The 72,089-nt window shown below is 35.5% G+C and overlaps 1 protein-coding gene across 2 annotated transcripts; it reads right to left on the reverse strand.

The window, feature by feature from the left end:
* Positions 1-16,908: 16,908 nt before the first annotated feature.
* On the reverse strand, positions 16,909-45,125 carry LOC124353509 (adenosine 3'-phospho 5'-phosphosulfate transporter 2-like). Of its 2 annotated transcripts, XM_046803371.1 has the most exons (7): positions 44,720-45,125; positions 43,880-44,001; positions 42,169-42,265; positions 38,122-38,287; positions 34,023-34,213; positions 20,905-21,083; positions 16,909-20,215 (listed from the first exon to the last, which is right to left on the reverse strand). In XM_046803371.1, the coding sequence occupies exons 1-7, from the start codon at positions 44,894-44,896 to the stop codon at positions 20,062-20,064; spliced, it is 1,086 nt and encodes a 361-aa protein (XP_046659327.1). In that variant the 5' UTR covers positions 44,897-45,125; the 3' UTR covers positions 16,909-20,061. The 2 variants fall into 2 exon arrangements, with proteins under 2 accessions (XP_046659327.1, XP_046659326.1); XM_046803370.1 differs by lacking the exons at positions 16,909-20,215; positions 20,905-21,083 and adding an exon at positions 21,136-21,389.
* Positions 45,126-72,089: the final 26,964 nt, after the last annotated feature.

Here is a 72,089-nt window from a genome sequence, read left to right on the forward strand (position 1 = left end):
GAATTAAAACCTCGACTACTCGATTGTCGCGCGCTCCCCCTCGATGCTTAGTAGAGACGCACGTGGGCGATGACTAACCCAAGACAGCATATGGTAAATGTAGTGTGGCTATAATGGAATATGTAACATGTAGGAGGCACGTGCCACCCCGGCCACGTGGCCTTGTAGAGTTTCCTGTGTTCCCACGGGCGGCAGCGGGGGCGGCGCGTCGGGGTCTCCCCTGTCACAATACCATCCATCACGGCTAAACTGTCGCCAAATATTATCAGGGCTTTATGACTCCCATTGTCCGGTAATATACAGAGTGCAAACGTTTAGACAGGATTATGGGCTTTTAGCGGGGTGGGCTATTATGTAGAAAGGTTATTTTACTGTGCCCTGCAGTGTAGAAATGCTCGTTGTACTTGAATACCTACCTTATAGTATAAAAGTATATGCAATGTTTGTTTGATAATATAATCATTTAATGGTACATTTACCTATCAAGCCTTATTTCGGTAGTGGACTTTCTTTACAAGGTTGTGTCCTTTGTAAAACTCAAAATGTTGTAAAATGTACAAAATTTTATAGCCTACACAATTTATTAAAGCACACAATACTCGTGGAACAATATTCGTAACCATATTTATGGATAAGAAAATTGAGTTTTTCTCTAAGAAGTAGGCTAATATTTTCATTATAATTTTTTATCACATGATAAGATATATGAACTTATTGGTGTTCCGATACAGTAATACAATTATTAAAAAAAAGGAAATAACTTTAGTTCACGAAATATTTTGCCAGATTTTTTTATATTTTTTTTATATCCTTAGTTTTGTTGTTAGATTGCACATATTTAAATTTATTGTTTATTAATTAAACTTACGCTATCTTGAAACTGTAAGTGAGGCCATATTTTTAATTTTCACAATGAAATATAATTTGTATGCTGTTAAAATGCATCTAAATTCGAGTGCGTATTATAAAAATAAATATCGTTCAATAAAATTTATACAGATGAGCGCAAAACGAATCATTCTGACTATGTCCCAATTCATATTTTTATTTCGATAAACTTAATCAATTTCTGAAATATTTCATCGGAACACTGTGTTTATTTTTTTACTATTCATATTACTTGGAAATGAAATTGTGTGAAATGTGCATTTTACAGTGCTTTACATAAGTAAACCTCAGCATTTCAACAATCACAGGGCTCCTCATGATTAAATCTCAGTCACCAAATTAAATTCGGTCCTGATTATATTAGGATACTATAATTATGTATAAAGTAAAGTAAAGTAGTCTTATTTTACCAGGTGAAGTTACTAAGAAACCCTCTCTAACACTTAACCTGGGGACCAACGGCCTAAGGGCCCCATACACCTGCGAGTCTGGCTCGCGAGCCGGATCCGCTGATTATTTACCATACATACACCTACGTATCTTGTTCGCCCAGTTGCAAACATGAGTTTTTCGAAGAAGGTTGCAGCTGCGGTCATAGTGTTAGATGAGCTAGGTGTGTTGTATGAGCTATGTAAGAAGAAACGGAAGAAAAGGGTAATGTGGTCAAAGAATTGGTTACTAAATACTGTAGAAAGAGATTTAGTCACATGAATTTATTGAATTTTGTTAGGAATGATAGTCGCCAAGACTATCAGAACTATTTAAGGATGTCAGCTGAAAGTTTTAACATGTTATTGGACAAGGTTAAACCGCTTATAACAAAAAAAGACACTATACTGCGAAACGCTATATCACCAGAGGAACGCCTCACTGCTACTACTCTCCGTTTTTTGGCTACCGGACGGTCTACATAATAAATGCTATCAGCAAATTTCGATACTCTTCAATAAATGTTGTTAAAAAATCAGGGCTCATAAATAACTTGGAGTCAGCCATGTTAACTCAAAACAAACAAAACACCTTACCCTTGGCGGAACGAGTGGTGCGTAACGTTTGGCCTACAGTAGTGAAAACGGAATGAACAGATTTTTCAGCGATGGGGGCACGAGTCCGATCCGTAATGCGCCATACACTGGCGAACTGATACTCGAGCCGAGCCGAGCCGCACGGCAAGCAGTGGCGGATCCGGCTCGGCTCGCCTGAATTTGACTCGGCTCGGCTCTTTATTGTCCATACACTGACGGATTTGGTCCATTTCTAGTCGAGCTCGCGAGCCAGACTCGCAGGTGTATGGGGCCCTTAAAGGTGACTTCCGAACCACCACCAATGGCCGGGCAGGCGGGCTGCTTGCAAGGACAGGATCGCTCAGCGGTCACTCATCCAAGCAGCAGCCACGCTGGACGTTGCTTGATCTGGTTATCCGGCGATAACCGTTGTACCCGCTACACTACACCACTGGCTATACATAACTATTGAATGATAATATAAATTATTTACTTTACAATGTATACTAATATTTTAATAACGAATATTGGGGTTACACATGGAAGCATCGAATGCAAATTTAATTTTTATTTTCACATTTTAATTAAAATAATAATAATTTTATTTTAATTGTGAATAGCATTTTCCTTTCCAACCAAGTAAAGTTTTCTGTACTTTCAAAATTGAACAAATATAATCATGAATCATATTTTTTGTGTAACTGTGATTTTTTTAAAGGAGAGGTTCCCCTCTCGCCGCTCAATCCTCGCGCTATTACGGTAATGCATTCTCGGCACGTGGGTCACTTGTAAGGCTCTACGGCTATTCGTTACTCTAAGTGTGGTAGAGGAGGGGTGGTGGAGGGGGAGGGGCTGTACATTGTATTGTGCGATCAATACACACTTACGTATGTGTAACCTGTTTCAGTGATTTTTGTAGTGTATTTCGCAAAGGTTGGAAAAACGTTTACGTCTTAAAAATATGTAAAGTTTAAATATAAAATGTTTTGTTATTATTTCTTAAAGTGTTTGTTAACCTTTATTTCATATCAATTTTTATTTTGTGAACATCACATTGCAGGAATAAGTTTTAAAAGTTTTACTGTACAAAAATATACAAAAAGACTAAATATTACCTATAAACTTATTCCTCAAGTTTTAAAACAAACTCAACTGACAAAAACGACCATTTTATTTCTAGTAAAACTGTATCTATGTATTTCCTTGAAGTAAGGAAAAACACTTTTTGATATTGCCAATAAACGAAAAAGGTGCTCTCATGCCCAAAAGTGACGCCTTCAAATTTATTTTCTAGTCTCTTCTTCTGAATTAATTTTTTTATATTTTTTATAAACTTACAGTTTTTGTATTATTTATTTATTTTAACTTGCCTTCTTCTCTCCAGATTGTCACACTTAGGTTTTATTATCTAGAGTCTTGATCCAGGTCTACATCTAAAGTTAATTGCACAACTAGTTTAATTTGCACAACTGGAGCGTCATGTTTTGCAGGTATTTTGATGAATAGAAATTACAGTATATGAAACAGTTTATATACCTTAACTGTTACCACACGACATTCTTCGTTAAAACAGTTTCTAAAAGCATTAACCAACAAAAACTTTAAACCCTAGGGGACTTACAAGCCTCCGGCAACTTTCTTGAGTTCCCTGCCACTCCAGTATTGGAACTACGCATGTGCCGGAATTCTACTGATATATCTCTTACCGACTCTTCCTGTCGATGTCATCTTGCAAGGGATAACCCCAGCCGTCCTGCACGCAATCCTCCTGCCTACAGCAGAGGGAGGGTTGGCAGCTGGATCAATTAGAACTGTATTAATTGTAGATAGGCGATGTACCAGTGAGGGCAGCTGAGGTGCTGCAGACACAGGTGTGGGGGCGCCACCTGTAACATCAGCTGCGGTCCTCTTCCGTCTTCTGCCACCGGTCAGCACCGGCCACCGGCCACCGGGCACCGGCAGCCCAGGGGTTGGCAGCTGACGGCACACCGGCCGCGGGGTCCTGAGGATCGGAAACGGTTAAGCGAAATACTCGTACATCAGCGGATGAGCTTATCAGGGGGACTAATGAAGAATCCTCTTCATGTCTTCTTTTAAAAAATGCCAAATGTTTGTGTTCATAGATGTGAGTTAAACGAAGTAACCACTACTTCCCTCTAGGACCGACGTTTATATGTTTAACACCCAGAGCAGATCTCATAGTTGTTTGGAAAGACTGTACAGAGATTTGACTACAGGTTATTACTCACTGCTGCATTTTAAATTGGAGTGCGTCTCGATGAGATTTTTCATTCAGTTTGACTTCCTAGTATATTATCATTATTATGTGATATTTTACATTTGTTTTGACTAACAATCGTGCAAATACTGTATTCTGTTGAGAGGTATAATGCTGCACTACGCAAGTGTTACGTTATGAATGCCGTAGAGCACGAATCGTCGTGAATATTACGGAGCAAAACTATGCGAGTTTAGTAACCCTCACGTGATAGTTGAGCGCATATTTTTATATGTGACGGTAACACAGAATGTTTAAAAAACGATCTACTCCTATATAAAACCATTGTTAAGTACATTGAATAAATAATCCTTTTACTATTTTACGTCAAAATAAAAAAAACAAAAAAAAAAATTGGCATTACCTAAATACATTTGTATTTCATAATTTTGAATTTTTTGTGTGCTTCATAAAAATCGGAAATTTTGGAGATTACTTAAGTTTAAATTTCTTTAAAATGGTTTTAAAGAGTTTTAAATCAGTTGAAAAATGGTAGAAACTACAACTCACTACCTCTTTCCTAATAAAAATTGTGGCCAATCAAAGTTTAAAATTAAGCTTTTAGGCCTATCGGTTTTCCTGTCATTATGTTTTCATTCTGTAGACAAATCAGGTTATCTATTTATAGTAGAGGGTTGATAAATGGATCAATTCAATGATATAGAGTAATCTTTCATAGGAAACTGATAAAAAGTTTATTTATAGTAAATAATCTTAGTATTCTTGGGTTTCCCAGAATTGTCTGAGGTCTTGTTATTGATTTTAGTGTCTTTCATTATTGTAATTATTGCATTAGTCTTAATAGGCAGGTTCAATAACAAAGCTCCCAGCATAGCATTTCCTAAAAATGATTTTTTTTTGTTTATGGCCCTCTCAGGCACATTTGGACTGAGTAGCAAAATTCGTATTTACAATAGAAAGATTTGTGCCAAACTGGTGCAAACGGGACACAAAATGAAGGTTTTTGTTGTGTTTACAGTTTAAAAACGGAAATTTTACTTTCTACAAATAAGCGTTAATTTTATTTCGTTCGGTTAGTAATAATTTTCATATGATCCCATTTAATATTTGATCCTGAATAATTCACGATAAATCAATAATTCACTGAATAATTCCTGATAATTCTTCATTACGAACAAAGTAATGAAGAGTTGATATTTTTGGGATTGTTTTTATGTTTTCTACATTTGAGTTACGTTGTGATGAATTTTCGAACATGGAAGTTCACTTTTCACAGCACAGATTTAAATATCGGTACGGAATCCAGGGCAGACATTGAGGGACATATTATTGTTATTGCTGGCTCTGAACGAAGTCAACATTGAGTTGGTACAGAGATCACTCACCTTTGATTTAATTGAAAGTTATATGTTATAGTCTGGTGTCAAAAGGTCTGATTTGGAGCAGTTTTAACTTCATAACCATAGTAGCTACAGGGAAAAGTAGTAGGATGATGCAAAAATGAATCCTGTCTTTGATTGAAAATATCCCACTTTCTCGATTTAAAAAATGTTTCGCAAAATCTTGGTTACTCTGGGTGATGTTTTGGGAATTAGGCTACCACAGGGCTCAAAGAGATATGAATCGTAAAGGGTTAAAAAAACCTTTTAATATCAACATCGGCATTAACTAATGAAATGATTTTGAAAACGTCATAACATTAGTTTGATATAGAGATACAATTTAAAAAATGTATCCAATAAATGGTTTACATTTCTTCCATAAAATTTTGATTGAAATTTCGGAAAAAATCCCGTAGATAGATAACCGAAGTGAGAAAATGTGATTTTATATAAAAACAATATTTGACTTACGGTTGGTATTTTTGTTTTCCACGCCCATGCATCGCTGTAGGCCTGCTGATTCTATGCGTGAAAGACAGAAAACATGCAATCTCTAAAATTTGTTTACGTCATCTCTAGGAAGACTTCTTTTATAAAGCTCTCTAAGGCTCTAAAAATAGTCTTGTTTCATAAAATCTGGCATGTAATAAGATTTATGGATATCTATAAAGCAACTATAATCTATGGATTCATTTTAAAGGAATAATGTCCCATATATTAAAAATTTCCTCCAACGCTCATTAAAAATATTTAACGATTTTCACCATTCCAAGTTTAAATTGCTTTAAAAAGGCCCTAAACCAGACATTCTTAAATATTTTGTTTAACAGTTTTAATGATACTAAAGCTATGAGAAGCAACGATGAGACGTCTCAACCTAGGTTTCGTAGATATTATTACTATCTTAGTAACTGCAAAATACAATATTTAATGTGTAACGTGTCACGTTTTGACACCGTTAGTTGTACTTCTCGACCCTACAACACAGAACGAGAGAAGCGTGGAGAGCGCTCGGACCGATGTCACCGGCCAATCGTGTAGGGAAGTGTCGGTCGACAGATGCGGGGCAGATGTGTTCTTGTGCCAGTTGTGCTCATTACACTAACCTAGTTGTTGTACGGTAAATGGGTTACACTGGAGGGATGATGGCCACCAGCCACTGTGTAGACCTACTTGTCACAATACTTACAACGTCATCCAAATCTTTTAAGAAGTTCTATTTCCAGATAGTTGGATTTTTACCAATATAAATTTAACCCTCACGGTGGCAGAATCCGAGAGTTTGGGTCACGACTGAAATGATACAACGACATTCCAGCTAAATTCACTATGCAATGCTATTCAAAAAGTAACGTTTTGCTCGCTGGCCGCAAAGGGTTGATTTCCGACATATAAGTTGCTTCAATTTTTAAAACAACCTTTTCATAAGTTGAATCCGGTTTGTAAGCTAATCCAAGGCCAACTTAGCATCGTAAAGTCTTCTACGTATGGTTCCACTCAGCTCATGAAGCCTTCCATCACAAAAACCGATTTCCATCTGATTTGTTGTGGCCTCTTTGACCACAAACTGGCCTCTGAGTAGCCTACACCGGGAGCTGGAAACCACTGATCATTAAAATGCTCTGACTTTTATGCAAACTCTCTTTTGGCCTCTTATCGTTATATAACTTAAGACGCTTCCCGACTAATGAATTCAACTGGCTTTCGAGAGACTCCAGTCTTGTATTGATTCGACCCCATTGAAGCATCTAATCCCAAGAACTCCCAAGTTTCTTTGGAACTAACTACCGCGAGGAGCCCGCATCCTCTGCTTAAACAGTGCATATAGAAGATCTGAAACCACTTCTACTACTTTACAGTTTTTACTAATTTACAAATTGAATTTCAGAGAGTCGTGCAAAGATGCCTTCAGAGAGCTTGGATTGTTAACTTTACCCTGTCTCTATATTCTCGACGTCGTTCTATACTGTCGACTTAAATGCGAGTTGATCCAAGGCAGTGACGTCCACCAATACGAGACAAGAGGCAGGGACAACTTTCGGATTGTTCAACATAGAACGAGTGCATTTGAACACTTGCCGTCCCAAGTTGGTGTGAAACTGATAAACAAGCTGCCTGAGGGAATAAAACATCTCATTGATTCTAAACTATTCAAATCTCGATTAAAACACCTCCTGGTGTCAAAGGCGTTTTACTCCGTTGAAGAGTTCATGTTGAGTTGCTGGGATTAAAATTATTGAAAACTATTGAAAACACGAATAAAAATAAACCCCCAGTTCTGTTATACAATTAAATAGCAATAACTGCAATGGAACTGTATATTATTATGAATGTACTCCGTTGAAGAGTTGTTGAGTTGCTGGGATTAAAACTATTGAAAACACGAATAAAAATAAACCCCCAGTTCTGTTATACAATTAAATAGCAATAACTGCAATGGAACTGTATATTATTATGAATGTACTTGACGCGTGCATGCAATGTAATAATTGTTTGACGCAATAAAGGTTATTATTATTATTATAGTTTCCTAACTTTCTAGAATTTCTAGACTTTTCAGAATTTCTAACTTATGGAAGAACGTGAGTTCTCAAACCTCCGCCTTTTCTGACTTCTGGTAAATCCCGACATCTGCGATCTTTCACTGTCTATAAAACACTCCTTTGAAACCTAATCCTACCAGAACTGTCGTATCCAGGAGCCCCAGAATATACCATCACTGAAATTCAGGAAGCCCTGATCCCTATCAATATTCTGGTTTCTGGATGCACCATACTTATCAGAAGTATGAGCTGCTGAGGTGTTTATAAACCATAGTCAACAAATATTGATGTGTACGCATTCACGGAACGTGCAAAATAAAGCCATTAAATTCATACATTTGGTATATACAGAAGATCTCAAGGATAGCTATATTTGATAATATTTAAGTCCCCCAAAATCTCAACCCCCTAGTAATTCAATTACTATACTACCTAAGCTAACATATTCTCCATGAAGTAGTTATACGATGTTATGGTACAATTTTTAAATACACTTTGTACAACTATAATAAAAATTGCTCATGCCTGGAGACTCCTGTTTTGAATCTAAAAGCACTCTTTAATTACTATTCATGGATTAGTATCCATTCCATAAAATAATCAAGCGAAATTCGGAAAAGGATGTCCAATCGACCCTATATGTCCACAGCAGTTGTATGGAGCACGGATGCAGGTCTCGAATCTGTCGTTTTGAATCAAATTAGCTTTACTTGAGTATTCTTGTCTTTAGAACGTTCATACAAAGTTTGGATAAAATCCATCACGAATTTTTGAGGACAAACCTGATGATAAATAGACTGATATTTTTATACGTATTTAGATACTGATATGCATATAGCTAATGGTGTATATCTAGCTGTATATCGCTACCGATTGTCCACAAACTCATAGCTAATGATTGTATAGCTTACCACTGTATTGTTTTGGGTTAGTTAAACCCGTCTGGATGGCACGCTAGGGTCAGAAAGAAAAAGTGTTTTTAAAACAGTACTGGACAATTATTGAGTTATTCACTAAGTTGTTTTCTCTTCTGCTTTATTCTAGAACTCTTTTGGAAAAAACACTGAGAGATTTCGAAAAGGTACTGGTCTGGCTAAGTAGATATACTCGGTATAGTCTTTGACAAAGCGAGTTGAATGTGGAGTCAGTCTCATTCATAGCCTGGACTTGCTGACCAAATATTAATTCTACCTTCACTACCAAGCCATTTTCCTATCTCCAGGGTTGATACATTAACCAAATCGAGAGCCATTTTCAAAACCGGTAGATGAGCAATAACGCTACTATGTACTTGCTTAATTATTCTACCCCCCTAAGATACTAACGGTACGAAAAGCTATGGGTGGAGGAACCGAACTACTAAGTTCGAGATGCTGTATGGATCCATAACCTCATTAGGCTCCTTCCTGTACATCCAGCAGGTACATCAGAGCATTCGCCATCAACAGATTCTTTCACTTAGGACAAGAAGAACCTGTCCAACAAGAGAAACATCTCATTGCATTTAGTCCTAAAAGGACATTTGCGCATTGCTTCCGGAGTGACAGGATATTAAGAATGGTTAATGTTGGGTGTCGGGGCCGCCTGCCTTCTTCGAAATCCAGGAGGAAGGACTTTGGGCACTAATCTCAGTCATGTCTCCTTGGAAGAAAGAAAGACCAGCTCTGAACAAACTTATTCAGTCAAAGCGGGTCTAGGCTGGCAACTGTCTTAATACTTAGGGAGCCCCATCAACTCCAACAGTCACCCTCCGTAGTAGACTAGACCTACCGATTAACTCTTGCACCTCAATATTTTGTCATTTTCGGTTATTATTGTGACGCTTATAATGCGTAGATTGCTCTACTAATCCACTGAAATATGGACAAATAACGGCTTTAAACTACCAGATACTTTAAAAATAATACAAGATGCACAAAAGTTTTAAATCCAGCTAATTACAATAAGGGAACTTTTTTAACCAGACCTGTTCTACAATTCTGATTTCACAGTACAGCCGGAATAAATGCGAAATTCATGAGCGGATGTGGTCTCGAAAGTATCAAAATTAAAATGCATTAGGTACTAGTTTTCAAGGTTACTTAGCAGAAAATTATGGATATGATTGTAAGGCGACTCTTAAATGATTAGAATATTATTAAAATATATACGAACAACCTCGACAATTTAAATCGTGATACGAATTTATATGGTTTGCTCGTATTCAGTTCCAAACTATCATTCCAAATCGTTGTAACCAAGATCATCAAATTCATAATTCCACAAATGAAAAATAAAAGTAAGATCGGCATCTTGGTGCGCTGTACAGGCAAAAATCGTCTCCGCAAAGCTGACAGAGTAACGGAGATGACAGGTCACCATTGTCCATTCTACACGGTTGCGGTGGAGTGGCGAAGCGTGTTTTTGTGAATGGACGACGCCGGATGAATGGCGTTCCGGTGGGGCAGTCAAGCGTGCGAGGCGCAATCTGTACCGCCGCCGGTATCTCACGGTGTCATTATACCATTACACCCCTCTTCCACGGCCCTGGTTGCAGCTGTTATACTACAGGTTACGTATCTCTCGTCCTGCCTCTAGCGATCTTGTATGTTAACCTTGTACACAGCAATCTGTACCGCCGCCGGTATCTCACGGTGTCATTATACCATTACACCCCTCTTCCACGGCCCTGGTTGCAGCTGTTATACTACAGGTTACGTATCTCTCGTCCTGTCTCTAGCGATCTTGTATGTTAACCTTGTACACAGCAATCTGTACCGCCGCCGGTATCTCACGGTGTCATTATACCATTACACCCCTCTTCCACGGCCCTGGTTGCAGCTGTTATACTACAGGTTACGTATCTCTCGTCCTGTCTCTAGCGATCTTGTATGTTAACCTTGTACACAGCAAACCTATATTAAACTGAACTTTCCTATAATACACACCCATCTGTATTAGTTCGTTGCAATGGTCGTGGCTGTATTGTAGTTTGATTACCAAAATGATTAACAGATATTAATATGGCTTCTTTATTAATGACTACCTCGTTTTTGACAATTTGATGCTGTCTTCTTTGTTTTTGTTATATTCCGTATTTGTTATTTTTAAGGCTCGAACGGTAATAAGAAAAATATACTCAAAATACTTATATTTTTCATAAATTAGCCATTTAAAATTTATCTTAAGGCTTTACTGCATTTAAGTTTTTGGATTAGGCATTTGCTTTTGTACATATTTTACCAGTGTTAAAGTTATATTCAATAGTCTGATTGTCAATATGGATTTTTTGAGGAATCAGGATTTTGGGTTACACTCCTTTAAAAACCACCATTAAAATCGAAAAATATAGAGAAGACTAATTGATCCTTGATATTCCTATTCGTATGATTGTGTGTACATTGGCCACATCAAACGCACAAAAGTAGGATTAAGGATATGCTTTACGTCAGTCAGTTGCTGTGGCGAAGATGAGTTCCTGGAGTACCAAGAGAAAGAAGGGATGACCAACATTCGTCACGGCAGTTGGTACGGCTGCGGGACAGATGGTTTCTGTCAGTCAGATGATAGCAGCTAGCAGCAGTCGCAGGTGTCAACTGATATCAGCTGGGCACCTGACCATTGATAAGCGGATGCCCCCGACCCCCCGCACCTGTTAGCAAACGGTAACACCAACTGCTCATCCTTCCTACGGGTGTCTTTAATTAGGGTTGTGTTTATCATTAGAGGGGCAGCTGGCCTATATGATATTCCAGGATGTATTTTTGATAATTTGAAACCGAGCCTTAACATGAAGAAAGGCGAATTACACTGCATTACTTTGTTGCGTATATTGTTTTGACAGAAAATACCAGAAGGGAAAAATACTTGTAAACCCCTTAGTTCTTAATGAAACTTTATTTCATAAAACCAGTTTCTTATCTTGTCTTTGACAAAATTTCAAAATTATTGCCATAATTTTGGCATAGTCACATAACACATAATAAGGAATCATGCTAAAATGTTACACTGGCATAAAAGTAAAGTAAAGTATGCCTATTACTTCACCAGGCGAAGTTAGGGCTAAGAAGCCCTCTCTAACACAACCTGGGAACCAACGGTTTAAAGGTGACTTCCAAAAACTTTTGTAAAGTATGATTCTGCAGGAACTAATCTTACTCCATGTCCCAAGAAACTCGCAAGGGAGAACATTCCCAATAAATAGGAATGGAAGTGTGAAAAAAATGGAATGTCAGTGAAATTCCGTTTTTCAACCAATTTAAAATTTCAACTTAAATTGAAACTAGCTATACCGAGGTGTAAGTTATATAACTTTATATGCATTTCAGATAACAAATTTCTAAGGAAAAATCATATCCACAAAAAATACTAGTTATGTTGCAGTAAGGAAGAACCACTGCTTTGTTTACTCATGACAGTTAAACTGCAGTCAGCTGATACAAGCCTGTCAAGTATTGGCGTTATTCAGTAAACTCAAACAACTAAAATATAAACGTGTTCCATGTTGAAGATTGTATACAGTATTCTCTTACAGTTAGTTTGTTAGAATAATTCAAGAACTGCCCTCAAGATACGTAATAGGCTGTGCCATACGTTGTATGGACGTCACAGCAAGTTGAGGATTTAAGGAGCACCGCCCCAATAAATTGAGTTGCAGTTAGTGAAAAGCTGCTCCTAGACATCCACTGGGTAATCTAGGTGTGAGAAGGAATATAGGCTTTTGCTGTATCCAGTAGTGATCATACTGGATAGCAAGAATATAGCCAGGAAAGAATTTTTTGGGGGGAAGGGGTCAGACAACTGATATTTTTTTGTAGTGGACAGAGAGTAAGGCCCCATTTTATTCCATAACAAGTTCTTGACCCGTTTCTCTATGTTGAGAACGATCTTTCAGCAGTACATGTCAGTAGTACTGAATTATTTTAATAATAATAATAGATTACTAAAAAAGTAATTGAAAAAATTGAAAATTTTTGGGGGGTCCAAACCCCTTGGACCTCCTTACTGGCTACACCCTTACTGGACAGGTATAAAACCATAGAAGTAAACCTAAAAGTACAGTCAAGAACCAATTTGCGTTGTATAAGCACACAATGACAGAGCAAACGTTTTAACTGAGGTAGAAGTGGAAGGCTATAAAAATGATTCAATTCAATTCAAAATTTTTTATTCATTTTTATGTACATGTGTATACATTGAATAGCATCATATTTCTATATAATACTAAACTAAAAATAATTAAAAATGAAATTAATATTTTCAATATTTACAACCTCAATTTATAAAATACAATTTAAAATTAGAAAGAGGTGGATAGTCCTCAATAGGTAAAGTGCTTTGTTGATTCAATTTTAATTGTTTTTTAGCAATTTTTTTTACTTTAGGCCATTTTTAGTTTTTATGTTTTGTGGTATATATTTTAAAATTTATTCCCCATACATATAGAATTAAAAAAAAAAAAATTAGCGTATGAGCTGGGATAATCTTGTATTTTGCTCTAGTGTTGTAAGGGTGACTACAACTTAAAATTTAAGTTAGATTTATCGCTGTAAGGATGGATTAAAAAATGTGTTGATTACAAACAGTAAAACTTTTCAAATATATGAAGTGTTCTTTAGCTGAATCATCGTGTTTTAGCCTTAGCATTATCCGTATTGCATTTTTTTGTTTTAAAATATTATGCATATTTATTTATTTATTTGTTTGTTTACTAATACTAGCTTGATACACCTAAAACTGATCATCAGACACATAAATAATAGTAATATCACCATCAGACAATTAAATAGGGAGACTTAAAGCCACAATTTTAAGGGTCTGTACATGGTAACGTTTATTTACATGACTGGTTGGTTGTAAATGTGTCACGTTAAAACAATTACAACGTCAGAACCTTATGATAATATTTCATTTTAAACTCATCCAAAAATAGCATGGCTGGAGTTCAATTACATTCTTCAGGGAAATTAATCTATCGATTTTAAGAAAAACTAGCTGTGTGCTTAAACAATGCAAATTAGTTCTAGAATCCAGCTGTTAAGAAAACTAAAACATTTTGTTAACTTGTCCATGTTGATTACAGCCTACTATGCCTTTTTTAATTCTCATCTTCTGTATGAAATTACACTTTGGGGCAATAGCAGTCATGCAGATAGAATTTTTATTTGGCAAAAGAAAGCTCTAAGGACAATTAAATCTATACCAGAAAGAGAGTCATGTTTGGCCATTTTTAAAGAACTTCAAATAATGACATTTCCTAGTATGTATATTTATTCTTGTTTGGTTAGTGTTAAGGAAAATTTGTACCGTTTTAAATTTAGGCAAGATATTCATACTCTCAATACAAGGAATAACTACTTACTTAATCAAGTTTCAGTAAGGTTGGAAAATCAAAAAGTAGCCACAGCTTCATGAAGATTAAATTATTTAATAAACTACCTCAGAGAGCTTTTAGTGTAGAAATGAATAGATTTAAGTTAGTGTTAAGTAAATGGTTAAAAATGAATGCTTTCTACTCTGTTGACGAATATTTAACATGTGATATTAATACCCTGATTTTTTAATTATTTTATAATTTTTATTTACTATTTATACTTAGTTTGTATGTGTCATGTTTATTTATTAAGTTTTAGTTATGAATTTTAATTAATTATTTATTTATGCTTTTAAATATACTATTGTTTTAGGGTAAACGGTTAAATATTGCTGCTATGACTTTGTCTATTGCATGTAAATTGCTTAATGACATTAAAATATCTTGAATCTTTATTTTTGATTAGAATTATTTTTGAAGTGAAAACTTCTTTAGGCGCGTTGAGCGTTTTGGTAGAGGGTAAAATCCTCGGTTCGCGTCACCGACATGCTAATGATACTAACCCGCATGAAAAAGTCAGTCTCGCTGTGTTTTTTAACCGTAGACTTGGCCGCGGACTACTAACCTGCATGTAAATGTCAGTCTCGCTGTGTTAAAACTGTCCTGGCGGAGTATGAAAACAGACTGCGAAAATCAGTGACCTTTACGGCTTCCTCTCGCGATTTAAAAGTGAAGCCAATGTCGTACAATTCTGTAAGATGCGTCAAATTAAAGCTCTTAATATTGGCAATCTATTGGTTACATTTTTAAATATTAAAAAAAATTTTGAAATAATTTTGATTATTGTTTACATTTTACATAGCGTTTACAATGACAAGAAAAAAGTAGTAAGCGAGGATTTTTTTATTTTTTGGTCAGACAAAATTTGTCAGCGAGAAAGTTGTGTGAAAATAGATGAATATTTTTTTTGTAATTTATCATTTTTTTATTGGAAGTTTAGTTTAGCCTGTAGTAGCGTATGAAGTGAAGAGTGAACGTTTCTGCCGGAACTGTAGTTGGCGCATTGGCTCACTGATACCTTATTAACTCAATAAATTAGTTTATTGTGCAATAAAAATACCTTTACGAAAGAACCAAGTTAATTTAACTAATTTATTAGTTTTAAAAATATTGTGGGTTTAATTGTTATTGCAATTATATACTTTATCCGTAGCAATAACTGTATTATTTACAATGGTGTTTAACTCACTGTTGTTCACTCGGTGTGTACTCACTTGTATTCTATGTTTATTAATATTTAACCTCTTCATCATGAAATGAGTATTATTACGGTATAAGATTTATCTTACTAGCGTGGTAAAATAGATTTCTAGTTATTTGATAATATTTTTTCGTGGATTTTAAAATTGGAAAATTAAAAAAATGTTATAATAATTTTAGATTTTATGAAATATGTTCATTTATTGTTTTTATTAAGATATTGTTAAGATAATTGTATATTAATTATTTTTTCAACCACTTTGTATTTATATTTTGTTCATGATTTGTTTAACCCATCATATGTAACTAATAAATAAAACATAAAAAATTTCATATAATTTTTGCATTTAGTTTTAATTACTCTCAACTTAATAGTTCCGTTTTCACTTCTATCGGCAGTCCCACGACTGCTACTGTTTTTTTTCAATTTACTGAGGAAGTACACCCGGACCCTCCTTTTTCTTGTGGTAACCCATGTTATGGCCCCCTAAAATAATTTCTTGCATATGCCACTGCGAACTTTTCTCCACAAGTACTACTATCTTTGCAAACTGATCGCAGCCATGAACACTGACTGATCCTCAAATATTGAAGACCATTCTTAATTAATGAACTTAAATTTTAACAACATCCACATAAACCACAGAGTATTTTCATTTAAGTAAACTACAACTTTAGTCATTACAATTGTATAGAAAGTTACAGTACTCATATATCTAACAAATTAGTTTATAATACAATTCCACAACTTAAAAATATATAATATAAGATAGGAACTACATTCCTCCCATCCAATACGTATTTAAAAGTGAAATGTCTGTCACAAGAATAATTTACTGTATTTCAAAAGTCTTATCTCCCTTCATAGTTAATTATAGATAATGGTTGATTTGAAAGGATGACAGGATTATTATAAACATTTACAATAATCCTGTATTGTGAGAGATTGAAAAACATTTCTTTGGGAACTTAGTCTTCTCTTATTCTTTTAAAGCTCAAACAACATTAGGTTAATAAGTTGTAATTAGATCATGCATGCTAATTTTTGTAGTAGTGTTTTGTATGTCCTTTTACTCTTTCTATAATAGCGAGAAAAATGTTAAGAGGCATTTGATATAGCAGTAATATTTATGATAAATGGAAAAGATTTTTATCAAAACAACAAAACTCTGGTAAATTTTTTAAGAATAATCTTTTCCATACATTAGCTTAATTGACTGACAAAATGTGTATTTATACAGATTAGATGCTTAATAAAATTGTAACTTTAATTTCTAAAAATACAAGTAAAAAAGTTATACAATGTTTTATTTTTATTCTATATAAAAAAATTAATGTTAACCACTGTACAGCGGTATTTCATTTACATTCAACAAGAACATCTATTTATGAATAACTATTAAATTTATCCTTTTATTATGCATATTTCATTTTAAAGATTTGTCTTTTTTATAAACAAGGTAGGTAAAAGTACACCACGCCATGTGTTGTGTTTCACAAAGATTGCATACAAAATACTAAATCTATATCTAAATCATTTCATTCTCGTCCTGCAGTAAGATAAATAGACAAAAAAATCATACAGAAAAGAAATGTTTACATCCGTAGGAAGACAAAAGAGAAATTGTGTCAGACTTCAATGATGCTCAGCCTAATGCCATGGGTGGATGGACATACACCACCTTAGCACTCATTCTCACTATGTAGAGATGAAGTTACATACAAAGTTCCAGCGAGCTACTGAGAGTGCTCTGAAAATGAATCTTTTCACCAAATTTGAACATTAACTTTCTACTCTTATTATTTTTCTCTCTGATGATCGAGCAAATCCCTTCGTCTGTTGCTCAACGGATTATCATAAAACTTTTGACCAATGAAGGCGTTAAACCGTCGGAAAGTTTAACTCGTTTGCAGACACAGTATACTGTCTCAGAATTGTGTTTTTATGTGGGTGAGAGAATTTAAGGGTGCTCGAGAACGGGTTGAAAACGAAAGTCATGATCGACACTCAAGGACAACTCTTACAGATGACAATATTCGTGCTTATGGAACGTGATCTCCGGTTAACCATGGAAGAAATTTTATCAGAGTGCGTATCAGTTATGGAAGTGATCAACTCATAATTACTGATTAACTCGGTTTTAGAAAAAACTAGTGATCGATAGGTTCCGAGGTTATTGGGTGACCAAAAACAGGTCAGGTCAGAGATCACTGGAAGGCTTCTAAATAAATTTAGCAAGAACAGAAGGCGTTTTTAAAGCAGATTTGTTATATGTGATGAGACGTGTGTACATCACTACACTTCCGAGTCAAAAATGGCGGAGAAAGGATGAAGGGTGCCCTGTGAAAGCCACAACCTTTCTCCATACTGGAAAAGTCCTTGCACGATTTATTTGGACCCTAGGGGAATTTTATTGGTAGATTTTCTACATGATCAATATACAGTTAATGCAGCTTACTACTATCAGTTGTCTAATGAAAATAATAAAAAAACTAATTTATGTGTTTAACAACTTAACTAAAACTAAACAGTGCACACCAATTTATTAGTTTTGAGGTGTAACACTCTTGGAAAAACATACTAGATATATTTCCTAAGATAAGAAATTGAAATATTACCAAACAGGACTGATGAAATTATTAATTGAGATATGACTGATACAGATTATGATTCAAACTAACATTCTCAATACTGTCAATTATGCTAATGAACCAGAGTCCGGTTTACAGTGTCTCAATCTTTTATAGCTCTTAACGATGGTAAGTGTCCACAACAATCCTGTTATAATATTGCACTCCTGTCTGTAAAATGTATGCTGGAATTCAAATTTGGAATTCATGTAGAAGTAATTTGAATTGCTTCAAACACTTGGAGAGTATTCAATTGGAATGAATTGGTCATTCAAACAAAGTGACATTGACGTGGCAGGAACCAGTAGCCTATTTATCTCACACTGCCACACAAAGTGACAGTGACGTGGCAGGAACCAGTAGCCTATTTATCTCACACTGCCACACAAAGTGACAGTGACGTGGCAGGAACCAGTAGCCTATTTATCTCACACTGCCACACAAAGTGACAGTGACGTGGCAGGAACCAGTAGCCTATTTATCTCACACTGCCACACAAAGTGACAGTGACGTGGCAGGAACCAGTAGCCTATTTATCTCACACTGCCACACAAAGTGACATTGACGTGGCAGGAACCAGTAGCCTATTTATCTCACACTGCCACACAAAGTGACAGTGACGTGGCAGGAACCAGTAGCCTATTTATCTCACACTGCCACACAAAGTGATAGTGACAAGGCAGGAACCAGTAGCCTATTTATCTCACACTGCCACACAAAGTGATAGTGACAAGGCAGGAATCAGTAGCCTATCCAGCTCACATCAGCTAATGCTGTGGAGAAAGTTTGCCTGGCCAGAAACATCTTGTTGACTTTGGCAAGTGTCTATTTCTACAACATTGTGCAAATTAATGGAATCAAGCTGCAAACATTTTTATTTCCAAGATGTTCTTGGTTGGGAGCACAGTTTTATTTCTTTTATACACATTTACCAAAGTCATCAGCTGTTTTTTCTCATGTTTTCAGCAAAAGACCCATTTTATTTCTGAGTTTACTAGTTTTCACTGATTTTGCTACAATCCGGTCTGATTTTTATTTATGTGTTGGCCAAGGATATCACGTCAAAAAAGAAGCAGGATATTGTGACATTGAGTGAAAACATTTCCCTGACTCAAAGGAGATTGTTTGTAAGTGTGGTGTGAGTCAAGTGCTGTGAGCAAGAAATAATGCCTTAACAGGGAAAGATACAAATATTGGACAAAAGACTGGAGAAAAGTTTTTTCTGATGAAAGTCATTTTCTTGTGTATGGAGATGTTGATGAGGTCTCATCTCCTAAGCACATTGCTCAATTTGCGAAGCTTTCCCAAAAGAAATGCTCTAATGTTTCTCCTTTCTTGGACATTACACTTGTAAAGTTAATGGAGTGATGAGTTACGATAAATTCATTGAAGTAGTAAGCACTCTGTCACACATCCAAAAGAGTGAGAGGAAATTCTCCACACAGAAAGGTTTCAAGATGATAGACCAGCTGGGAAACTCCCCTGACTTGAATCGTATTGTGAATCTTTGGACTATTTGCAAAGGAAGATTCAGGGAGATGGATTGCGCAAAAAAAGACAGTATGATTTCTGCACAATTTTAAAAATCTGGTTCAGGGATGGAAAGCAGTCCAACAGTGCTAAACCCTGGTCGATTCAGTGCCTAGTGCCAAGTGGTAAATTTGATTTTGGAACCAATATTTTTCTGTTTATAAAAATAAGTATTCTTTCTTAAAAAGAATTGGTTTGATTCCATAATTTGCACAGGGATGTATGTTTGCACTATTATTATTGTGCAACTGACCTACACTATCAATACATCTTATAACTAGAGATCACAGACTTAGACAGAGGACGCTACAAATGTGCGGCGGTTGTGGTGGTAAGGGGCAATGATCTGCCAGACGTGCCTTGACAGGTTGTGCATCAAAGACTTGTTCTTACTCAGCACATTGAGGTAGATTCCCAGGAGTATCAGGAGTCCTGACCACACGTACCTGTCGGGAGTGTAATAAACGCATTTAAAAATTACATAACACTTCTATGTACATAGTTAAAAAGTTTTACAATCCTATCGCTACTTAAGACTATTCAGAGTTGGCTATAGTCCTATGATAAATGTTTAATTTCAAGCAATTTTATGGCCTTATTTAAAGTTATATAACTATGGAAGATATAAATAATACGTGTCCAAACATGTTTTTTAGTTTTTGTGATACATAATTTAAATATGAAAAACGTATAAAATTAACAACAAAACTACTGTTTACATGCATGATAACTCTTTACTTCCGAGTATATAGTGAGTGTGTGACAACATGGAGAGTAGAAAAGTCTGGGACGGTATATTTAAAAAGTTAAGGGTTAATAAGATCTCCAAAATGAGAATAATCTCATCTATGTCTAAAAAAGGCTTTAACATTGTTCAGTGTATGAGGTTTAACATTGTTCTTATACGAAAACTAAAGGTCATATCACTACAGCTGAATAAGCACTCTTAAAGTAGCTTTTACGAAGACATGCTAGTTAGCTGCCAGCTGCACATATGATCTACACACCTGGGGATGAACTTTAAAACTGGTGTAGGCAATCTACTTACCAGTGTGATAGTTGTGACACTCTACTTCTTGTACGATTATAACAAAAAAGATTAAAAATTGTACTGGTTAAGGATATTCAAACTTACTGGAATGTGAAGGGTTTGGCGAAGAAGAGGAACGAGAGAATGATAGTAACAGCCTTACGGCAAGTAGTTACGGTAACTGCCACCAGAGCACCACAGGTCTGTACCAGTGTCAGGACTATCTGTATACCCAGGTAGCCGGAGATGGAGAAGAGCAAGGCGTATATGTATATCACCGGATGCTGTAACAGTATAAGTTAGGTACATTCATTATTACAAGTAGTTATGGTAACTGCCACCAGAGCACCACAGGTCTGTACCAGTGTCAGGACTATCTGTATACCCAGGTAGCCGGAGATGGAGAAGAGCAAGGCGTATATGTATATCACCGGATGCTGTAACAGTACAAGTTAGGTACATTCATTATTACAAGTAGTTACGGTAACTGCCACCAGAGCACCACAGGTCTGTACCAGTGTCAGGACTATCTGTATACCCAGGTAGCCGGAGATGGAGAAGAGCAAGGCGTATATGTATATCACCGGATGCTGTAACATAAATTTGTACCTTAATTATTGATATGATAATAATTACGGGAATATGCCAACATAAACTACATTCTTGACTCTATTTGTTTTATGGTCTGTTCCATTACTCACAACAACTGTTTATAGTAGTTTTAGGTATTTGGGAACGGTCTACACCAGGAGTATTCAATTAACTAAAAAACAACAAGTAGTTTTTTGGACAAACATATTAATATTTATTATAATATGAATTTTTCAAAGAAAGAACTAAATAATGTTTGTAAAAAAAATATTATTAACTCTTTAAATTTGCGTCATATATAGCCTTGAAAAAAGTAAAATGGAAAGATTTATTCACTTTTTTGTTTTAGTCCATGAACGCAAATGTCAAAGAATTAAAAATTTAATATGTACAAAAGATTTAGAATGTAATAGTGAACAAAATGATATATAACAATATATATACTCGTATATATATGGATAATTGCATCAAATAAAAAATTAAAAGATATATATATATATATATATATATATATATATAAATATATATTACACTATTTACTCATGTTCTTTCTGAGTTTAGATGTATGTCAAATGATTTTGCAGGAATGCCAATATAACAATATTTAGAAAAATGTTTTCAATGTTTTATATATATGTAAAAAAACTTCTTTTTTAATTTAATACGCTAAACATATCAATTGATGTTTTAATAATGGCGCAATGACAATTCTCGCCAATGCATGCACACAATTCCAGCATTTAGGCAGTGCTCTTATGCTTCATGATCACGACTCGTAGTGTTGTAGGGTTAAAAGAAATATCTAAAGTTGTATTTTGGACGTACTCAACCACACCATTAGCAATTGTGACTAAAGAAATATCTCTGGCTATCACAATTTGTGTCAGGTTCACCATTTTATAACCACCACCAATACAAATAGCAACGGCCAACATGGTCCGGTTGAAATAGTTCTACTGTTACTATTTGCCATTATATGAAGTTATAAGTTATACCAATTGGAAGCCTGTGAGTTGATTTTCGTATTTAGTAGTCTTTGGAATTCTAATACTATGTACAGGATGGCTGTTTGCGTCTTTTTCAACAATTGTGTTTTCATGTGAGACGAAAATGTGGTCCCAAAAGATTTACCTTATAAAAATGTATATATCTGTATTCAGGATAACATTTGCTACAAGTAGGCTATTTTACATTTGGTATAGATGTACTATTTCACTAACATGTGTAGACTTTGACGAGTTTTAGGCTTAATTTCTTCAATCGAAGTAACAATTTTCAACCCGTAAATAGGTATAGGTATAATTTTAAAATTTCATAATTACATAATTTGATTCTATGCACATTTACCAAAATAATTACATGTTACTTGATTGAAAAAAAATTATTGTTATAGACAATAGACAATATTCTTTATTTGTTGTTTCTTTAAGAAATACAATTGCGTCAATAGTAGATAATAACAAAAACTTAGATTAATGTTTCTTGCTTTACAAATATTGATGTGGTATTTATAGAAGATCGAAGAACTCCTTCAATGAATATACAGGTCGTTCCATCAGCCAGTCTCGAAAATGTCTTTTCAGTTCGTTCCCTTTCATGTTCTTGAGATTTGGTGGTAGTGCATTAATGATTTTGCGTCCAATGTAAGAAGGTTTTTTGCTGAATTGCGATGTGTGGTGTACAGGGAGAATGTAGTCCGTTGCTCGTCTGGTGTGGTATGAGTGAGCATTTTCATTTCTAGGAAGGTCCATCTGGCTGGTGTAGATGACGACTGCATGGATGTATAATGCTATGACAGTAAGAAGCTGCAGGGATTTGAAAGCTTCTCTGCAGCTTTCCCTAGGGCTGAGGCTATAGAGTGCCCTTACAGCTTTTTTCTGGAGTATCAGGATTTTGTTGAGATTGGTTTCAGATGTTCCTCCCCATGAAATTAAGCCATATCTGAGGTGGGACTCCACTACAGCATAGTATGCTGTCTTTGCCGTCTCCAAACCTCCTATCCACTTCATTCGCTTTACCACATAAGAATAAGAATAAGAATATTTATTTGCCATTCGGCCATAGTAGCAATAGACATCGTCAGGTGTTTAATTTACTTAAAACTAAAAAAAAAAAAAAAAAACGGTTTGCCAAGGCACTGGAAATTGACAAACTTAACAGTTTAAAAATATTTTAACAACAACAACAATAAAAACAAGTTAAAAATAGCAAAAATAACAAATATATAGCAACAGCCTTGTCACACAACAATAAAGCAAGAGCTTACGTCATCAAACCAGCAAGGTGCGTCAAAAGCAAAACTTAACAATTCTAAAATGAATATAAACAGTAACAAAAAAAGACAAAATAAATTCAAAAATAATAACAGCCATGTGATTAACAGCAAGTCAGAACAATAACAATAAAAGAAACAACAATAACAAGTCAAAATATAGAGTCAGCAATATCACAGTCCATGAACTCATTTAAAGAATAAAAAGGGTGGTTTACTAACCAGTCCATCAGCTTTCTCTTGAAACTCTTTATATCAACTGTATGGGCTTTATGGCCTAATTTATTAAAAAGTGTAATTGACATTGCATTGGCATTTGACTGTGTTTTACTAAGTCTAGCAAAATCTTTATTTATTTTATAACTATTTCTAATATTGTAGGAATGAAGTCTACCTCTTATAACATAATCACCTAGATTAGATTTCACATTGACAACAAGTAAATAAATATATAAACAAACAACAGTGGGTATAGACTCTCTAATGAATAACGGCTTACAACTAGTTCTTTGGTCTGAGTCAATGAGCACTCGTACAGCTTTCTTTTGGATTAACAGAACTCTATGTATTTCTGAACCATTACCCCAAAGTTGGAGCCCATACAGTAAAATACTGTTGAAAAAGGCAAAATAAGCACTCCTTAGATATTGCTTAGGAACATTTTTCTTTAGTTGCCTCAACAAAAAAACCACTCTACTAAGCCTTCCACATACATAGTTAATATGATCTACCCATGATAGCTTATTATCTAGATAGATGCCCAATAGCTTAACACTATCAGAGAAAGTACTGGGGAAACTCATGTTTTTCAGTGTAAAGCAAATATTTTGTGTTTTGAGATCATTTAAAACAAGTTGATTGGCATTAAACCAGTTTTTAGCATACACAACATTTTCATCCATAAAAGTGGCTAAGCTATTTATATTAGAGTTAGAACTAAAAAAAGTGGTATCATCTGCAAACATTATCACGTTAGCTTGAACATTGTGAGGGAGATCATTCATTACAACTAAGAACAGCAAGGGACCCAGGACCGATCCCTGTGGTACCCCATACTCAACACAACGCGAAGTAGAGAGAGAACCTCCAACACTTACCCTTTGTTCACGTCCCGTTAGGTATGACTCAAATAATGCCAATTCAGTACCAATTATACCATAGTGAGACAATTTAGAGAGCAGTAGGTCCCTAGGAACGCAGTCAAAAGCCTTGGTTAGATCAAAAAGTGTAGCCACGTTGGAGGCCTTGGCTTCAAAACTATTTATTACAGCTTTCACCAGGACTTCAACTGCATTCACGGTGTTTCTACCTGCTCGAAAGCCAAACTGACAATTTGAAAGAATATTGTTACATTTGAAAAAATTACTCACTTGGTTGTTCATGACAATTTCAAGGAGTTTTGAAAAAATGGGTAACAAAGAGATGGGCCTAAATGAACCAGGTTGGTCCCTGGGACCCTTCTTGTAAATAGGCACAACCTTGGCCGTTTTAAAACACTTAGGAAATATACCAGTAAACAAACATTGGTTTATACAAATTGTAATAGGTAGCACAATTGAAAAAATAATTTTCTTTAAGAGCTCACTAGATACACCATACGTATCTTTACTTTTGGATGCTTTCATTTTTTTCACCACACACAGCACCTCCTCACATGACACAGGAGACCACTTGAATTGAGTTGCAGCACCAGGAGCCTTGGCAAGAAGATCACCCGCAGATATCTGGCTTGGAGTGATGACCTCTCTCACCTCATCAATACAGTTGACGAAATGGGCCGAAAATACTTCCGGAGATAAGCTGGGGGCATCTCGGGTAGTCGCACCTCTTTGAGCCGCTATGATGGACCAGGCCGCTTTGCATTTGTTGGAGGAGGTGTTTATAAAATCTTCATTAGCTTTAAGCTTTGCCTTTTTCAGCTCACTTTTGTAGTTGTTCCGCATAAAAACATAAGCTCTTCTGGCCGCCTCTGACTTTGTATCCTTAAACATGGTGTTATATGCCATAACAAGGTTTTTAAGTTCGTTCATTTCATCCGAGAACCACTTCGGCCTACATTTCTTAGCAGATTTAGGTACTCGTATCTGCTTATGTTTAACAGGATAACAGATATTTAAAAAACCTAGAAATCTTTCCAGAAATATATCAAACATTGTGACATTAGGCCGAGAATCGGAAAACAGTAAATTAGGCCAGTCTACATCAGACAGAGATGCAATCAGAGACTCGACATTAGTAGGTGATAGGCTTCTACCTACAATTTTCTCACCGAGGTTCCATTTAACCACATCATCCAGATAAATAGTAACTTCAATAGTGTTATGGTCAGATAAGCATTCATCAAGCACCTCGGCTTGGATAGAATGGTCGTTAAGGTTAGACACCACATTATCTATGCAGGCATCAGCCCTTGTCGGTACATTAACCAGCCATCTGCAATCAACTGATCTCAATAAGTCTCTCAATGCAAAAACTATAGGCCCACTGTCCCTCACCTCGATGTTCCAGTCACCGCACATAATTATTGGGCAATTAAGATTGATCAGATAGACGAAAAACTTCTCAAACAGCTCCATAAAAATGTTTATATCCCCTGAGGGAGGTCTGTATATGGAGATCAACACCAGCTTAAGGTCTACAATAATTATGGCAGACATTTCAATGTTCATTTCACTACAGTAGTCACTAGTGTCAATTTCAGTAAAATTAATACCATTTCTAACTAGTATGCCCGAGCCACCTCTAATATGCTGCCTTCGACAGAACATACTAGCTTGTGTAAAGTTCTGAATAGTAACCAAATCACGAGTATCTTCTAAACACCAATGTTCACTGACACATAAAGCTATAAAGCGAGAGTCAGACAAGTTAACATCGAGCATTTCTACTTTGTCATTTAATGATTGAGCATTTAGATACAAAATACTAGATTTAACAGTCATTTTCGGATTTTCGGAGGCACATCCATTACGTTTATAGGGGTCAGATGGTGACGATTTAATGTTAGGCCTGTCTAACCCCGTTGTACACCTAAAAAATCTACAGGACGTTTTCTCTGAGATGTAACAAACTTACTTACAAGAATTCCTTCGTCCCAGAAGTCCGGGCTTAGTAAAACATGTTCAAGATTCTCACAAACACCAATCTTAAAGGACTTGTACCCATTCGTATTTGGGTTTGAGTTCAATACAAATAAAATCATCTACTTTAGATTGGGTTAGGAACACCTCCATATCTTCTTTGGTAGTTAGTGCATCTAATCGGGATACAAAAACCCAAGATCTTTTAGAAGCCACTTTTAGCTTAGTTTCACCATTGCATTTGGTCCCTACAATTGGCTTGTAATTATTAGGTTCTTTCCCATAAGATAAAGATTTCACCTGACAAGTCTTAGGCCTACTTCTTCTTCCTTGGTGGGTCACAAAACCATCATTGATGGTTTCATCACTTTTGTCTCCAGGTGGGGTAGGGTTTTCGTTTTCTTTGTTAGCCCTGGTATTGTCCGCTACATTGGCTTTTAGTTGCAACGAACTATTCCTTACCACCCTGGAGTACGATAAAGATGATTTAACATGATTATTACCACGCCCATCCTGTTGTTCCATCACGTTCTTCTTAGGATATTCTTGTCCGTTATCACTTAGGTTAGACTTAGCACAACTAGGCCTATCTTCATAACTTAACTGACGATCCTTAGGCCCTGTCATTTCCGATACTGCTAAGCATTCGCTTGTATTACCTAAAGAAACCAAGTTATCATATTTGGCTCTAATAGCGACCAAGTCTTCTTTCACTCTAACATATTGCTGGAAGAGTGCGTCCATTCTCTCACAAAGAGCAACATTACTCAAACTAAGTTGATCAAGTTGGTCCAAAACAATATTTAGAATAATTGGCCAGTTACTGGCTTCGTCTATTTTATCTGTTTTACTAAAAAACATGTTTACTCTCTTACGACATGTGACACAAAACCACTTTATATGGTCGGAAATGTAATTAATATTCAGACATAGATAATTTTCTACATCCACACAGGACGGATGGTATTGGGATGAGCAAAAACCATCACAACACAGAGCAAGGCTCACATCAATACTTAATTTGCATTTACCACATAACAAATCACTATCTTGGCCATTTATGCCCGTCTTGCTAGGTATTTCAATCCCATTACCACTTCTGGTTTTCATAATTTGATTTTCAATAAAGGCCGTTGTAATAGTGAAAATTTTAAATATGACAGTTCTCGTATTTTGCGAGATCTCACACTGCAAACAGAATTGGAAGTTCACGTCTTTTACGAGACCACGTCAATCTCCAAGACAACAAGATTTTACGAGATCCGCCAGCCTAACCCTATTTGAAAAACGATGGCTTACAAATTGTAGAATAAAAAAATCAGAGATGGGAAAAATTAAATTTATGACTCTTGCTAAGTCTTAACACATTAAATATGGTGTAAACCAAAAAACTTCCACTTTTACACGATATTTCACCAAAAAGTTCAGGAAAAAAGTAATGACAACAGTTGGATTTGAACTCAGAACTTTCAGTATAGAAGTCCTCAATTATATCATTGAGCTATCAGATTTGATACACTGGTCAGTTACAGGTGCATAACAAAATCATTACAATGACATGTGAGATAAGAAGTTTGTCAACAAACAATACAAAGGTCAGTTCTGGTCACTGCACTTATCAGTTCATCTGGCCTTATCTCTAGACCCTTCTTATCTGCTTTTAAGAGTACAGACCAAATATAAATATGAAAATAATTGTATAAAAAACTCAAATTTTGCACCTTCTTGTAAATTGTTAAAAAAATACACTATACAAAAATGTTGAGAATTACTTACTGATCACCTTAATGCAAAATTTATATCATAATACAACGAAAAAAACCAATTATATTCACTGAAAATTATAGAGCAGATCCTGTATACAACCTGCACACATAGTCACCATACTACTGGTGCCAGTAGTATAAGTGCCAGATGAAAGTTTTTTGGTCAGATCGCGTATGTGATCTGTCCAGGAGAGGTCAGCATTAATTGTTAGGCCAAGCAGTTTTGCCTTTTTTTCAACTAAAATATTAGGTATTTTTGGAATCTGCTCTTGTCTTCTGCTAAAAGTGATCTGGGTGGTTTTGGATTGATTTATGACCAGATCGTTTTGAAGGCAGTATTGGAGTGATTTTTCTGTTGCTGATGAAATATCCAAAATTAGATTTTTTATTTGTAAACTAAAGAGTTGTGTCGTCTGCGTACATAATGGTTTCTACAGAATTGTCATTGATAAAACTTGGAAAATCGTTTGTAAAAAGTATGAACAAAAAGGGACCTAAAACTGAGCCTTGGGGCACTCCTCTACTTACTGTGAGTTATCTTGATCTATACACGCATTTACTCCCATTTACATTTTGTTGAATCTCAACTATTTGCTTGCGTCCTTTCAGGTAGCTAGTCACCCAATCTTTCGCCAAGCCTTCAAAACCTAGGGCTGAAATCTTTTTCAAGATAAGATCATGATCTAGACAATCGAAAGCCTTACTGTAGTCTAATAGGACAGCTGATACGTGTTTGTGGTCTTCTAATTTATCTATGACGTATTCAATTAGATTAGTGACAGCTGTGGTGGTGGATCGTCCTTTGAGATAGCCATGTTGGTTCTTTGTTATTAGATTATATCTGTCCAGATGTTGTAACATTCTTGAGAGTGCTACCTTTTCTATTATTTTTGAGAAAGTTGGTATTAGTGAAATGGGACGGTAATTTTCGGGTTTAGTGATGGATCCTTTTTTGTGCTTTGGGTATATTTTTGATATTTTTAAGGGGGATGGAAACTTTCCTGAGGAAAACGATTGCTTTATTATGGTAACAAGTGGTGGTGCTAGTTGTTTGGCACAGTGTTTTACTAATTTTGAAGGAATTTCATCAATTCCATATGATAATTTAGTTTTCAGTGAAGCTATCACTCCCAAGACTTCTTTAACAGTTGTTGGTGTTAAAATTAGTGATTGACAATTTCTTTGTGGAAGCAAAATCGGATGAGTTATGGCTGTGTATTTCAGATGTTCTCTATTTTCGCCTCATGTGGAATCTGCTATTTGGGAAAAGTATTGGTTGAAATGTTCGGCTATTTTGGCGGGGTTGTCTATTATGTTTCCTTCTATCTCCATCTTCAGTGTTGAATTTTCTTTCTGTTGCTTTTCTGAGTTTATTATGTCCCAAACGGCTTTAGACTTATTGTCAGAGTTAGTGATGTAGTAAGCAGCCATATGTTGTTTGAGACTCCTAAGCTTGAGATCGTAGGCTTTCTTTTTTGCTGCCATGGATGTTCTATTATGTTCATTTCTGGTGAGCTGATATCTTTGTAAGGCAATTAGAAAATCTTCTTTTAGTATTTTGGACTCTTGGTCATACTGAACTTTTAGTCTGCCCCTCGGCTTTGCTCTTACTTTTTTGCTAGGGCATATATGGTCCAATATTTGTCTGACAGTTGTCTGAAATGTTCTGTATGCCTCTTCAACATCAGGGGCATTGTGTACCAGTTCCCACTTTTCCATTTAGAATTCCTGTTTTAAGCTATTAAGGTTTTTTATTGAGAAAATTCTTTATTGTGTAGCTTCTTTTTTAGGGAAGACTTCTCTTTCCACTGCAATAGAACAGATTTGGCCAGTGTGATCCGACATTCCACCTTGGATCACTGAAAAGTCGACTGCATCTTCAGGTATGTTGGTACAGATGCAATCTATTGATGTTGTAGAATGATTAGTAATTCTTGTCGCTGGAAGGGGAAGCCGCCTGACTCCAAAAACCAGCAGTTCATCTTCGAAAATAGTATTATTCGTGTTAACAGTTAGCCTGTCTATGTTGATGTCCCCCATTAAGATAAGTAGTTTTGCCTCAGCTGTAAATGAGGTAAGTATATCTGATATAATGTTGATAGCTACATTAGCTTGTCCTCCTGGTGTCCGATAAACCCCTAGAATGTAGAGAGTTTTTTTCTTGATTTTTATCTTTGTTAATGCAGCTTTGCATACCAGTTCTTGACAACTGTTTGCTATGTTGATTGCTTCTGTTTTTGCGGTTTCTGTTTCCTTAATGTAGATTGCAACTCCTCCCAATCTATGGTCTTTTCTACTGTAGTGTGTAATTAAATTGTAACCACTAATCTTAGTGAGTAATAGTTTATCTGAGTTTAATCCATGTTCAGTAAGTATTAATATGGTTGGATGTAGGTCACTCAATAGATGGTTTACTCTTTCCACCTTTTTTGATAGTCCTTGAATGTTCTGATGAAAAATGGTGATATGTTTTTTCCTTGTTTTCTTTAAGTGGTGTTTTGGCTTTCTTGTATAATTTCTAAAAAAGTATTTGAAGTATTTCCAGGTACGATATCTGAAGGAGTGCTAGTTAATGGAGTCTTGGTCATGCTGTCATCTGGTGAGCTGTTTGTTTTTCTTGAGATTTTCTCCATATGTTCTTTCAAAAAATCTTCAAAAGTTTTGTCTTTAAGTAGAGTTGCTGTCATTGGGGGTTTGTTATGTACTCGAAAGTTACCGAAAGTTTTTAGGTTTGCACGAACTATTGTTTTTTCGGGGTCTGTGTCCATCTGTCTTTGTTCTTGTAATTCTTTATTTTTGGCTATCTGTAGAGAGACACTAAAATAATTTCCTTTCTTTGAACTTGAATTTTTCACAGCCCTATTCAAGCGGTTTGGTGTTTGAACTTGCTTAAACAAAGGTGTTCTACTAGTAGGCTTTGCAAGTGTTGTATTAGTTTGGTCATGCAGGTCACGTTGATAGGAATTATTTTGAAAAGTCTTCACTGTTGATTCTAGGTGGTCCTGTCTGCACTTAAGTTTGGTCAGTTCGATCATAATTTGTAGTGTCTCTTTGTTTAGTGATATTAGGGTTGTTTGTTTGGGTTTCGGAGTCGATGGCATTAACTTTGATTTCAGTGCAGCCACTGTTATCTGTTCTACTCTGTAGCATTTTAATGGTATTTTCGAGCTGCTTAATTTTCTCTTCAAGTCTGCATATTAATTTTTCTTTACTTAGGTCTTGTTCTTCAAAGGTGTTTTCTAGAGCAGCCTGTAGCTGCTTTTCTTTTGACAGTTGGTTTTCAACTTCGGTCAATTTTTCAGCTAGCAGGGTGTTTCGGCTGTGTAAGGCTTCATTTTGAGCTTCTAGTTCTTCTATCTTGGCTTGATAGGTTAGCTCTGACAGAGTGTGTTGATCGGATATCTGTTGTGCCAGTTTGGAGTTCCTTAGAGTTAGAGAATTCAGGTCCTGCTTAAGTTTACAGTTTTCCACTAGTAGGGCATTGCCTGCTTCGGCGGCCAGTGTCAGGGAAGTTTCTAGGTCGTCAACGTCATTAAAATGTTGTATCTTAGTATGGACAACCTCAACTAAATCCTTGCTATTGTTTAACATCTCTAGCTCTTGTATTAAACTCTCATTTGTTCTGGAGCTACCTTCAACTCTTTATATTACATTATTATATTATATTATATTATTATTATACTATTTAACAAGATGAAAATTGGTCTTTTTAATTTTCAATACAAAAACATTTTAATTTTACTAGAACAACTCCCCAAAATTATGTATTTCTGTATTCAGGACATAATTTTCAACAAATTGGCTATTCTGAATTTTGTGTAAATAAAATAATTCAATAACATTCCTATACATTCAAATTTTAATAATTTTTGAAACATTTGATTGTTTGTGTAAAAGAGACAGTTTCATTGATATTAAAAATATAAGTGTATTCATTGTCTTTCTTACATAGTATTTTTTCACATTGTTTTACAAAAACATTGGTATATAAAACTTTATATATGAAATAAAAATTATATTTATTGCAGATTTTTAGAAAAAGATTTGTGGAATCCATGAGAACAGTTGGTATTTCCAAAACCCTGATACACACTCAGAAGAATAAATACAGTATTAGCCGTAATAAACAGTACTGAAACTGAATCAGCTGTAACTTCTCGATCAGCTGATTCAATTATCGATTGTTGCCACGGCTTCGTGTTCATTACTTCTTTATTACTTGAGGTTAGTTATTGCTAACATGGTGCTAACAACGGTAGTGAAAGTTTGTATAGTAGAGCATTATTTTCGCTCCTACGGAATTGGACGTGCGGGTGGGCCAAGCTTGTCATACACTGCATTACGTTTTCAGGAACATTTCTACAAAAACCATGGATTCGACATTGTTGTAGATAGACCCACAACATTGTAAGCGTGTAACCATTTGGTGCACTGTGTCTGGGAGGGGTATAGTGGAACTATACTTTTTTGAAGGCAACAATGGAGAGACTCTTACCGTAAATCAGTATCGATATAGGGCCATTCTTAATCGTTTGGTGAGAGACCTCAGGAGATTTTGCCGTTAAATTCACAGTGGTCCAGCAAGATGATGCAACCAGTCACACTGCCGTTAACAACATTGCTTTCTTCCAACAAACCTTTGGCAACCGTCTCATCTCCCTTAGAACAAACTTTCCTTACCCAGCCCACTCCCCCGATCTTATAGCACCGGCCTACGTCTGGGCAATCTTGAAAAAAAAAACCCACCATTCTACCATCGTTCCACTCAAATAAAAAATAACCATGTGTATTAGGAGAATGGAACAACTCCTATTCATAAAAATGATGCAGAACCTACAAGAACGGTACGAGTGTTGCCTAAAACTAAACGGGGGTCATATTGAACATGTTAATACCCAAGTTTAATCGATTTTGCTTTTTTTCACTTGTATTTATTGGTAAAATCTACATGTAATGTTACTGTGTTTACCATAATACAATATTACCATTTTAGTACTGTTTATTTTGGCTAATACTGTAACAGCAGAAACAATTTAATCAGAATAATCTGCTAATTTATCATGATATTGAATTCTCACATTCATTTTGTGGCCAAAGTCTGGGTTATGTCGATGAAGAGCTTTCAGTAACTGATTATTTCTCAGAACCATGGTGTCGAGCAGGTAGACAAACCTTATGGAATATTTAGCTGGTGCCACGACTGACCTGAGAGCAGAAGGAGAGGCCTGACTAGAGTGCTCCTGTCAGCACCATGGCGATGAGCAGGTAGACAAACCTTGTGGAATATTTCGCTTGTGCCACAACTGATCTGAGAGCACAAGGAGAGGCCTGGCTGGAATGTTCCTATTACCACCATGGTATCCAGCAGGTAGACAAACCCTATGGAATATTTCGCTTGTGCCACAACTGATCTGAGAGCACAAGGAGAGGCCTGGCTGGAATGTTCCTATTAGCACCACGGTATCCAGCAGGTAGACAAACCCTATGGAATATTTCGCTTGTGCTACAACTGACCTGAGAGCAGTAGGAGAGGCCTGGCCAGAGTGCTCCTGTCAGCACCATGGTGACGAGCAGGTAGACAAACCCTATGGAGTAGGAGTAAAGCACCACCTCGGTGTTGGAGGCTCCGTGAGCTCTCATGGACTTCTCTTGGACATTGCCGATGACAGCATCACACACCAGAGCACACGAGATCATTACCACACCTGGACAGCAAGACATAAGAATCAGATCAGATGATAAACTGATTTAAAGACGTTAATCTTCGGGGAGGAAGGATGTATAAATGTTTTGCAATCATGATGTACATAATAATAATGTTAAACACATCAAGCACATTTCCTTTTCTATATATTCATATTTTAATAATCTGTAAATGTTGAATTTAACTTACTATTGTTCATCTTCCTCCAAGAGCAGCATCTGGAATCTAACACTGTCACAGATTTGGCTCCTAGACTACAAATTATAGTGTAATCTACGTGAAGATGTTCTCATTCTCTCATCAGGAGCACAACTGAGAATACCTCTTCACCTAGAGTACAGTATATTTTGTAGTCTAGGTGTCTCTGATGTCAAAACCATGTAAAAGTTAATTAAAAACTTATTTGTTACCAAATTTTTTGGATCTATTCAGACAAACATAATTCCAGATGCACTTTAAATCACAATGCATCCTGGTGAGTATTAAGTATTAAGTATGGTGAGTATTAACAAATAACTAGTTATATTATTTTTCCTTGAAAGAAAATGCAAACAGACGTGGTCAGCGTTCCACAGAGTCGACTCGGTGTCCATAGGTAGATGGACAGTTGGAGGCACAGACAACTTAGGAGATGCACTTCACAACAACAGTCACTGGCATCAAGGTTGCGGAAGGGGGATAGGGACAAGTGGTTACAAGGGAATCCACAACTGATAAGGACCAAATGAACTCCACAAAATGTAATGGGGGACAAGGAGGTATCCCCTCTCTTTGATTTTTAACTTGTGTAGCTACATATTACAAGTAAAACAGCTCCATAAGACAAGCACTTGGCAATGAAGCGAGAGAGATAGAGATGAACTCCACACACGGGGTCACATTTAGATGACTGAGTCTGGATAGCATACAAGGGACGCTATGCCGTCCAATCAGACCATGGACATGATCTCAGGTAATGAGGTTTACTAAATTGTCTCGGTCAATGGGGAGCAATCACCTGATTCTAGGTCCATAGTGCAATTCAGCTCAGATAAAATACAAACCAAATTAATTAAAACAATGAGATTAAATCTTATTCTAATTAGACATAGTTGTTAGTATTATACACCAGGAGTCAAGTCTGTGACAGCAATAGATTCCAGATGCTCTACTAAGAGAAAGGTGAACTGGAGCTGAACTTAACATTCACATTGAACCCTGTCCATCATAGCTACTTTATTTTACTAATTGCCTACACTTGATTATCCTGTTCGGGAAAATGTGTATTCTCTTGTAAAAATATTTTCTACAGGTCTTCAAACTATAGTTATTTACTAGCTGTCACAGATTATACACATCTTTAAATCTACTTCCACGAAGCTGAGGTTTAAAATCTGGAAACAAGAAAAATTCACTGGGATCCAGTGCATGGTTGCTAGGAACTGAACTTAAGCAAGGCAATATGCACAACACAGCATTTATGGACTGGACATTGTTGTGAAGCAAGAGACCTCATTTGCTGATCATCCCTCATCATTATTTGACTGAACCAAATCATTTGATAACGGAGATAAATATTTTTAGGATGTTGAAAGAAGAATCTGGTCATAGATAATCCAAGTTTTCTAACATACACCTTTCTTGATTTCAAAACTTTTCGATAAAATGTAAAAAAAAAAAATAAAAAACAACGCCAACAGCACTGAATTATGATAACATTTTGGAAAAGAAAAATGGTATTTTATTATAAATAAAAGGATTCACTCAAATTACAGTAATCATTTTATATCAAAGTCTTTAACATTTAGAAGGTTTTATATTAAATGAAGTAACATAATGAAAGGAGGGCAACCCAATCAATAGCACCATTCTAATGAATACCATTAGATGTTTTGTTACTTCTTTTACCTAGCATTTATAACCATGCTTTATAAAATCTTCTCATTAATACACTGGTATGCTAATTTTTATGGCATTTTAGCACCTAGGAATTCCTTTTTTTTATTGTTTTGCTGGTTTTAGAAACAAATTGAAATAGCTTGGCTCTATAGAAGATACAGTTATGGAACCTAAACATTAAACCATATGTCGTGTTTTAAATAAATTATAATCAAAAATAAATATACTGTTACACACATATGTACATATATACTATACAGGGTGATTCACGAAGATATGCAGAGACTTTGGGAGCTCATTCTACATGAAAAATAATAAAAAAAGTTTAAATAAACATGGTTTTGGAAATGCTTTGTTAGCGAGTTACAACTAGGAAAAAATTTCACCCTGGTAATTTCTGTTAAGGTAGATTTAGAGGCGAATTCAATAGTTTCTTATGGTTTTTGACCTAAGAAATTGAATAAACAGATCCCAGAATTGTAAGTTGAGTAGTTTTTGAAAAATCAGTGTCAAATCCAAAAAAATGAGAGAAAAACACATTTTTTCATTTTTGGGCAACAATAACTTTGATATTTCACCAATGAAAAGATCAAAATTATTAATAAAACTTGTAGAAAATGTTATTCTGAACAAAACGGTGTAAATAAAGTACACAAAAAAGGAATAGATGTTTAATTTAATAAATTTTCATTTTTAAAAGTATGCCTTTTATTATTGGTTCATGTTAGATGAACTTCTTAAAACCATACTGTGATTCTACATTGGTTTATTACAAATATTTTATCTGTTTGATATTTTTTTGTTTTCTTTTTAGTTCATTTTCAGAATTGGCAACCAAATCGGTCTAATTTTTTCTGATAGTTGACTGATTAGTTGGTCTGCCAATTTAATGTAGGATGCCTTGATTATTATCCTTTTAAAGACACGAGGTTCCTGATGTGTTATGTTGGCTTCATCACAATTCATACAATGGTCTTCAGACCAACAATGATAAGCAATTTTTGACTTGTTAGCCCCTTTCTTCTGTTCTTTAATCCTTACGTTTAATGGTCTTTTTGTCTCGCCTATGTATTCCTTATTACAATTACATTTTATTACCTAAACACAGTTTTTAGAATCATGTCTGCCATTTTTAATTTTGTTTTTACGAGACTTTGCACAAGAGTATTGTGAGTTTTAAACGCGGTTCTAATCTTATACTTTCTACCTACTCTTCTATCTAATCCGATAACTCCTGCACATAAGGAATTGATATAAAAGCAAATTTGTCACTATTCTGATTTACTGACTCAGGAATTATTCTTATGATTTGATTGCAATTATTTATTACTGATTCAGGGTATCCATTGTGTCTAAGATCCAATTCAACTTTCTTAAATTCTTCTTTTAATCCATCATTATCTGAGCATAAGCTCTTTGCACTAAATTACGAGTAGGCCACTCCTTCTTTGACATATTTTTGATGATTGGATTGATAATTTAAATATTTTCCTGTGTGTGTTTTCTTTCGAAAAACAGTAGTCTTAAGGACATCCGTATCTAAAAAAACAAAACCAAAAAATAGCACACAGGATGTCAAAAACTGTGTTTTACATTATAAAATATAGTTGCAATAGGAAATACATAGGCAAGACAAAAAACCCATTAAACATAAGCATTAAAGAACACAAAGAAAACACGAGAATGGGGCTAACAGAAAAGTTTAATCATTATTGGTCTAAATATTTGAGAGTTACAAGTATATTGAAATGTTAACATTGAAAGTTATTGTACCATCAGTGCTGTGCAAATTAAACAACTCAAAAAATAACGCATTTTCTGTTTCACATTTCAAGATGACAGCCACCTTTCTTACGATTAAGCCAGAAGGGCTATTTTAAATGCAAGTCATTAGCCAAACATATTCTTACCCTGTCTACACATTCAACATAGTACAATTATACACCATTCTGTACACAGTGGGCAACATTTGCCAGAAGCCCAGCACACTGAAAGCAGAGGAAGCTTGTGATCTACGAACTTGTGACAAACCAATGATATCGAAGTTGGGTGACAATTGACTATCGGCGAGGGTGAACAGAGTCAGGCCCAGGCTGAGTGCTGCTGCAGCAACGTAGTCTAGCAGCCCGTACTTCTTCTGCTGGATCAGTATGGAGCCGATCAGACACGGGATCAGCTTGCAGCACTTGAATATCACCTGTGAACGAACACCCGCGTCATCAACACGTTCTCTGGATACTAAGGGAACCATTACATAGAACCAGTTGATTATTATGTCCTTTAACACTCTATATCATAGGTGTATATAAAAAGGGGCTTCAGCCCCCCCTCTGAAATTTTGGAAGACAAACGTTAAAATCACACTCAGTAGTTTTTATCAAGCTAGAACATGAGATCTTAAAGCTTAACAATTTCCCTGCTAAATATTTCTGAGCTCCTATTTTTGGAGATTGTTTTATACATCCTAAACAACACATGTCTCAGGATCCCCCAAAATAAATTTCTGTATACGCCACCTTCTCTTAATTGATTTATAACTAAGCTAGCAATTATCAAAAATGCGGTTTTCCGAAATTCCGGGTTATCACGTAGGCCTACACCGTAACAGTTAATTTTTTGTATTAATTCAGTTGTTATTGGTATATGAGTAAATCTATTTTGAAACAATAATTAACAAATTTAGGAATTGTTTTATGCATAACTAAATCATGGAAAAGGCTAATTTCGATACTAAATAAATACCTTTTGTAACTAAATCCAAAAACCAAAACAGACACCTGCTTCAAAATGGGTAGATGAAGGCGATCGTTCTGGCAAGTTTATGACATCACTGTGATATCAATGTTGCCAAAACAGCAAAACAAATTTCACCATTGAAATCAGCAATTCTATTTGTTTGAAATGGTATATAAATAGTGTTGACTTACGTACTATATGAACTGTCAAAACAGGTACATGTCAGATTGACATTATAATGTTGATTACCAGTACCAAGGTTAAATTAAATTAAAAACTTTTGGCACATGCATATGACACATGATTAATTGTCATGTGATTGATTCGATTTATCACATTAGCGATTAGTGAAAATAAAGGTTAAGACAGTTCACACTCTCCAATGTTATAGTCAATTACTTGTTATACTAAAAGACTACAGAATTTTAACAGTTTATTAGTTAAAACAAAATTAAAAAGTAAGCTTGGTTATAATGTTAGAAACAAAATGAATTGGTCATTATTGTCATATAACAATAAAAACATTTAGCCACAGGGACAGGCTACTTGATTACCTGTCAAACGGATTGCACTTGATAATAAATCTACATGAGTAGGGCTTTAAATGTTGCATAGTAATGGTACAACAGAAGTTCCTTACCTTACTGTGCCTATATACTTAATAAGGAAATATTTAATTCAAAATATGAAATTTTTTCATAGTACAATAAAATTCTATTAATGCTGCATCCTACAGTTCAGCTCGCCTTTTAAAAAAATAACATTTTTTTGAACAACGCAAAACATCAATCATTATTAATACACATGTGGTGGACATAGTGCAGCATTTAGATGGATATAAAGAAGAGGCTAGGCATCATATCTGATGAATTTCGATGAAGGCACGATGTCCAAGGTATTGGAGAGGATTGAGACAAATCAGTTGGTTTCCTTCTAGAATAAACCAATGTTTTGCCCGATAGTCATTCTGGTTTCAGGAAGGGTTTCAGTACGACATTTGCTCCACTAAGCTTGGCAAACCAACTATTCCGCTAGGGATAAGAATTTCTGTAGTGCTCTAGCAGCACTTGATTTTTCACATGCATTCACCTCAATGAATTTTGTTACTTTTTTAGGTAAGCTTCATTACTACAGCTTTGATGAGGTTTCATCAAGGTGGTTTCGCTCTTATGATTGACAGAACCCAGATAACCAGGCTGAATGATCATCTTTCGGAAATTGCTTTCAAAGAGTCAGGTGTTCCTCAGGGTAGTTAGTTGGGTCCTATTATGTTTCTGTTGTATATTGCGGATTTTAATCTTGAGCTATCATATAGTTCCCTTACTCCTACAATAATGACACTCAGCTTGTGTTTAAATATTCTCCATTACAATATGCCTTGGCAATGCAGCGGGTTAATGATGATTTGTTAAAAATTAAGCTCTGGGGTGACGATCATGGGCTTCAGTTGAATCCAACAAAGTGTCCACTTGTTAATTTTTACCCTTCTTCAAATGCAATCTCTTTTAGTAATAGACCTTTCAGGGTTTCTTTGGGAAGGTGTTCCTTTGAAGGTGTCAGACATAGTAAAATTCCTTGGTGTGACTTTTGATAAACAGTTAACCTTCTTAAGCCATGTTCAAAATACCAATCATGGTGTAATGAATAGGTTGAGGGTTTAGTTTATATTTAAGGGGTTACTGAAGGAGAAAACAAAAGTAAAAATTGTAAAAGCTGTGGTTTTCCAGTTATTTTTATGATCTTCCTGCTTTTGGAAGAAGATTGTCCCTTACGATCATGGTGTTAATTGATAGGTAAAGAACTCAGCTAAAAGGTATGGCCTGAGAAAATTTTATCACATCAGTCAGTATCATGGTGCAGATAGGATCCTTCCATTAAAGAGCATTTTCAGGATTCAGATGGCTTGCCTTGTTCACAAGACGTTGCTGATTGGAGGATGATGCTGATCTCTATTGAGATTAGGGACTGTCACACTCAGCAGGACGCCTAGCTCGAGGTGCCTAGATTAGAGATGGGAAGGAATGGATTTGAATACTTTGGCCCCCATATATTCAACAGTGTCGCTCATAATCTTAAGGTGTATGGATATGCCTCGTTCAAAAAAAATCTTAAGACTAACTTTGAAGGAGAAGTGTTTTACTCCTACATAATTATTTTCTTTAACGTATTAGGTATTTTATTGATTTTAATTTTTATATTACTCTATGAATGTATATCTATGTGTCTTGATTTTAAAATGTATGACTTAAGTTATTTATTTAACAAGGACTACCTGAAGGTGATATTTGAATAATAAAAACATGTTTTACTGTGTCTACATTATTTCTCTGATATGTCAATAATCCGGCATATTAGATAATTCGGCATGCCTCAAGTCCTGACTGTGCCGGATTAACAAAAGTTTACTGTAATAAAATGTTCAACTGAAAAATCTAATGCTTACGAGTGATATTTTGTATGTGTAACGCCTTTTAAACAACTTCAGGTCAATATTTTAAAACAAAGGTTAATTTTATGATAAACAAATTAATATTCTCTTAAGAACAAAAAAGCATTTAAAAAATATAAAGACTATACAACTGAAGCGTGTAAAATTATTAATGCATACATTTTATTTTTTAAAATCTGTATACTTAATATAAATAAAATTAGTAAAATCCCAAAAATTACTTGCAAAATTAATTAAAATTTGTTGCAAAAAAAAACAAAACTCAAACCTCAAACCTACCTCGAAGGAAGACCTCAATCTTTTCTTTTTAAATAAAATCCCCTCATTTACTGACTCTAGAAACAAAACAAAACCCTTAGATTGAAAAACTATTATAAAAGAAGAAATGGTGATAAATTTTCAAGTTATAATAAAATTAGATGCCAAAATACCATACTATTGCTTAACAACTTACAAGAATATATTATACAACTGCTAAGAATATTAAACCATCTAGAACAGGACCTACTGTACATTGTAAATGTTTCAAACATTAAGCCAGCGTATTAAAAAAAATAGTAAACGCTTTTTGAGATCAGATTTGCAGCATTGTACTCTACCAATAATGACCTTTAATTTGAAGTACTACTCGATCTATTAAGATTTTATTTTGACCCCTAGCGGGCCATCCCCCTTGACATGCCAAAAAAATGGTAGTTACTTAAAAAAGTAGCTTTACAGGTGCAGTAATGATGTACCAAATTTTATTGCTTTACATGTAATCGTTCAGGAATTATCAAGTTCGTGTGGGATTTTTTTACACCCTGTATGTATTATCTTAATCTGTTCACTGCAGTCAGCTATACGAGTAGTACATCTGTTCCTACTCTTACTAGTAGTGTAAGGTACGCTACCTGTGTGGGGTAGTTGAGATAACCCAATGACGAGTTGGAGAATCCCATGGTCCCCAGAGTGAGCAGAGCCAACAACATGTACGTCTGGAGTGGAATACTAGAACACATCATATTATACATGTTGAGCATTTTATAGCAAACCTATTACATTTTAATTTCAGTAAGAGGTCCCAGACACAATAGCTTATTAAAATTTGAATGATATGTTATGGTCAAAACAATGTGTGGGCCAAATGGAATGCAAGGAAACAATCACAATAGCATTTACAACAATTCTGCGTTCTTTGCATGGCCCAGATTTTATAATACGCTGCACATCAAGAACTGTTGACACGTAACTTGGAATTATTTTGTACAATTTTTTGTGCATCAGCATCAGCTAATATAAAATAGAGATTTTCTTAATTTTATTATTACATCTTAGTTCTCTAAGAGTAATAAGTTAGTTTAATTAATCAAAAACAGATTAGTTTTTTGAGTGAAGAGTTACCTACAGAAGCTTTTTGTAAGTTGAGCACAAAATGATGATGAGTTCATTAAAAATGTGACACAACCTAAATGTTTTCCTTAAATGGAGGATAAATATTAATGTTGCAATGTGACAAAATGGTTTCACAAAATAAAGAAGTAGGCTTATGAACACTCCAATCTCTAGATCTGGCATATTGAGGAAGAAGAGTTTATTTTTTCCAGGCCTGAATCCAGCCACCTTATTAAATGTATTTCTATTACTATTAACCAATCACAATTCCTTAGGGATAGTGATATAAATAGAGTTTATTGAATGTACTGCCCTGATTACCTCCTCTGGACTGAACTATGATTGGGATGAGTGCTCTTTCACTTCTGGGTTGTTTTAAATCGTGTCATGAATCTGCTTTCTTTTACAATTCAAGAATTATTTAGATGTGTCACAGCTCTTCCAAGTCAGAATGTCTAAATTATAACTTCTGCCCTGGTGTTGTGGCACTGGTTAGGGGAGAAAGGTCATGCTCTTGAGATTAACATCTATGATCACGTCCGTACTTGGCACAGTTATTTTGGACAATTTTACCAGGGCCTGGGCCGGGCCTCACTACATGTCTATTTGAAGGTACCGTGTCAACAGATGGCGTGGTGGTTGGACATGACAGGGCCCGCCAAAGCAGAATACGGCCCTGCTTATGATGTTAGTTGGCTGAGGGATTATCCTGATCTGGAATAATATCATTATCTATCCAATGATCATATGTGTTAATACCATCAGCTTTTGCCTTATAATTAGAATGATAAAAAATGATTTTCAGCAATTATTCTTACCTCTTCAATCGATACTGCACCTAAGGCTTTTAATTTAATGATTATACCTGTTTTCCATTATGTGTTGTAGGTCTGTGTTTGTGAAAATCTTATCAAACAGAGGAAGAGACAGCATATATTACCAGGTCAACAATGATGATACAGAATTTATACCTGCACTATCCCTATCTGGCCACTGGCTGTCAAAAAGTAGGTATATTTTAAAGTTCTTAGCTTAAATTTTGTAAGGTTTAAAATAATTAAGATTGTAATTATTGATGATGGATAGTTGATCAGGATTTTGGGCATTTGCCAAGTGTTCCATTCCTACAACATATAATGATGAAAAAGTGTCAGAAATCCTTTTATCTTAAAGTTAACTATATAAAAACATTCAGAATTGTAATAGTTAGGAATATAAATTTATACTCACTGTCGTTTTGTGTCCCCATTAAGACCGCACTCTGCGAATCCAAAGACAGAGTAAAATGCAAATTGAACTAAGGTGAGATACCAACCATATGGTTTGAAGCCCTCAACAGTAAATATCAGCTCCTGTAAAAATACAATAATTTAAAACGAGGCAAAAATATTACTATAAAACACAATTGGCCTGTATTTAGTTCAATGTCATATGCTAACACTAATTTACATGTAATTAATTAATGTATCATATATTTGTAAAAGTATTCAGCTGAAAGTTTAAATTGTTGATAAGTTTCACATCGCACACAAAAGAATTCACTAACATAAGCTGAACAGGTGTGTTCATGAATGAGTAGCACTACTGTAGCTATTGTGTGTGCTTGCCTCATAACATTTAATTTAGGTTATTAGGATGAAAGTGTACAAAACTCCTGTATAGCATAACAGATGGTTTAGCATCTACTCTTCTTTAGATACAATAAATGGCCTATCCTATGAAGTGAAACATTCCTTTGTACTCAGTATGGAAATTTCTCAAGTGAATGTTGAAGCCAGCACTCAAAAGCAGTTGGCTGATGACAGATTTTCAGACTATTGAATTGGTTTTAGACCCTATTGATCCATGGTTGGAGTAATAATGTAAAAAGTTACATTAAATTTGTGGCAGGCTGATCACAACTGTATCTAATCTATTGTCACAAGACATTGTACATTGTATAGGCTAACAGATTACAAAATCTAAACTACACTATGTAAGACATAGCATAGCTGTAATGTAACAACAAAAATGATTTTTGTGTGTAAAACTAGAACATTTTATCAAGTTCAATTCAACATGCCTTCTTACCTGCAAGTAACCATATATAAGATAAAATACTAGCACACCAGCACAACAGATTAGAAACTGATTAGTACTACTGTAATCACTTATATCATAGTATAATACGTGCAAAGCTTTTTCAGAATTTCTTCGATTACTTTTAATATTTCTACTGTCGTTTTCGATACCAATTTTCACATCCATTATAGTCTATTTTTGTTGCTATCAATTGGACAAAACAACTAGGTTAACAAATGTGAAGATATTGTTACTTCACAACCTTGATAACAAGTGCCTTTCTAGCAAATATAACATTTTTATTCTAACTATAAAGAAGCACTTATACATTAGATATCTTCAACGTCAACACACTCAAATAAATAATTTCGAGGTTAAGTTAACCTATACAACGCCAAGTTCCGAGAGCTATCATATGTTGACGTATGGTTATTTTCCTGCTGTGTTTCAACTCAGCTGATGTCGATGTGGTCAATTCCTACAGGGTCTAAATCCATAGACTGACAAAAATGAAAGGGAAGCTAAGAGAACACGTCAGATGAGACCGTGGGATGTCTTATACTTATAAAATAGAAATTATTTCTTGGCTCCTGGTTTATTGTTTAAATAACCTTTGTTACAGTTTGTGATTGTTATTTAGTTCATAAGATGTTATTTTTTATTTAGTATATAGGGCAAGTGTGCCTTATTTGGGGAGGTTCTTTTTAAATCAACGCAAATCAAAAAAATAAAGACACATTCATTTCAATAATGGTGTGTTTTACACATTGGATTATTACCCATCAGTCTTTCCTCATCCAAATCAAATATAATTATATTTAAGTGGCTACAGTAAAAAAACGAAAAGTATACATTTCCCCAAATTGGGCGCACATGTTCCTAATTTGGGGAGGTATTATTTTACCATATAAATAAATGGAAATATAGGGAAATTTTAAATGAAAAATAACAAAATGTATGTTATATGTTTAATGTAAACTTTAGTGTTATTTGATAGAAATAAAAATAGTTTTTTGTCTATTAACTTATGCAAAAGAACTAATTTTGTAATAATTAAGCAAATCATACCACTAATTAAACTACGGTTCAAAAATGTAAAATGAATTGAAATTATTTTGAAAAATTTTGAGATTTATACAAGAACAAAAAATAAGTAGTCTATTAAAAACTTGACACTTAGGCATAAAATTTATTTCAAATTTTACTTCCTTTTTGCACAAAAATCACCCACAAACACTGCGTTTCCTACGTCAGCACAGTTAAAATGTGACCACCGTAAACACGCTTTGCAGCGGATCCAATCTTCTCCGTTTCTGTCCTCTGAAAACAAACCAGTGCAGTATAAACATTCTGCATCGCCCTCTTCGTAATCATCATCCGCAGAATCGTCAGCAAAAACAATCTGCTCCTCTTCGTCTGATTCGCTTGAAAAATCCCACAGCTTGCAAAAAACTTTCTTCTTCATAGGTCTAACTTTCACTATCTCCCTTAGGTCTAATAGCACTTTTTTCACCGGTTCCCTTGTCACTTTTTTATTGTCTTCTAACGTTATCACACTTTCCTTCTTCACTTTTCTGATTGGATGTTTCTTCTTGTCATTTTTGTTTGTTTCATTCTTCGCTAATCCAACTTTTTTACGATTTTTAGTTTCTGTTTGGATTCTTTTTCCAACTTCTTCCTTTTCTCGTCTTCAACAGATTTTTTTATGTGGGGTGCTGGTTATTATTTCTGCTGCCTGACTGTGAGAATGTTTTTTTAGGTCTTGCTCACTCATTTTTGGAATTAGAGAAATGTCTGACGCCCTGACCATTGTGATAGGCGAAGGTTCACTTTGCATATTTACATATTCCCTTTATACACTTGTAGAACTATTGCTGCATGAAGGCAAAAGTGGATCAATCGAGTGGACTTCAATAGATCTATTAAGATCCTGATTCGGAACTTGATTGGTGGTGTTTGTACTTGCCGATTCAAGTGCGCCTACAAAATGCGGAAAGTCTTGTTGTCCAAAAATGTGCTTGTTGATTGGATAAAGACCGCTGTTTTTCAAACCATTAGCAGCATTCTGAGCAGTCGCAGCTTTTAAATATGCGTTACCAAAAAGTTCCCCTACTTGATAAATAGTTACTACCCTTCCAACATTTCCCCTAAGCCAGGTTTCAATTTCTTTGGCATAGAATGTTTTTAGGGGTTTCATGAAAGCAACATCTAGTGGTTGCATTCTATGAGAGCTGTGTGGGGGAAGGCTCACAATTGTGACGTTGTTGTCTCGGGCTGTAGTGATGACATCCAGGTTTCTGGTGTGAGTAGTGTGACCGTCAAGCACCAGTAAAACTGGATCGTCTGCAGTTGGTTTCACGTGGCTGATAAAATGTTGCATCCAACGTGTGAATATTTCAGATTGAATCCACCTTGAAGGATGACAATCGTACACTGACCCAGGTGGAGTTCCATTCATAAGCTCAAGCTTCATATTTTTTCTTGGGAAAATAATTAAAGGTGGGAGTAGTGTCCTGTTGGGCTCATATATGTCACAATCGTTATGAGTGCGCCTCTCTCAGCAGATTGAAGGGAAGCTACTCGTCTTTTCCCTTTTAATGCAACTACTTTCGTATGTTTGCTTTGCACTATAGTTATACCCGTCTCGTCACAATTATACAAGCGAACCGGATTGTTCTTGATTTTTTCAAAACTAGGCTCATACAAGTCAAAGAATCGTTTAACATCATTTGGGTTAAAACCCTTTGCTCTTGCCAAGGAAAGTCCTTGCGGTTGCCTTACGGACAACTGTGGATTTCTTTTGAAAAAATTCTTTAACCACTTCCATCCAGCTTGTTCATCTTCTTTGAAAACGAAGTATTCATGTTGTTTCTTACGGCTAGTTGGTATGCCATTGACTTAACATCCTTAACCCTTTAAGTGGCAGTAGTCTGGCACTTTGAAAAATGAGCCAATTTCTTTATAGGATGGTTCTAATGTGGCCAAATATGACTTAAAAAATAATTTCAAAACAATTTTATTTGTTTTTGTGTTTTTTTTTTTGGGTGGGAAATTAATATCCCAGCGAAACATAATCAACCTGCATTTATCCATGTGTGATGTATGATTTACTGGGATATATATTTCCCACTTTTTGGAGGAATTGAATGAAATAATTTAGTCAAATGCATAATATTTTAATAATAACAGCAAATATTAATTATAATATTATTACAAACATTATTACTAAAGGTAAAAAACACTTTGAAACACAATAACGTATTGTGGGGCTCGTTTTGTAGCCTTTTTCATCTAGTTTTGGTGGAATGGAGTGAAACAATCCTTGCAGAGAGCAACTTTACAAGTCGGGCAGACCATATTGCTCCTCTTCACCTTGGCCTTTGTAGAAAAATGTGCGCACCTTCTATACTTCTAAATTTTTTGGGGTAGATGTGCACCTACATTTGAGTGCCGAACAGCATTTTGAACAGTCGCCCGTCCTTTTGTACTATTCCTTTTTCTTGTTCTTCCGAAATGTCTAAGTGAAGAAGACTGAGAATATCCTTCTCATCTATTGTGTCCATGTTATCTGAAAACAATGATTAACTGATTAGAAGAGTTGAGTAACAGTTTTGTACAGAGTAGGCCCTAGTAATACATGTATCGTTAAATTTTTTCTGCTATAGTCTACAAGTGGGAGACAATATTTGACAAAAAGAGATTCTAATTAAGGTTAGAATTGTCAGGAAGTGAATACATTTTATGCAATTATAAGCTGTAACAAAAATGCTAGGCATAAAATGGTATAGGCCTCAACCTTGTAAAACATTCTTGTCTAAGTATGCAGGCTTACAGTGACAGCTAAATATTAACTTTGCCAAATGTGCTTGGACTAATGTGGTAATGCCCTTTTGAAAACTATAATTTGCTGAATAGATTGATGTATAATACTGTGTTATCTAACCCTTCTAAGTGTGTAAGAAAATATTACAAACTCCAGCCAAAAACATAACCTGCAATTCTAGCCTAGAGTCTTGCAACACAATAGTTTTCACTCCAATCATAATACATGAGAAAATGTATACATTATATCATTAAAATAATCCTAATTGATCATAGATATGTTTAATAACCTTAAAAACCTGCAATGTTACATCAGTCATCTATTATCTTGATATAAAAAACAAAGATCCAAGAAGAATCTGTAGGTTAGTTGTCCCAGAGTGCAAGTGGGATAATAATTTCCCACTTTTGAATAAACAGCTGACTGGCTTTACTATTTTTTTGTCAGCTGAAAGAAACCTACTTCTCCATAGAGTTATGTTTATTCATTGAAGGATTCCAAAGTGGGAAATTATCATCCCAGTGATTTTTTGAGCTGTAACAAATAATCCAAAGCACAACATGGTGGGAAATAATTCACCCACTATCACTTTAACGCTTAGTCCATAGAATCGTCCCTCCATAATTTTACAATATTCGACAAGATCTGTCTCTAGAACTTCAGAAAGGGCTTGTTGTCTTCCAATAGGCTTGACTTTTTGGTTGTTTTCGGCTAACTTTACATATCTTTCTAGTGTTGTTTGCGGAACATTATATATTCTGGCTGCTTTAAAGCTTCCCATTTCTTTTTTCCTCACCACGTCCACTGTTTCTTTCATCCTTTCTTCGTCCCATTTCTTACGAGGAGCCATCTGAAAACGAAACCCACTTAATGTAGTTTTATTTTAATAACTACTCAATTTGGGGCTCCCAAAATTAGGAGCATCATACCTCCCCAAATAAGGAACAGCGAACCTCCCCAAATTAGGAAAAACCACGTTGCACCATTCTAACCTAAAAACTGCTTTCTGAACGTAGATGAAACTAAATACAGTTATAAGAGGTAATACGCCTAATCATGCTCTACAATATTTTATCATTAAAAACGCAAAAAGTCTTACCTTTTGTTCTCCAGATCCACTATATAGCTTATAAAATAAAACTTTTACACCGCACTAATACTTTTTGATGTTATATCTAACAACCACTTTTTGACTAACGCAGTCGCTCTAGCGGGGTGTTAAGATAATATAATAAGCAATAGTTCTGGCTCACTCCGCTAGGTTTCAGCACGTCCTTAGCTAAGGAATTCTACTTCCCCAAATTAGGCTACCTCCCCAAATAAGGCGAGTTTACCCTACATGCTGCAAGTTATTGTGGAAAAAGTTTTAGTATTTTAAAAAACAATTAAGATATACATTTTATTTATTACTTTAGGACATACTGGGATGAAACTAGTGTTGATTTACATAAAATTTACAGTTTACAGAGACAACTCGTGTTCTAAATAATAGGCGGATCTCATCGATTTTAATGAAATTGTTAAACTTATACAAAACATCAGTCAGTACGCTTCATTTTTATAAAAAATGTAGCGTAGGTACTTCTATTAATGAGGGTATTTCATGACTGCCTGCTGCTGTGTCACTTCCATTGATGTTCCCATTAGAGCTTGCTCTAATGTTGGTGATACATTCATCAAATATAAGTTAAGTTTTCACGCCATTCCTTCAGTTTGTTTAAGAAATTTTAAAACCATAAGAATGTAACAATTTTGGCTTATTTATATGGTTAAACGCGCGGCCTTGAAGATTAGATCAACAACCAAACAAATTACGATAGGTAATAAGAATTTAGCTGAGAATTGATGTTCTTCATAACGTGTAAAAGTGCACCTGACTTAGATTTAATAAGCACTGCCAATATAGCGTACTAGGAATAGTTACTGAAAAATTATATTGAATAATAAGTATTACTATTTAAATCCGGAGCGTGACTTCATGGATGCTTATCGTGACGCAGAGTGACAATAAATATGGATTTTAGTGTTATAATAACCAGAACAGAAGGATTAGCGCGCGTGGGGCCAGGAGATCCATCCACCCACCCATGTTAGTAAAACTGGGAGGTTAGATATTTTAAAACCTTATCATGGACAAAATGAAAGTCGACTTTTACGAAAGTCTGAAAGTATTGGTAATTGATATTTTTTGTTAAATAATACATAACAATTTGTATAACAGTTTTTAAATAGAACACGAATATTTAATTTCGGTTACTGTCTCTTGTTAAAATAATTATAATTATTCCTCATTTCTGCTGTTAAGTAACCACCAATATTGCAAAAGATGTAAGGAAATTATAAACGATAGCAATTAAGTCTACGCATTTTAAGGGAAAACTTCCGATAAAGTGATCTACACTTTATGTAGTTATGTAATGTTTGTATGAATATATTTATAAATAAATATGTATAAATATATACACACAAAATTAGCCTACATTGAAAACTAAAATAAAAAACTACATTAAACTAAACATAAACTAAATAAAAAAATATTTAGGTGGAATGGATGGTATAACAAAGCAAGATAAATGAAAACAACCACTTTTAGGTGTGGTCTCACATTGTGAGGGGTGATACAAAATAGATTGAATGGGAAGATTCAAACAAAGATATCAGAAAGACGTAAGAAAATCTGAGGGTTTCGAGGAAATTGAATCCGAGAAGCTCCATAAGACAGCGTGCCGAGCGAGAGTCTTTGCTTTAGGTATTGACTTTGTCATCAAACTGCTTCTCAAAGCACTGTTTGAAAAATGAATCTTAATCATGAATATTTAATAGCAGAAGTTTGTTTATAAGGTATTGCTTATAATATTAAAGAAATACAATAAAATTGAATGCGCCAATTACAAAACCTGTCGTACCTTGTTTATAAAAATATTGCATTTACCGTATAAAAAATGAAATAAAATGTTGTTAGTATCCTGTGAAATGTTTCATTACTGCAGACCCGTCATATTATTTCCATAACAGATGGTGGATTTGGCAGGTTTTGCATCAGAAAAAATATTTTACTGTAAATAAGGAACACGGCTTATTCAGACGGATGCCCTAATTTTATTGGATTTAGACATAAAACCAACATAGAAGTAAAAATAAGTTTCCAACATTTCATGACACAGGAAAATCGAAATAAACTGGCTTACTAGCGTATAACGTTGTAGAGAATCTAGTTTTGCATACGTATTGACAAATGGCCATCTTAAACAAAAGAATTTAACGTGTTTTGGCACTGTAATATGGGGGATGGATTTAACGTCCCCTGGTCCTAGATTTGTAACGGATTCAATTTGTTTTGGAAATTGGTACATATTTAAAATTATATTTTCGTGTGCTTTTAGTAGGTTTAGTCAGATACTTGAACCGAACTGAAAACTGTAGATTATGAGCTATAGTTGCCATAGTAACTGATATCTCAACTGCTTTAAATTTCGATTTAATAGGTTTTGCAATATTAGCATACTCAATTTTTGTAAGAAATTAACCGATACACTTTTTTATTGTTCTAAGAGATGCTTTAAAAACGTGATTTACAAATTATTAATTTATTATTACACAAACTAGATGAGGTAGACAAGTTTTTTATTTGCTCCTTTCTAGAACTTTGTTTATGAAAATTGTTTTTTTTTCAGGAGTCCTAATGTCAAGCAGTTTTTTTTGATAATACTTAACTAAGGTGTCTTTTTTATTGTTACGAAGCTAATGTGGCAACAATGTTTTTAATGCTTGGGAATGTATCGCCACAAAAATAAAGAAGTTTTCACTTTAAATTTAAAAACAGTGAAGACAAATATTTGTCAAAAATGAAAAAAACAAATCTAAACACATTTTATTAGGACCAAACCTATGAATAAAACCAATACAATCGGAAACGAGTTTATAAGAAATAGGAAATCAATTGCACAAATTAAAAAAAATATTTATAGAACTAAATGAGTTATAATATACAGGTGTAAGCAGGATATTAAAATGCGATTACGGGTTGCTTAAAAGACGGTAGAATTTAATATTTTCGTAGTTTTCGTCATCTCATAGTAATGTCAACACATTTCAGTGGACAACCAGTACAGTCGCAGACGAAAAGAATAGTCATAGCGGAATTCACTTATCCACTGTGAAACTTGTCCAAGCGAAATGTGTGTATTACTTATCACAGAAACTTACTGTATATTCAGATCCGCTCAATAATCCGTTCACGGCAGACTTTAAGAATAGGAAATATGCAGCAAGACAATATTGAATTATCAGGTGAGCTCGACAGTACTTATGCATACTTTGCTGGATCTCCGAGTTTAACCAAGGAACTTGAATAAAGTTAGATTGAACAACATTTCTACGTGCCAATTTCCTGAAAGAAATTGAGATGTTATTTTTGTAGCGGTACTGTATTAAAAGACACAAAAGCGACTGTTAGGTTAAATGGTGTAAACTAATGACACTTTTAATATTTACAAATTTCACAACTTGTCAATTGTTTGAATCACGCCAAACCTCTTCGCAGTATGTGGAATTTATTTATAAGTTCACTTTTATGTTAATATTATTGAAAATAGAAGATAAAGTAGGAACAATTAACATACTATATCATTACCTATATCTTAAAGATAATATATTTTGGGGTTCTGTGAAGGATTTCTCAAAAGTTATTATAATTCACATTAAGGGGAGTTGAACGCAAAAATCGGTAAAAAAATGTTTTTTCGTTTTTATTTTTTATTTTGTTATTTGATTCTTTCTGAACAATTTACTGCAATCCCTACATAAAAATGGCGCTCCGTTGAGCTTCTATGATTTTTCAAATATAAGACTACATAACAAATTTCGTGCGTTTTGAGCGCTGCGTTCTTGCCTTTTATATAGTAATTATTTTAGCTGGCTGCAAATGAAGAAGAAATTACCTACAATCACAAACATTCTCTACCTCAAGCTGTATTGACAGCAATCAAACCTACATACAGAGATTTGTTAAGATTAGATCTACTAAAAAAATGTCTTCACGGTAAAACCCAGAACGTGAACGAATGTTTCAACAATGTAGTATGGAACCGAATCCCAAAAAATGTGTTTGTTGGAAGAGAGACTCTTGTATTAGGTGTTCATGATGCTGTTCTAACATTCAATGAAGGTAACATTGGAAGGATCAAGGTTTTAAAGGAGTTAGGAATAAAAGACTGTGGCAAATACACCGTAAGCACATTGAAGAGCCTCGATGAAGTCAGGATGAGGAAGGCAGATCTGAAAGCAGAGTCAATGACTAAGGAAGCAAGAATAAAGAAAAGGAGACAGTTATTAGGTGAGGAAGAGGAAATGGATGGTAGCTACTGTCCTGGAGGCTTCTAAAGATAATATAAACTTATAATTATTTTGATTTTTTGTTTTCCGCTGTTTTTGAAACTTACCGGTTTTTAATATATATGTACCTTTTACTCAGAAACTATAAATGCTACACACATGAAATTTTTACTGGTTATAAAGTAGCCTTCTAGAAGTATGTAGCTCTAGTTTTATCAAATTTCATCAATAAATAAATATTTAAAAACATATTTTATCTTCAAATATAAAAATTAAAAATAACACAAATATAAATTTTTTTCTTTAGTTGTATCTATTATTTTACAAAGATTTTAGAGGTATAAATACAATATTATATCCTACACCTTGTGTAAAAATGTCAACTTCTTAACTGTTATGAGTTCTGAGAAAAAGGTACATAAAGTTACCTCATTTTAACATTGGGCCTTATGGACCGTTCAACTCCCTTAAGGATTCTAAGATATACTAAGTTTATACTGCATATACTTTTATTCGTGGTACCTATTATTTCATGTTAGAAATAATATACATGGTTTAAATATAGACAATATTTTCAGCTGATCCATTTTTCCAATTCCTCCCTCCTTAGTCTTTTGGCTTGGCAAGAACTTTTGAAAGTCTCATAATTATTTGTTACGGTTACGATATGATCATGACCTGAGATTTGAGGATCAGACATCAGCCTCCGTACTAAATGGCAGGCTCAATGATAGAACTTAAAAATCGGTGATAAATTAAAACCTTAAAAAGGAATCGATAGATACATATATTAAATGGGCAGATCAACCGATCAGTCGACCATCAGTCGAAATTAGTCCGCTTTAGTTGCCAATCCTGAAAAATGAACTGACAAGGAAACCTAAAATATCAAACAGATTAGAGATTAGTAATTAACCAATGTGGAGTCACAGCATAGTTTTTAATACTATTCCCGTCGTTATATGTTACAAACAGTATAACAACGATTGAAATCCATCCTCTTCGTTAAGTGAGAAGAAATTTAGTGCATAAAAGTTAGAAGGTGCGGCAATGAACCGCTACTAAAAAAACGAAAAAAAGAAAGAGACAAGTAATGAAACGAAACATGTGGAACTTCCATCACTACATCCTGGTACATCTTTTATTGAGTTCGCTTCAAAAGTTAAGCTTAAATACAGATTCAATTAATAAGTATTAATTACACATCATCTGTGGAAATAATAACGTTTTCATGTTTTTGATCATGTTACAATACCCTAAATATAGTTACTCTTATTTTATTTGTGAAATTGAACACCAACATATTGGAAATATTTTGATAAAATGTTGAAACGAGAAAATATACAGAGTGTTTGGTAAACCAATTATATGTTTAACAAATCAATAATAGAGTTTAGATAAAGGTAAATCCTATGCAAATGTACTTACCTATAAAGAGGTCAAGTTCAATAAATAATATATTTCTCAGTCACCTGTTTTCAAATGTTTGAAAAAGTACACCTTTTTACATTTTTAGTTTTTATAAAATTCTATAACAAATTTTAAAACTAATGGAACGGTATACTTTATTCTTAGCTCTAAGCCAAGTCTTATTTAGTCAAACAGGTGTAAGAATTGCGAATGATCTAATTCAAAACCTTTATGATTTTCATGTAAAGATATGATTAACCAAGTACATACTTCAGGACGTAGTTTCCATAAACTTGTGCTTAGAATAGAATAGAATATACTTTATTCCAGAAAATATAGTTTACAAAAATTTACATCAGTACTGGTAGGAATTACTAGCCACAGTATCCAGTAAGCGTGGCTAGCTCAACTGAAAGTTGTACTTCATTGTATAATGATCAGTCAAAACTTAACAAGTACATCGTGCGGTTAATCTGCAGTGTGCACACCCCACAGTTAACATTATTTTAAACATAAAATTTTTCAATTATAACTTTACAAATTAAAAACTTTTAATATAAAACTGTACAAATTCCTAAACTAAAATTTGAAAAAAGCTATCAATATTAATAAAATTTAAAAGCCAACTTTTCAATTTATTCTCAAATTTGCTTCTATTTTTACAATTTTTTATTTGTAAAGGCAAAAGATTAAAAAATTTTGGACCCAAAAAGAAATTTTTTTTTGAAAATTGACTTATTTACCTTCGGTCTCATGAACAGCCCCAGTATGTCACCTCTTGTTCTTTGGTAAACTCTGTCATTCCTGTTTCCACTTTTCTCATAGAAAATTTTTAATACTTTGAATAAAAATAAATATTTTAGTGGTAATATTCTTAGATATTTATAAATAGGTAATGCAGATTCATATCTTTTCCTTTTTGCAATTATTCTTACGAAGTGGTTTTGTGTTACATTCAACGGTTGTATGGTTATATTGTCAGCAGCTCCCCAATTTTCTATACCATAATTCAATTTAGAATGAATTAGCGCAAAACAAAGTGTTCTCATTAATTTATCATCAATAAATTTCCTTAAAAAAATAAAAACTTTTGATATTTCTTCTTAAACCTACTTGAATGCTGTTTATATGCGGTTTCCAGCTCAGTTTTTCATCAATGTTTATTCCTAAATATTTAATTTGTTCAACTTGATCAATAATTTCACAATTGCAGTTTGAAATGGCTTGACAATCTAATCTATGAAATTTTAGCACATTATTGAATTGGTATCCTTTTAAGTCAAAATTTATAAACTTAGTCTTAGAGGCATTCAAGACCATTCTGTTGTTTTCACACCATTTCCTGACTTTTATCAAATCTTCTTTAATATGATTCCAGATGTTTTCCCATTGTTTTTCAGAATATCTAATCGCAATATCATCAGCAAACCCTATAATTTTTCCATTTAATGGTAATCTCAGCAAGTCATTTATGAAAATTATAAACAATGTTGGACCAAGAACGGAGCCTTGGGGGACTCCTGTATTAACAATCTTCGCGTCACTGAATGCATTTGATATTTTAACTTTCTGTTCTCGATTTTCAAGGTAGCCTGCAAACCAGTTTAAAGTGTTACCTCTACTCCTAAGAGTTCCAATTTCTTTAATAAAATCTTATGGTTAACCAGGTCAAATGCCTTACAAAAATCAATAAAAACTCCAGCTGCTTTATAGTTATTATTAAAACTAATGTAAATTTGTTCTACAAATGTTAATATAGCTCCTTCTGTGTTTTTCCCTTTTATAAAACCATACTGATTAGGACTAAAGAAGTGTTTATTGTTTAAAAAAATCAATCAACCTGTCTTTCATGCATTTCTCTATAATCTTGGATATTACAGATAAAAGAGCAATCGGTCTGTAATGTTGAATTAAGTCCTTCGAGCCTTTCTTATGAATGGGCACAACAATTGACTCTTTCAGTTTACTTGGGAAAACACCACTGCTAAAACTCAAATTTATTAATGCTGCTATAACCTCTGCTATAACGAATCCAACACTTTTTATAAGTTGTACAGAAAGAAAATCGCATCCAGTTGATATATTTTTTTTTTAAATTATTAATTATTTTTAACACCTCTTCGCTAAAAACTGGCTTCAAGAATAAAGAATTGTGGCAATTGCAAAAACCAGAAGTATCAAGACCATTGCCCCCAGGTAGGCCTGACTCGACTTTGCCCGGTGCAGATACGAAGTATTCATTGAACAACTGCGCCATTGTTATCGGATCAGATACTGTGTTACCCTGTTCATCTCTTATCTGATCTATCGCTTGTTGATCCTTCTTATCTGTAAAACTATTTATTAACTTCCACTGACCAGCAATATTTCCCTCTTGCAATTCGAATAAGCGCCTATAATAATTATTTTTTATTTCCCCTATTTCATTGTCTAGTTTTTCTTTAAAGCGCGTGTAATATTGTTTGAAATGTGTGTCATACGGCCTACTTCTGTTCTTGATTGCCAGTTTATTTCTTATTTTAATTTTCTTTATTATTCGTTCATTTATCCATGGACTTCTCATTTTTGCCTTCACCACTCCAGGTCTACAAAATTTAATCTGACTGTGGTCCTCAATGTGCTTATAGAGAATCTCATAAAACTCATTTAATGCCTCATTTACATCAGTACTTTGTAATACATTATTCCAAATCGTTAAATCACTAAGTTGATTTTTTAAGCTTTCAAAATCCAGAATTTTCTTGGTTAATTTGACATCCTTATGGACATTGTTTATTTCGTTCTCAAAATTTGCAACGAGGCCTATTAAAAAATGATCCGTTATGTCGACATTAAATATTGCAGCCCTAAACAAATTGGAATTTTTAAATCGAATAAAAAGGTGATCAATACAGGAAGCAGAATCATTATTTCCTCTGGTAAACTTATCAATCAAACATAAGAATCCGTTATTATTCATAAGCGACAGATAACTGATGCTTATGTTATTATTAACCAAAATATCTAGATTGATATCGCCTATATAAATTACGTTATAACTTAAATTTGGAATGATTTTTTCTAAATCAAATAAAAAATTGTTTACAGAGAAACTGTGTAACCTGTACAAGCTAACTAAGTTAAACATAATATTTCTAAACTTAATTTCTAAAACTAACATATCAGCTGATTCAATGGTTAATCCCCTATCTCGAACTAAAATATCATCTTTAATGTAAACAATTACGCCTCCTGCTCTATACTGCTCTATTGTGCTTAATTTGCTCTTGTGACTAATGTGATTAATCAGCTCCTGAAGTAGTCACAGAATCCGCTATATATTTTAAGCCCTTAGTACAATGCCAATCTTGGTAAAAACCATTCAATTTTTATATCGGGTTGTGATTGATTTTTATTGTAGTTTTAATGCTAATTCAATTTCTTCCTTAACACGTTTATATTCAAATTACACAGCTTCTGCATTTTGTAGAATCCAATATTTTAACAAAATACTACATGGTAAATCAATACATTTTAGCTATATCTCTACCCTTTGTATAATTACTCGGATTAGTCTGCACTTGAGTTGAGCTCTATCTGTCACCAATTATTTGAACCACCACATTACTACGAGCTCCTCGTGGGCCACCTACATGGACTGGAGAGAAAGAGTGGGGCAGAGCCGAGCAGCAGTACCGACAAATACCGAACATGCAGCCGATCAGAGCCGAGCAGTACCGACAAATACCGAACATGCAGCCGATCAGAGCCGAGCAGTACCGACAAATACCGAACATGCAGCCGATCAGAGCCGAGCAGTACCGACAAATACCGAACATGCAGCCGATCAGAGCCGAGCAGTACCGACAAATACCGAACATGCAGCCGATCAGACCCGAGCAGTTCCGACAAATACCGAACATGCAGCCGATCAGAGCCGAGCAGTTGCGATCAGGGCCGGGGAGAGCTAGAAAGGGCTCGTTCACTCTTTTGATGTTTGGCAGATACCGACGCGCCAGGGAGTGGAGGGGTCGATGGCCGCGTGACGTCAACTGGTTGCCACCCTCCCACGCTTTCACCACATGTTTCTTTGCAATCGTTGCGCTAAGCAGTTCAGTTCGAGAGTTAGCTGTGGTGACAAGTGTTTTAAGTCAAGTAACATGTGCCGGATTATACAGTGCGTTTATGATTTTCACGCTTTTCCTGCGGAACTATCGCTCGTATAATGAAATGTGATTTAGGACTATATGTTAGTATTATTATTTATTATCTATATTAAACATGAGTTGTGCTGTTGCTGGGTGTAATAACAGACACCGAAATACGAAGGACTGTGAGGTAGGTGTTCTCTACCATCGTTTTCCAAATGACAGTGACATTTTAAAACAATGGATCGCCAAATGTTACAGAAAAGACGAAATTAACTCAAAAAATGCTCGTATTTGTAGTGAGCATTTCTTGCCCCATGATTATGAGGATGACATGAAAAATAGGCTTTTGGGTCTTCCGTTATAAAAAATACTAAGAAAATCTGCGGTTCCTTCCCAAAAGCTGCCAAATAATGCACATGTAGTTTCTAAAAACTCTGAATTTAGAGCAGACAGGAACAAAGCCAGATCAGTTAGAGCATCAGCGTTAGAAAGGTTGAAACAATTAAGTCCAAGGAAAAAGCAAGCTAGGCCTGGACAAGATCCCGGAGAATGTGGCACTGGTACAGAGATGAATCGCGATGGAACACCCGACATGATCAATTGCAAAAACTGTGAAAGTAAAACGAAAATAACTGAAAAACTACAAACTGAAGTAGTAATCTTAAAATCGCACCTGAAAACAACAAGGCGTAAAAGTAAAATTTTAGCTAGGAGAAATTTAAGACTATCTTGTAGCAATAAAAAGCTAAAGAGCACAATAAAATCTTTACAAAGTGAACTATGTGTTTTGAAGAAAAATTGTAAAAAACAAGAAGCTCTAACTAACTAAGTGGGCTGAGAAAAATATGACTCCTATGCAAATAAAAAGTATACAGGGTGAAAAGCAAGTGCGATGGACAAGCGATGATATATCTCGCTGTGTAATAATAAGGGCTCTGTCTCCAAAATCCCTACGATTTTTGGAGGGAAAAATTGACATTCCCTCTCCCATCAGCTTCAACCCTTAAAAGATGGTGCGCTAAGTTTACTTGCTTCCCAGGTATTCTGCGGAATGTACTTTGCCTACTTAAAAAAAGGTTTGAGGAGCTATCAGATTTTGACAGATTATGTGTTATTAACAAACATAATAAAAACCGACCTTAAGGCAGTATTTTAAGTTGAACAGTTGGTTTAATATCATCAGGAGATTATCTAGTCAAGCCAGGAAATTCCCTGGGGGGGGGGTTAACACATCAGAGGGTTTAATTTATTCAGGAGGTTATCTGGTCATACCAGGAAATCCCCGGGGGGGGGGTGTTACCGGGGGTTAATTACACAGTTCGGCCTATTTTTTGAGGGTGTTGTGTCTGTGAACATAATAAAAAACACTCTGTCCCTATCTACTATTGAAGCTTCACTAACGCTCAGCCAACTCCCGACGTGGAGGAGGGTTTTAGTCACTCGGTAACGTAGTAATACAAGGTCAATCTGGAACCAGCACGAATCGCACTAATTATAGTTGCAAGATTTAAAACCCCTAAAATTGACGACAAAGAATTTGCCTTTTAGAGCATTAACCAGGCTTACGGAAAGATAAACGACAAAAAGCTACTGGACCTTTTTTGTTGATTTCATAAATAGCTAGTTATGAAAAGTTTTACATTTAAGCTACGGCCAACGGTTCGGCCACTATCGAGCCCAAAATGTAAGTTTTTAAGTGAAATTTTCGACATAATCACGTTTTACGGCTAAACCATGGAAGATAGAGTAAAAAGTCACTGGAACTTTTGTGTACATCGCATTATTTTGTATTAAAATCAAATTTTTATTCTGGCCTAGAACTAAGATTTTGCTGAAATAGAGCCCAGAAAACAAAATCTTGCGTTAAACTTAAAAAATCGATACTTTATAACGCGTAATGCGGCCAAACCATTGGGGATAGGGCAATAAGTTACTTGACCTTTTTTGTAGATCATGCGATTTACTAAATCCCATTGAAAATTTGTTTTGAGCTACGACCAACCGTTTAGCCGCTATCGAGCCCGAAAGGTAAATTTTTAGGCGAAAATTTCAAAATATTTTAATGTAATCGCGTTTTGCGGCCGAACCGATGGAGTTAGAGCAAAAAGTCACTAGACCTTTTTTGTAGTTCACTTCATTCCTGACTATGAATTTTTCGTCAGATCGAAGCTAGCTCCAACGGTTCGCCCGCTATCGGGCTTCAAAGGGAAGCCTGCAAGGGCAAAACAGGGGTCCGTTCGGGAATTTTTTTGAGGGGTTCAAAAGTAAAAAAATCTGGTTTTCAGACTTTTTTGGTGGTTTGAAGACTCCAGCTACGTGTGTGCAAAATTTGGTGTTTCCAGCACTTCTAGAAGTGGGTTAGAATTTGTATACCCTATAAGTGAGTCAGTGAGTGAGTTACACATGCGGCTGTATATATATGGGCTACGCCCCCAGGCCCCCATGATGTACGCTTGCAGATTCGGGGATAAGAGAGACTTGGTGATTGTTAAAATTCGGACATGAGGTCACGGCAGGAAATTCGCTGGGGGGTTTAACGTTACCAGGGGTTAAGACATCAGGGGGTTATCTGGTCATACCAGGAACTTCCCAAGGGGGGTAAAGAGATTTGGTGAGTGGTAAAATTCGAACATGAGATCATGCCAGGAAATTCCCTGGGGGATTTAAAGTTACCAATATAGAACACAGGGGGGTTAACACATCAGGGCGTTTAATTTACTCAGGAGGTTATCTGGTCATACCAGGAAATCCCGGGGGGGGTTAATGTTATCGGGGGTCAATGAAACACCCAGGCCCCCTTTCGGGTGTTGGCCAGATTCGGGGATATGCGGAATTCGGAATTAAATTGGGCCCATTTTATTGAATATTTCAGTTTTAATCAAAGTTTTGACTCTAATGGCATTTTACGGATTAACCGTTAGAGATACGACAAAAAGTGACTGGACCTTTCTTGTCGGAAATTTAATTTTGTGTTCGATTTTGTCGTCAGATTTTAGCTACGAACTTTGGTTTAGCCAGGAATGAGCTCGGAAGAAAAGTCTGCACTGGTCAGTTATCGTGAATTGTTTATTATAAACATAATAAAAACAGACCTTAAGGCAGTATTTTAAGTTAAACAGTTGGTTTAATATCATCAGGAGATTATCTAGTCAGGCCAGGAAATTCCCTGGGGGGGTTAATATTACCGGGGGGTTAACACATCAGGGGGTTTAATTTACTCAGGAGGTTATCTTGTCATACCAGGAAATTCCAGGGGGGTTTAATGTTACCTTCTCTAACGCTCAGCCAATTCACGATGTGGGGTTGTAGTCACTCGTTAAATTAGTAACACAAGTTAAATCCAGAACAAGAACGGATTGCACAAATTACAGTTGCATCATATTTACAACTCCTGAAATTGCTAAATACGACCAAGAGTTTGCCATTAAGAGAGGTTTTAGGGCTTACGTAAGGATATACGACAAAAAGCTACCTAACCTTTTTTTTAGATCTCTAGATTGTCTAGTTATTGAACATGTAGGATTTAAGTTATGACCAATGGTTCGGCTGCTACCGCCTCCAGAAACAAAGTTTTCACCTAAAAAGTATAAAATATTTCCTTTTAAACAGGTTTTTTGGCCAGACCATTTAGGATAGGGCCAAAAGTTACTGGACGTTTTTTGTAGAACACGTCGTTTACTAAAACTTATTAAATGACATGTTTTGAGCTAGGACCAACCGTTTAGCCGCTATCAAGCCTGGAATGTAAATTTGTAGGCGAAAATTTCCAAAAAATTTCACTTACTAGCGTTTTGCGGACAAACCAATGGAGATAGAGTAAAATGTCACCTGACCTTTTTTGTAGATCATATTATTTCCTAAATCTAACCTTTGTTTTATTTTGACCTCCGACCAATGGTTTCGCCGCTATCGACCTCAAAAACAAACGTTTCACGTAAATATTACAAAAAAATTGCACATAATCACGTTTTTCGGCCAAACCAATGGAGATAGGGCAAAAAGTCACTTGACCTTTTCTGTAGATCGCGCGATTTGCTAATTTGATGGGTCAATCAGATTTGAGCTACGACCAACGGTTCGGCCGCTATCAGGCTCGAAACATTATTTTTACCGAAAAAATCTCTGGAATGTCAAATATTCGAGCGTTTTGTCGCTTAACCATGGAAGATACAGCAAAAAATCACTGGACCTTTTTTGTAGTTCACTTAATTCCTGACCATGAATTTTTCGTCAGATCCGAGCTAGCTTCAACGGTTCGCCCGCTATCGGGCTTACAAAAAAAGCCTGCAAGGGTAAAAAATGCGTGTTTTTTTGGGAATTTTTTTGAGGGGCTTAAAACTAAAAATTCCCGGTTTTCAGACTTTTCCTGTTGGTTACACGGCAAAAGGTACCTGCGTGCCAAATTTCAAGTTTCTAGCACTTCTAGAAGTAGGTTAGAATTTGTATACATCCATCAGTGAGTGAGTTACACATGCGGCTGTATAGTATATTAGACTCGCCTTCGGCTCGCTGGGGGCTACGCCCCAGGCCCCCAAAGTAAAACGCTTGCAAATTCGGGGATAAGCGGAATTCGGTGACTGGTTAAGTCCGGACATTAAGTAAATGACAAGGGATTTAAAAATTGACCTTTTTCATAGATTTTTTTCCGGATTCGTAAAAACTTTTGACTTTGAGGGCATTTTGCGGTTAAACCGTTAGAGATACGACAAAAGTGACTGGTCCTTTCTTGTTGGAAATTTAATTTTGTCTTTCGATTGTGCCCTCAGATCTGATCTACGACCTATGGTTTTAGCCAGAAATGAGCTCGGGAGAAAAGTCTGCACGGGTCAGCTATCTTGAATTGTTTAGTATAAACATAATAAAAACCGACCTCAAGGCAGTATTTTAAGTCGAACAGGGGGTTTAATATCGCCAGGAGACTATCTAGTCAAGGCGAGAAATTCCCTGGGTGGGTGATTAATGTTAAGGAGGTTAAGACAAGAGGGGGTTTAATTTCGTCAGGATATTGTCTGGTCATATGAACAAATTCCCAGGGGGGGTTAACGTTACGGGGGATAAGTCTCCAGGGGGTTATCTGGTCATACCAGGATCTTCCCCAGGGGGGGGGTTAAGAGATTTGGTGACTGGTAAAATTCGGACATGAGGTCATGGCAGGAAATTCCCTGGGGGGGGTTTAATGTTACCAGGGGGGTTAACACATCAGGGGGTTGAATGTACAGGAGGTTATCAGGTCATACCAGGAAATCCCCGGGGGGGGGTTAATATTACCGGGGGTTAATGACACACTTGGGCCTTTTTTAGAGGGTATTGTGTCTGTGAACATAATAAATATTCCTCTGTCCCTATCTACTATTGACGCTTAGCTAACGCTCAGCCAACTCCCGAAGTCACTGAACCTTTTCTGTAGATCACGTGATTTCCTAAATCCCGTTTAAAATTTGTTTTGAGTTACGACCAACCGTTTAGCCGCTATCAAGCCCGGAATGTAAATTTTTAGGCGAAAATGTCCAATATTTTCACTTAATCGCGTTTTGCGGTCAAACTAAGGGAAATATAGTTAAAAAGTCACTGGACCTTTTTTTGTAGGTCATCTTATTTCCTAAATAAAACGTTAGTCTTATTTTGACCTCCGACCAATGGTTTTCGCCGCTATCGACCCCAAAAACAAAAGTTTCGCGTAAAAGTTACAACAAAATTGTACATAATCACGTTTTTCGGCCAAACCAATCGAGATAGGGCAAAAGATTACTGGACCTTTTCTGTAGATCGCGCAATTTGCTAATTTGATGGGTCAATCAGATTTGAGCTACGACCAACGGTTCGGCCGCTATCGGGCTTGAAACATTATTTTTATCGAAAAAATCTCTGGAATTTCAAATGTTCGAGCGTTTTGTCGCTTAACCATGGAAGATAGAGCAAAAAGTCATTAGACCTTTTTTGTAGTTCACTTCATTCCTGACCATGAATTTTTCGTCAGATCCGAGCTAGCTTCAACGGTTCGCCCCGCTATCGGGCTTACAAAAAATGCCTGCAGGGGTGAAGAATGCGCGATTTTTTGGGAAATTTTTTTTGAGGGGTTTAAAAGTAAAAAAAGTCCGGTTTTCAGACTTTTCCTGTTGGTTACACGGCAAAAGGTACCCGCGTGCCAAATTTCAAGTTTCCAGCACTTCTAGAACTATGTTAGAATTTGTATACATCCATCAGTGAGTGAGTGAGTGAGTGAGTGGTTTCACATGCGGCTGTATATAATATAGGACTCGCCTTCGGCTCGCTGGGGGCTACGCCCCCAGGCCCCCATAATGATCTTGATTTTTTAAGTATAAGCATAATTAAAAACCGACCTTAAGGCAGTATTTTAGGTTAAACAGTTGGTTTAATAACATCAGGAGATTATTTAGTCATGCCAGAAAATTGCCGAGGGTTAATATTACCGGGGGTTAAGAAATCAGGGGGTTTAAGTTACTCAAGAGATTATCTGGTCATAGCAGAAAATTCCGCGGGGGTTAATGTTACCGTGGTTAAGAACATCAGGGGGTTTAATTTACTGATTAGTTTATCTATTCATGCCAGGAAATTCTCTGGGAGGGGGTTAATGTTACCGTAGGTTAAGACATCTCAGGGGGTTTCATTTACTCAGGATTTTATCTAGTAATGAATGGAAAAATTCCCTGGGAGGGGGTTTAATGTTACCGGGGGTTAAGACATCAGGAGGTTTAGTTTACTCTGGAGGTTATCTGGTCATACTAGAAAAATTCCGGGGGGGGGCTGATGTTACCGGGGGTTAATGACACATGGGCCTATTTTAGAAGGTGTTGTGTCTGTAAACATAATAAAAATTCACTTTGTCCCTATCTACTATTGACGCTTAGCTAACGTTCAGCCAATATCTAATGTGGGGTGTAATCACTCGTTAACTGGATTAGCGGTATTCGGGGAAAGTTTATGTCTGAGCATCAGATTAGGGATCTTGGGGTTAAAAAAAGACCCATTTTATCGAATTTTCCAGATTTAACCAAAGTTTTGACTTTAAGGGCATTTTGCGGCCAAACCGTTAGAGATACGAGAAAAAGTGACTGCACATTTCTTGTCGAAAATTTAATTTTGTCTTTCGATTATGCCATCAGATTTAAGCTACGACCTATAATTTAGGCAGTACAGAGCTTAGGACAAAAGACTGCACTGGGCAGTTTAAAAATATCACGTAAAACATAAAAATCAATACTTTAAAAACGCGTTATGCAGCCAAACCGTTGAGGATAGGGCAAATTGTTACTGAGCCTTTTTTGTAGATCACATTATTTGCTAAATCCTGTTGAAAATTTGTTTTGAGCAACGAGCAACCGTTTAGCCGCTATCAAGCCCTGAATGTAAATTTGTAGGCGAAAAATTTCCAAATCTTTTCACTTAATCGCGTTTTGCGGTCAAACTAATGGAGGTATAGTAAAAAGTCACTCAACCCTTTTTGTAGATCATATCATTTCCTAAATCTAACCTTTGTTTTATTTTGACTTCCGACCAATGGTTTTGCCGCTATCGACACCAAAAACAAAATGTTCACGTAAATATTACAAATAAATTGCACATAACCACGTTTTTCGGCCAAACCAATGCAGATAGGGCAAAAAGTCACTGGACCTTTTCTGTAGATCGCGCAATTTGCTAATTTGATGGGTCAATCAGATTTGAGCTACGACCAACGGTTCGGCCGCTATCGGGCTCGAAACATTATTTTTATCTAAAAAAATCTCTGGAATGTCAAATGTTCGAGCGTTTTGTCGCATAACCACGGAAGATAGAGCAAAAAGTCACTGGACCTTTTTTGTAGTTCACTCCATTTCTGACCATGAATTTTTCGTCAGATCCGAGCTAGCTCTAACGGTTCGCCCGCTATCGGGCTTACAAAAAAGGCCTGCAAGGGTGAAAAATGCATGAATTTTCTCGAATTTTTTTGAGGGGTTTAAAAGTAAAAAAGTCCGGTTTTCAGACTTTTCCTCCGGGTCATATTGTGAAAGGTACCTGCGTGCCAAAATTTCAAGTTTCCAGCACTTCTAGAACTATGTTAGAATTTGTATCTATATATCAGTGAGTGAGTCAGTTTCACATGCGGCTGTATATATATTAGATAGAGATATGACAAAAAGTGACTGCACATTTCTTGTCAAAAATTTAATTTTGTCTTTCGATTATGCCATCAGATTTAAGCTACGACCTATAATTTAGGCAGTACAGAGCTTAGGACAAAAGACTGCACTGGGCAGTTTAAAAATATCACGTAAAACATAAAAATCAATACTTTTTAAAAACGCGTTATGCAGCCAAACCGTTGAGGATAGGGCAAATTGTTACTGAGCCTTTTTTGTAGATCACATTATTTGCTAAATCCTGTTGAAAATTTGTTTTGAGCAACGAGCAACCGTTTAGCCGCTATCAAGCCCTGAATGTAAATTTGTAGGCGAAAATTTCCAAATCTTTTCACTTAATCGCATTTTGCGGCCAAACTAATGGAGATAGAGTAAAAAGTCACTTGACCTTTTTATGTAGATCACTTCATTTCCTATATCTAAACCTGTGTTTTATTTTGCCCTCCGACCAATGGTTTCGCCGCTATCGACCTCAAAAACAAACTTTTCACGTAAATATTACAAAAGAATTGCACATAATCACGTTTTTCGGCCAAACCAATGGAGATAGGGCAAAAAGTCACTGGACCTTTTCTGTAGATCGCGCAATTTGCTAATTTGATGGGTCAATCAGATTTGAGCTACGACCAACGGTTCGGCCGCTATCGGGCTCGAAACATTATTTTTATCGAAAAAAATCTCTGGAATGTCAAATGTTCGAGCGTTTTGTCGCATAACCACGGAAGATAGAGCAAAAAGTCACTGGACCTTTTTTGTAGTTCACTCCATTCCTGACCATGAATTTTTCATCAGATCCGAGCTAGCTCTAACGGTTCGCCCGCTATCGGGCTTACAAAAAAGGCCTGCAAGGGTGAAAAATGCATGAATTTTCTCGAATTTTTTTGAGGGGTTTAAAAGTAAAAAAGTCCGGTGTTCAGACTTTTCCTCCGGGTCATATTGTGAAAGGTACCTGCGTGCCAAATTTCAAGTTTCCAGCACTTCTAGAACTATGTTAGAATTTGTATCTATATATCAGTGAGTGAGTCAGTTTCACATGCGGCTGTATATATATTAGATAGAGATATGACAAAAAGTGACTGCACATTTCTTGTCAAAAATTTAATTTTGTCTTTCGATTATGCCATCAGATTTAAGCTACGACCTATAATTTAGGCAGTACAGAGCTTAGGACAAAAGACTGCACTGGGCAGTTTAAAAAAAATCACGTAAAACATAAAAATCAATACTTTAAAACGCGTTATGCAGCCAAACCGTTGAGGATAGGGCAAATTGTTACTGAGCCTTTTTTGTAGATCACATTATTTGCTAAATCCTGTTGAAAATTTGTTTTGAGCAACGAGCAACCGTTTAGCCGCTATCAAGCCCTGAATGTAAAATTTGTAGGCGAAAATTTCCAAATCTTTTCACTTAATCGCATTTTGCGGCCAAACTAATGGAGATAGAGTAAAAAGTCACTTGACCTTTTATGTAGATCACTTCATTTCCTATATCTAACCTGTGTTTTATTTTGCCCTCCGACCAATGGTTTCGCCGCTATCGACCTCAAAAACAAACTTTTCACGTAAATATTACAAAAGAATTGCACATAATCACGTTTTTCGGCCAAACCAATGGAGATAGGGCAAAAAGTCACTGGACCTTTTCTGTAGATCGCGCAATTTGCTAATTTGATGGGTCAATCAGATTTGAGCTACGACCAACGGTTCGGCCGCTATCGGGCTCGAAACATTATTTTTTTATCGAAAAAATCTCTGGAATGTCAAATGTTCGAGCGTTTTGTCGCATAACCACGGAAGATAGAGCAAAAAGTCACTGGACCTTTTTTGTAGTTCACTCCATTCCTGACCATGAATTTTTCATCAGATCCGAGCTAGCTCTAACGGTTCGCCCGCTATCGGGCTTACAAAAAAGGCCTGCAAGGGTGAAAAATGCATGAATTTTCTCGAATTTTTTTGAGGGGTTTAAAAGTAAAAAAGTCCGGTTTTCAGACTTTTCCTCCGGGTCATATTGTGAAAGGTACCTGCGTGCCAAATTTCAAGTTTCCAGCACTTCTAGAACTATGTTAGAATTTGTATCTATATATCAGTGAGTGAGTCAGTTTCACATGCGGCTGTATATATATTAGATAGAGATATGACAAAAAAGTGACTGCACATTTCTTGTCAAAAATTTAATTTTGTCTTTCGATTATGCCATCAGATTTAAGCTACGACCTATAATTTAGGCAGTACAGAGCTTAGGACAAAAGACTGCACTGGGCAGTTTAAAAATATCACGTAAAACATAAAAATCAATACTTTAAAACGCGTTATGCAGCCAAACCGTTGAGGATAGGGCAAATTGTTACTGAGCCTTTTTTGTAGATCACATTATTTGCTAAATCCTGTTGAAAATTTGTTTTGAGCAACGAGCAACCGTTTAGCCGCTATCAAGCCCTGAATGTAAATTTGTAGGCGAAAATTTCCAAATCTTTTCACTTAATCGCATTTTGCGGCCAAACTAATGGAGATAGAGTAAAAAGTCACTTGACCTTTTATGTAGATCACTTCATTTCCTATATCTAACCTGTGTTTTATTTTGCCCTCCGACCAATGGTTTCGCCGCTATCGACCTCAAAAACAAACTTTTCACGTAAATATTACAAAAGAATTGCACATAATCACGTTTTTCGGCCAAACCAATGGAGATAGGGCAAAAAAGTCACTGGACCTTTTCTGTAGATCGCGCAATTTGCTAATTTGATGGGTCAATCAGATTTGAGCTACGACCAACGGTTCGGCCGCTATCGGGCTCGAAACATTATTTTTATCGAAAAAATCTCTGGAATGTCAAATGTTCGAGCGTTTTGTCGCATAACCACGGAAGATAGAGCAAAAAGTCACTGGACCTTTTTTGTAGTTCACTCCATTCCTGACCATGAATTTTTCATCAGATCCGAGCTAGCTCTAACGGTTCGCCCGCTATCGGGCTTACAAAAAAGGCCTGCAAGGGTGAAAAATGCATGAATTTTCTCGAATTTTTTTGAGGGGTTTAAAAGTAAAAAAGTCCGGTTTTCAGACTTTTCCTCCGGGTCATATTGTGAAAGGTACCTGCGTGCCAAATTTCAAGTTTCCAGCACTTCTAGAACTATGTTAGAATTTGTATCTATATATCAGTGAGTGAGTCAGTTTCACATGCGGCTGTATATATATTAGATAGAGATATGACAAAAAGTGACTGCACATTTCTTGTCAAAAATTTAATTTTGTCTTTCGATTATGCCATCAGATTTAAGCTACGACCTATAATTTAGGCAGTACAGAGCTTAGGACAAAAGACTGCACTGGGCAGTTTAAAAAATATCACGTAAAACATAAAAATCAATACTTTAAAACGCGTTATGCAGCCAAACCGTTGAGGATAGGGCAAATTGTTACTGAGCCTTTTTTGTAGATCACATTATTTGCTAAATCCTGTTGAAAATTTGTTTTGAGCAACGAGCAACCGTTTAGCCGCTATCAAGCCCTGAATGTAAATTTGTAGGCGAAAATTTCCAAATCTTTTCACTTAATCGCATTTTGCGGCCAAACTAATGGAGATAGAGTAAAAAGACACTTGACCTTTTATGTAGATCACTTCATTTCCTATATCTAACCTGTGTTTTATTTTGCCCTCCGACCAATGGTTTTCGCCGCTATCGACCTCAAAAACAAACTTTTCACGTAAAATATTACAAAAAGAATTGCACATAATCACGTTTTTCGGCCAAACCAATGGAGATAGGGCAAAAAGTCACTGGACCTTTTCTGTAGATCGCGCAATTTGCTAATTTGATGGGTCAATCAGATTTGAGCTACGACCAACGGTTCGGCCGCTATCGGGCTCGAAACTTTATTTTTATCTAAAAAATCTCTGGAATGTCAAATGTTCGAGCGTTTTGTCGCATAACCACGGAAGATAGAGCAAAAAGTCACTGGACCTTTTTTGTAGTTCACTCCATTCCTGATTATGAATTTTTCATCAGATCCGAGCTAGCTCTAACGGTTCGCCCGCTATCGGGCTTACAAGAAAGGCCTGCAAGGGTGAAAAATGCATGAATTTTCTCGAATTTTTTTGAGGGGTTTAAAAGTAAAAAAGTCCGGTTTTCAGACTTTTCCTCCGGGTCATATTGTGAAAGGTACCTGCGTGCCAAATTTCAAGTTTCCAGCACTTCTAGAACTATGTTAGAATTTGTATCTATATATCAGTGAGTCAGTCAGTCAGTTTCACATGCGGCTGTATAGTATATAGATACAGGTGAAAAAGGCCCTCATTCTGGTTGTATTGTGTTATTAAGGTACAAATTAGTGTATATTACAAAAATAAGTTTTGGGCCAACTTTTGGAATACGAAATTGAATTGAAGTATGTTCCGCTTTCTTCGGGAATGATTTGATCTCTGTACATCTACAAATGCAGTTCAATTGGAAATATTAGGCCAGTGAAGTTCACAAGAAAAGCCTACATTTCAAACTACACACCATATCTTCTAGCTATCTCATGCTCTGAACATTGTTCACCAAC

Source organism: Homalodisca vitripennis, chromosome 2, assembly GCF_021130785.1.
Source record: "Homalodisca vitripennis isolate AUS2020 chromosome 2, UT_GWSS_2.1, whole genome shotgun sequence".
NCBI lineage: Eukaryota > Metazoa > Arthropoda > Insecta > Hemiptera > Cicadellidae > Homalodisca > Homalodisca vitripennis.

Bases quoted from the DNA above. Each gene is read 5' to 3' on its own strand.
- LOC124353509 (XM_046803371.1), bottom strand. From the start codon at position 44,896: ATGGATGTGAAAATTGGTATCGAAAACGACAGTAGAAATATTAAAAGT. The intron at 42,266-43,879 runs GTGAGTATAAAT...GATGTGTTCTAG, and splicing joins AATGGGGACACAAAACGACA to TATTCCACTCCAGACGTACA. The intron at 21,084-34,022 runs GTCAGTTGTAGC...ATACTGTTACAG, and splicing joins GCCTCTCCTACTGCTCTCAG to CATCCGGTGATATACATATA.